The 72,089-nt window shown below is 37.3% G+C and overlaps 1 long non-coding RNA gene across 1 annotated transcript; it reads left to right on the top strand.

Annotated features, from left to right (window-relative positions):
- The first annotated feature begins 27,000 nt into the window (after positions 1-27,000).
- Positions 27,001-48,985, top strand: LOC126076845 (uncharacterized). The gene is made up of 6 exons (XR_007517613.1): positions 27,001-27,127; positions 30,180-30,230; positions 34,537-34,783; positions 35,222-35,348; positions 47,953-48,481; positions 48,735-48,985. It is a non-coding gene; the product is annotated as an uncharacterized LOC126076845 (long non-coding RNA).
- The last annotated feature ends 23,104 nt before the right edge of the window (positions 48,986-72,089 follow it).

Raw genomic sequence — 72,089 nt, 5'->3', positions numbered from 1 at the left:
TTATAGTTAATTTAAAAATATGAATATCTTCATTTCTATGCCTTCTTTTCAGCTACTTCAGATTAAATTATTCTAAAATATTGCATTTATATCCTTAAATACTGGTTGTTCTCTTAGAATATGACATTTGACTGATTAGTTATTGTCACTAGATCTTCCAAAAAGTTAACAAATGTCATACTGAATGCACATATTTTAGTTAGCATAAGAGTTTTTAATGAGAGAGAAAGGATAGAAAGGTATGCCTTTACTCATGACAGAAATAAAACATGTTTTCTACAGTAAGTGACAAATGTTATTAAAATAGCTGGGTTGGTTTTTATATCCAGTTTGGAATGTATAAATAGATTTCAAAATAGACATTTTAACACCTCAACATAACTACGTCTCTTTGAAATGTGCTTTTCTGTCCATGATAGCCCTCCAAGAAGAGAGCCCAGGTTCAGTCAGGTATAACCAAATCCAGACCAAACCCACAGCCATGGAGTCGATTTCTACTCAAAGTGACTCTATAGGGTTTCTGAAGCTGCAAATCTCTATGGAAGACTGCCACATCTTTCTCCCACAGAGCCACTGGTGGTTTCGAACTGCCAACCTTTCAGTTAGCAGTCAATGGCTTTAATCACTGTACCACCAGGGCTCCTTCAGTCAGGTATAACTGATACAAAATTAATTGCAAATATTTAAAGTACAAGGTGTCATAGTTTGTTTTCTTTTTTAAAATAATGTATTTAATTTTGTTGTTCTTGAAAATATACACAGCAGGAGGCAGAGCCAACATAGTGCTATAGATAGAAGCACCACTTCATCCCACCTTGGCAAAGACCAAAAAAAATTAAGTAAAATAGAGACAAATGTCAATCCTGAGGCCCTAAGTGTCAAATGAAGGGATAAAGAACTCAACCAAGCACCGAATGGAATAAGAAACTGACAGAAAAGAGGAAGTGAGGAAAGCTATGGACTAGAGATCCCCTATCAGATAAAGGGGCACAGATTCACCATCCTGTACCTGTCAGCCACCTAGAACTGCAGACAGGAAGTACAGGACGGCAGCTTCATGGAGTTCCCAGCAGGAGACAGAGCACCCAGTAACCAGTGATACATGCTTTCCCACCCTCCTACCCTTCTTCCCCCTATTTGGCCTCTGCTGAATTCTGGCGGGCTGTGGTTGCTTGGGAAGCCCTAGTGGCGTAGCGGTTAAGTGCTATGGCTGCTAACCAAAGGGTTGGTAGTTCAAATCCACCAGGCGCTCCTTGGAAACTCTATGGGGCAGTTCTGCTCTGTCCTACAGGGTCACTACGAGTTGGAATCAACTCGATGGCACTGGGGTGGGTTGGGTGGTTGCTTGGCCAGGGAGATGTCGGCTCCTTGCCACTTGGATTCACCTGGCCCACACCAGCTGGCTCCTTCAGTGCCATTTTTTGTGTTGCTGTTGTTGCTTTTTTTTTTTAGCTTCTTTTTGTTTCTTCTCTCACATCTCCTTCCTTTCTTTCTCTTGAACACCTGGCTCTGTGTGCAATCTCCACTCCTTCTTGATGGGCTGTGCAGCACTGTTTGAGTGGGAAGCCACTCCCCCAGTCCATGTCACCATGCCAGTGGGCTTGCTGAGGGGATTTTTTTTCTTTTGTATTTCTTCATTTCTTGGTTTGTCTCTGTCTACCTTTCTTCTTTTTCTTTCTCCTGAATACCTGCTGCTGTGTGCATCTCCACTCCTTCTAGATGGGCTGTGCAATGCCACTCATCTGGGGAGCCACTTCCCTGGTCTGTGTAGCCACGCCGGTGGGCTCCCTTGGGGCTTCTTTTCTTTTCTTGGTTTCTTGTGTCTCTATACCATCCTTCCTTTCTTTTCTCCTGAACATCTGGCACTGTGTGCCATCTCTGCTCCCTCTAGATGGGCTATGCAGTACTGCTCAGCGGGGGAGTCCCTTTCCCAGTCTGCATTGCCAAACTAGAGGGATCCCTTAGTTTTTTTTTTTTTTCTTTTCTTTTCTCAGTTTCTTATCTCTCTCTACCTCCCTTCCTTTCCTTTGTCCCAGACACCTGGCACCCACCATGTGTCATCTTTGCTCCTTCTTGATGGCCTGTGCAGCACCACTTGACTGGGGACCTGCTTCCAGAGGGCTCCCTTGGGGCATTTTTTTCCAGTTTCTTGTCTCTTTCTACCTTCCTTCTTTTCTTTCCTCCCAACCACTTGGCATCTTTTCTTCTTCTTCTTCTTCTCTCTTGTTTTCTTGTCTCTCTCTACCTTCCTTCCTTTCCCTTCTCCCAATTACCTGACCATGTGTGCTTTTCTCTATTTCTTTTTTAAATCCAGTTTCTTATCTCTCTCTCCCTTCCTTCCTTCCTTTCCTGTCTCCTGCCCACCTAGCTGCATGTGCTGTATCTGTCCCTTCTAGATGAACTGTGCCACACTGCCTAGCTAGAAAGCCACCAGCACACAGATATCCTGAGTTGCCAGTCCAACAGCAGGCAACCTCAGCAATTTATTTATTTATTTTTGGCTTCTTGTTCTCTCTCATCTTTCTCTTCTTTTCCACAACCACTTAGCTCCACACATCACATCCTCCCCTTTCCCTCCTGCATATTTGCATAGTGTGCTGAACATCACACCCCTGAGTGGCATAGGCACGGTCTACCAGAACGTGCTCTGCTGCACCATAGCTGAGCCACTGGCCCTGCCCACGGGACAAGGTGGTGAAAAGTATCATGCCCAGAGACAAGCGAACAACAGTCTGCCTGCTCAAATGTAACCAAATTTTAAAAAAGCAAGATGAAACAAACAAATCTACAATGAATAAATGAATAAAATAATTACCAAATGTCTTGAAGACAGTAGACGATATCAAAACATATTAAAAAAAGAAAAAGGATGGTTCCGGTAGGCATCCAATATAAAATACCAGATGACTTTCCAGTAAAACAAAAGGCACTGGAACTACCTGATAAACCTGTTGCTGTCAAGTCGCTTCTGATTCATAGCAATCCTATAGGACAGAGTAGAACTGCCCCATACAGTTTCCAAGGAGTGCCTGGTGGATTTGAACTGCTGATCTTTTGGTTAGCAGCTGTAACAGTTAACTACTACGCCACCAGGGTTTCTGAACTACCTGATAGGGAATTCAAATCTCTAATATTCAGGGATAACCAAAAGATGAAGGAAGAAGCAGGGAAAATGAGGAAAAAATAGATAAAATCATGGAAAAGACAGACAAAATAATGGAAGAATTCAGGAAAATAATACAGGAACAAACTGTCAAACACACAACCAGAAATCATACAATTAGAAATCCAAAAGATAAACAAGATTTCAAAATGGACAGTGTTGTAGGTTTGAGGAGCAGGTTTGAAACAATGGAAGACAGGATCAGCAAAATTGAAGACAAATAATTGGATAGCACTTGTTTGAGGAAAAATCAGAGAAAAGAAAAACGAAGAAACCTCAGAAATAATGTGGGATACAATCAAAAGCAAAAATTTATGAGTGATCGGAGTTCCGGAACAGGGGAGGAAAATGGAAAATACAGAAAGGATCATTGAAGAATTGCTGACAGAAAACTTTCCTAATGTCATGAAAGAGGAAAAGCTGACCATGCAAGAAGCTCAACAAACCCTATATAGGATAGACTCCGAAAGAAAATCACCAAGGCATTTTATAAATCACACTCACTAAAACCAAAGACAAAGAAAGAATCCCGAGAGCAGCTCCAGAAAAATGAAGTCACATACAGAGAGGAAACAATAAGACTAAGCTCTGATTTTTCAGTGGAAACAATGCAGGTAAGAAGGCAATGTGATGACATATATAAAACCTTGAAAGAAAAAACTTACTAATCAAGAATAATATATTCTGCAAAACACTCGCTCTAATTTGATGACGAAATTAGGACATTTCCAGATAAACAGAAATAAAGAGAATATGTAAAAACCAAACCAAACTTACAAGAATTATTAAAAGGAGTCTTTTGGTTAGAAAAGCAACATCAGACAGCATGCTGGATCTAGGACACAAGACCACATCAGCCAGATACCAACCTAGGTAATGAACTCTCAAGGATAAAACAAAAGTAAAAGATTTGCAACACGGTAACCAAGAGGTTAATCTGTAAATGACAACAACCTCAGAACAATAAAAGAGGGAATAAATGCTGTAGGTATAGAACTTTTGAATGTAGACAAAGTTAAGGCAATATGAAGTAATAAAAGACTGCTTCAATTTTTTTTTTTCAAATTTAGGAAGATAAGGGTAAATTTCAAAGTAACCACAAAGAAAGTTAACAAACCTACTCATCAAAATAAGAAAAACATAAAATCTAAGTAAACACAAAATGTAAAAAAAATAAATAATTAAAAAAAAAAATCCACAAACAAAAGGAATTCAGCACAGGAGAGTAAGAGGAACAAAGAAAATGCCAGCACCACACACACACACACAAAAAAACGCACTGCAAAATGAAAGCAATAAACTCATACCTGTCAGTAATTACATTGAATGTAGATGGCCTAAATGCACACATAAAGAGATAAAGAGTGACAAAATTGATTAAAAAAAAAAAAAAAAAAAACAGGATTCATCAAAAAAGAGACACACCTTAGAAACAAAGACATAATTTTTTTAGAAATCAAAGGGTTAAAAAAATATATCAAGCAAACAGCTACCTAAGAAGAACAGGAGTGGCAATACTAATCTCAGATAAAATAGCCTTTAAAAGAAAATTCAGTATAAAAGACAAAGAAGGACATTATATAATGATTAAAGGGATAAACCATCAGGAAGACATAACCATAATAAATATACATGCACCCAATGACAGGGCTCCAAAATACATAAAACTCTAAAAACACTGAAAAGGGAAACTGACTGTTCTACAACACATCATCTAGGGGAAGGAGAGAACACCTAGAAAGAAACACAACAAAAATACAGAAAATCTAAAAGCCACAATTGGCAACTTGAACTCATGGAAATATATAGAACAATCCACTCAACAGCTGCAAAATACACATTCTTTTCCAATGCACATGTAACATTCTCCAGAGTAGACCACATCTTAGGCTACAAAGCAACCCTGAACAAAATCCAAAACATGGAGATAATACAAAGTATCTTCTCTGATTGCATTGCCATCAGAATAGAAATTAACAACAGGAAGAGCAAGGAAAAAAAATCAAATACATGGAAACTGAATAACACCTTTAAAAACCACTAGGTGATAGAAGAAATCAAAGATGGAATCAAAAAATTCCTAAAATCAAACAAAGATGAAAACACATCATACCAAAACCTTTGAAACAGCAAAGGCAGTGCTCAGAGGTCAATTTATAGCAATAGATGCACACATCAAAAAAGAAGAAAGGAACAAGATCAAAACATTAGCTACACAATTCAAACAAATAGAGAACAACAAAAGAAGCCCACAGTCACCAGAAGAAAGGGAATAATAAAGATCCCAGAGCAGAAATAAATAGAGAATAAGAAAACCACAGAAAGAATCAAAAAAACCAAAAGCTGGTTCTTTGAAAGGATCAACAAAATTGACAAATCACTGGCCAAATTGACAAAAGAAAAACAGAAGATGCAAATAACCAAATAAGAAATGAATTGGGGAACATTACAACAGACTCAGCTGAAATAAAAAGAGTCATAAGAGTACTATGAAAAACTATACTCCAAAAAATTTGAAAGCCTAGAAAAAATGGGCAAATTTCTAGAACACACTACCTACCCAAACTGACACAAAATGATGTTGAAAATCTGAACAAACCCATAACAAGAGAAGAGATTGAAAAGGTAATAAAAATAAACGCCCAGCAAAAAAAAAGCCCTGGCCCAGATGGCTTCACTGGAGAATTCCACCAAACATTCAGATCTTGCACCGGTACTACTCAAACTATTTCAGAACATAGAAAAGGAAATGGTACTTCCAAATTCATTCTATGAAGCCAGCATAAACTTGATACCAAAATAAGACAAAGAGAACACAAAAAAAGAAAATTACAGACCAATAGCTCTCATTGATGCAAAAATTCTCAACAAAATTCTAACCAGTAGAATTCAGCATCATATCAAAAAATAATACACCACAACCAAGTAGGATTCATACCAGGTATGCAAGGATGGTACAACATTAGAAAATCAATCAATGTAATCCACCACGTAAATAAAAAAATCAGATGATCATCTCAATCTATGTAGAAAAGGCATTCGACAAAGCCCAACACCAATTTCTTTTTCCTTTTATTGAACATTAGATGAAGGTTTACAGGATAAACCAGTTTCTCATCAAACAGTCCACACATTTTTGTATGACATTGGTTAACAACTCCACTACATGTCAACACTCTCCCTTCTCAACCCTCGGTTCCCTATTACCAGCTGTCCTGTTCCCTCCTATCTTCCAGTCCCTTCCCCAGCGCTAGTGTGCCCCTTTAGTCTTGTTTTGTTCCATTGGCCTGTTCAATCTTTGGCTGAAGGGTAAACCTCAGTAGTGGCCTCAATTCTGAGCTGAAAAGGTGTCTGGTGGCCATACTCTCAGGGTTTCTTCAGTCTCTGTCAGGCCAGGAAGTCTGGTCTTTCTTTTTGAGTTGGAATTTTGTTCTATATTTTCCTCCAACTCTGTCTGGGACCCTCTATTGTGATCCCTGTCAGAGCAGTCAGTGGTGGTAGCTGGGCACCATTTCATTGTACTGGACTCAGTCTGGTGGAGGCTGTGGTAGATGTGATCCATTAGTCCTTTGGACTAATCTTTCCCTTATGTCTTTGTTGTTGTTGTCGTTAGGTGCCATCGAGTCGGTTCCGACTCATAGCGACCCTATGCACAACAGAACGAAACATTGTCCGGTCCTGAGCCATCCTTACAATCGTTGTTATGCTTGAGCTCATTGTTGCAGCCACTGTGTCAATCCACCTCGTTGAGGATCTTCCTCTTTTCTGCTGACCTGTACTCTGCCAAGCATGATGTCCTTCTCCAGGGACTAATCCCTCCTGACAACAAGTCCAAAGTATGTAAGACACAGTCTCACCATCTTTGCTTCTAAGGAGCATTCTGGTTGTACTTCTTCCAAGACAGATCTGTTCGTTCTTTTGGCAGTCCATGGTATAGTCAATATTCTTCACCAACACCACAATTCAAAGGTGTCAATTCTTCTTCAGTCTACCTTATTCATTGTCCAGCTTTCACATGCCTATGATGCAATTGAAAATACCACGGCTTCGGTCAGGTGCACCTTAGTCTTCAAGGTGACATCTTTGCTCTTCAACACTTTAAAGAGGTCCTTGGCAGCAGATTTGCCCAATGCAATGCGTCTTTTGATTTCTTGACTGCTGCTTCCACGGCTGTTGATTGTGGATCCAAGTAAAATGAAATCCTTGACAACTTCAATCTTTTCTCCGTTTATCATGATGTTGCTCACTGGTCCAGTTGTGAGGATTTTTGTTTTCTTTGTGTTGAGATGCAATCCATACTGAAGGCTGTGGTCTTTGATTTTCATTAGTAAGTGCTTCAAGTCCTCTTCACTTCAGCAAGCAAGGTTGTGTCATCTGCATAACACAGGTTGTTAATGAGTCTTCCTCCAATCCTGATGCCCTGTTCTTCTTCATATAGTCCAGCTTCTTGTATTATTTGCTCAGCATACAGATTGAAAAGGTATGGTGAAAGAATACAACCCTGATGCACACCTTTCCTGACTTTAAACCAATCAGTATCCCCTTGTTCTGTCTTTAGTTATCTTCATTCTTCCTTGCTCCAGATGGGGTGAGACCAGTGGATTATCCTAGATGGCCACTCACAGGCTTTTAAGACACTACTCACCAAAGTAGAATGTAGAACATATTCTTTATAAATACTGTATGCCAATTGAGCTAGCCCTCAGCCTAGCAATTCATTCCCTCAGGTCCATTTGCCTATGGAGCTACCATAGACTTGCCTTGCACAGGTTGTACTGGCTTTCCCAGTATTGTATACTGTCTTACCCTTCACCAGAGATACCACTTATCTATTGTCTATTAAGCATTTTTCCATCCCTACCTCTCCCCTCCCTCATAACCATAAATATTGTTTCTTTTTGTTTGTAAATCTTTTCATGAGTTTTTACAGTCATGGTCTCATACAATATTTTTCCTTTTGTGACTGACTTATTTCACTCATCATAATGTCCTCCAGATGCATCCATTTTATGATATGCTTCACCGATTCATTAGCATTGCATAATACTCCATTGTGTGTATTTACCACAGTTTGTTCATCCATTCATCTGTTGATGGGTGTCTAGATTGTTTCCATCTTTTTGCTATTGTGAACAATGCTGCAATGAACATGGTATACATATATCTATTCATGTAATGGCTGTTATTTCTCTAGGATATATTACTAGGAGTGGGATTGCTGGATCAAATCGTGTTTCTATTTCTAGCTTTCTAAGAATGCACCATATCCCAACACCCATTTCTGACAAAAACTCTCAATAAAATAGGTATAGAAGAGAAATTCTTCAACATAATTAAGGCATGTATACAAAACCAACAACCAACATCATTCTTAATTGAGAGAGACTGAAAACATTCCCCTTGAGAGAAGGAAAAAGACAAGGATCCCCTTTATCACTACTCTTATTTCACATTGTGCTGGAAGTCCTAGCTAGAGCAGTAAGGGAAGAAAAACAAATAAAAAAATCCAAATTGGTAACAAAGTAAAACTGTCCCTGTTTGCAGATGATATGATACTATATATAGAAAACCCAAAATACTGCAAGAGAAAACTACTAGAACTAATAAAAAGATGCAGCAGAGAAGCAGGATATAAGGTAAACATACAAAAATCAGTTGGAATCCTATTCTCCAAAAGAGAGGATGATGAAAAGGAAATCAGGAAAATAATACCATGTGTAATAGCCCCACCAAAAAAATAAAATATTTGGGAATAAATCTAAACAGGGATATAAAAGACCTCTACAAAGAAAACTACAAAACACTACTGCAAGAAACAAAAAGATAACTACATAAGTGGAAAAACATACCATGCTCATGGATAGGTAGACTCAACATTGTGCAAATGTCAATTCTACCCAAAGCAATCTCCAAATACAATGCAATCTTGATCCAAATACCTACAGCATTCTTTAAAGAGATGGAAAAACTAATCATTAACTTTATATCAAAAGGTGAGGGAACACATATAAATAAAGCACTATTGAAGAAGAATAAAGTAGGAGGACTACCACTACCTGACCTCAAGATCTACTACACAGCTGTGGTAGTCAAAACAGCCTGGTACTTGTATAATGAAAGCTATATTGACCAATGGAACAGAATTGAGAGCCCATCCACCTATGTCACCTGCTCTTGGACAAAGGCCCAAAGTCCATCAAATGGGGAAAACACAGTCTCTTTAACAAATGGTGCTGACAAAATCGGATGTCCACCTGCAAAAAAATGGACCCATACTTCTCACCATACACAAAAACAAATTCAAAATTGGTCAAAGATCTAAATATAAAACCAAAAACTATAAAAATTATAGAAGAAAAAACAGGATCAACTCTAGAAGCCCTAATACACGGCATTAACAGTTTACAAACCATAACTAACAACACACAAACTCCAGAACATAAGCTAGATAACTGGGATCTTCTAAAAATTAAACACTTACACTCATCAAAAGACTTCACCAAAAGGGTAAAAAGAGAACCTACAGACTGAGAAAAAATTTGGGGCTATGACAAATCTACAGGAAAATCCAACACCTCTACAACAAAAAGACAAATAATCCAATTAAAAAATGGGCAAGGAAATGAACAGATACCTCACCAAAGAAGGCATTCAAGCGGCTAACTGACACATGAGGAAATGCTCACAGTCGCTTGCCATTAGAGAAATGCAAATCAAAAATACATGGAGATACCATCTCACCCTAACACTACTGGCATGAATAAAAAGAAATAAATTTTGAAGAGGCTTCGGGGAGATTGAAACTCTTATGCACTGCTTGTGGAAATGCAAATTGTACAACCATTTTGGAAAATGATATGGCACTTCCATTAAAAGCTAGAAATAGAAATACCATACTATCCAGCAAACCCACTCCTAGGAACATATCCTAGAGAATTAAGAGCCATCACATGAATAGATATATGCACATCCATGGTCATTGCAGTGCTGTTCTCAATAGCAAAAAGATGGGAACCACCTAGATGCCCATCAACAGATGAATGGATAACCAAACTATGGCACATACACACAATGGAGCACTACGCAACAATAAAGAACAGTGATGAATCTGCAAAGCATCTCACAACGTGGATGAATCTGGAGAGCATTATGCAAGTGAAATAAGTCGATCACAAAGGGACAAATATTGTATGATACCACCCTTATAAAAACTCATGGAAAGGTTTGCACAAGAAAAGAAACAATCTTCTTTGGTTACGAGGGAGGGGATGGGTCAGGGTGGTAAAACACTAAATAGACAATAGATAAGTGGTAACTTACTTTGTGAAGAGTAAGACAGTACACAGTACTGGGGAACCCAATGTAACTTGTCTAAGGCAAGGTCATGGGAGCTCCAAAGACACATCCAAACTCCCTGAGGGACCAAATTATTGGGCTGAGGGCTGTGGAGACCATGGTCTCAGGGAACATCTAGCTCATTTGGCATAATATAGTTTATAAAGAAAATATTCTACATTCTACCTTGGTGAGTAGTGTCTGGGGTCTTAAAAACTTGTGAGCGGCCATCTAAGATAACTCCATTGGTCTCACCCCATCTGGAGCAAGGGAGAATGAAGAAAAAAAAAAAAAGACACAAGGGAAAGACTAGTCCAAAGGACTAATGGGCCACAGTTACTACAGCCTTCATCAGCCTGAGTCCAGCACAGCTAGATGGCACCTGGCTACCACCACTGACTGCTCTGACAGGGGTCACAATAGAGGGTCCTGGACAGAGCAGGAGAAAAATGTAGAACAAAATTCTAACCCCCACACACAAAAAAGACCAGACTTACTGGTCTAACAGAGACTTGAGAAACCCCAAGATTATGGCCCCCAGACACCCTCCTGAGGTTCACCCTTCAGCCAAAAAGCGGACAGGCCCATGAAACAAAATGAGGTTAAAGGGGCACACCAGCCCAGGCACAAGGACTAGAAGGCAAAAGGGAACAGGAAAGCTGGTAATAGGAAACCCAAGGTCAGGAAGGGGGGAGTACTGACATGTCATGGGGTTGGTAACCAATGACATAAAACAATATATGTACTAATTTTTTTTAATGAGAGCCTAGTTTGTTCTGTAAATCTTCATTAAAAGTACAATAAAACAAAAAAAGAAAACATACACAGGTGACATACTCCAACAATTTCTGCATGTAAAATTCAGTGCCACTGATTGCATTCAAGTTATGCAACCATTCTTATCCTCCTTTTCTGAATTGTTTACCTGCCATTAACACAAACTCACTCCCCCTAAGCTTCCTATCTAAACGTCTGCATTGCTGTTGTCAATTTGATCCCCTATGGATATTTTTTTAAAAGAGCACGATGCTTAAGGCAGGCATTCTTTACTAATTAAGCTAGACTACTGTTTGATTTTAAGAAGACTTTGGGAGATATTTTTGGTTTAAGATTTAAAGGTTTTGACATATGTGTAGACAGAGCCAGGACTGGTATAGTACAGTAAGTGAGTACTCATCTCAGATGTAATTTTTAAGGGAGTATCAACAAACATAGTAATCAAGATAAACAATATATGTATGTTTTTAATTAAATTGACAAACTATGGCCTGTGGGTGAGCTGCCTGTCTTTGTAAACAAAGTTTTATTGAAACCAGAGTTGGAAGTAGGGTGAGCTGAGTGAGACAGAGTTGTGCAAATGCAACGTCAGATCCTGTCTTTATTTAAAGTTTTGATCTGTATTCAACATTGTCATGAATCGAATTGGGTCCCCAAAAATGTGTGTCAACTTGGCTGGGCCATGATTCCCACTACTGTGTGATTGTCCACCATTTTGTCAACCCACGTGATTTTCCTATGTGTTGTAAATCCTACCTCCGCGATGTTAATGAGGTAGGATTGGGGCAGTTATATTAATGAGGCAGGACTCAATTTACAAGATTAGGTTGTGTTTTAAGTCCATTTCTTTTGAGATATAAAAGAGAGAAGCAAGCAGAGAGACATGGAGACCTCATACCACCAAGAAACAAGAGCCAAGAGAACAGAGCTTCCTTTGGACCCGAAGTTCCTGTGCTGAGAAGCTCCTCGACTGGGAAAGATTGATGACAAGGACCTTCCCCAGAGCTGACAGAGACAGAAAGCCTTCCCCTGGACCTGGCTCCCTGAATTCAGATTTGTAGTCTACTAGTTTTTTTTTAGTCTGTGAGGGAATAAATTTCTATTTGTTTTTTTTCAGTCTGTGAGGGAATAAATTTCTATTTGTTAAATCCATCTATTTGTGGTATTTCTGTTATAGAAGTACTAGATAGCTAAGACAAACATGTTGGTTTTTTAAAATTAATTTTTGTTTTAAAAAATATTGTATTAAAATATTATTTGATCAGTGAGATTTTGGCACTCCTCCCTTAAATGCTCACTCTCCTCATTTCAGTTTCAGCCCTTGTATACATCTGTGAAACTGTCACTACAATCAACATATTAATCATATCCAACACCACCAGAAGTTTTATCTTGTCCCTTGAGAATCACCCCCCCACCCCCCCAACCCCAGCTTCTGCTGCTACATCCACCCAGCCCTCCTCTCAGTCACCAGGTAATCACTGATCTATACGTTAGTTTTTATTTCCTAGAACTTTATACAAACGGCAATATAAAGTGTGTATATGTGTGTGTGTTTATTTTTTGGTGATCTTTCACTCAGCATGATCATTTTAAGATTTGTCCATTTTGTAACATGTTCATTCCTTTCTATTAATACTATATTAATAGTATTATATCCTTTCACTTAATAACGGACATTTGAGTTGTTTCCAGTTTGGGAGCATTGCAAATAAAGTCTTGTGTGAATAACAAGGGTAGTATATGTCTAACTTTGAAAGGCATTATCAAACTGTTTTCAAAATGGCTGAATCATTTCACATTCCCACCAGCAGTGTATAAGAATTGTAGGTCCACCATATCTTCATTAGCCATTAGGCTCTAGTAGGTCAGTTTTTTTTCAATTCGGGGCATTATAATATTAGTGGGATCTCTTTGTGGTTTTAATTTGCATTTCCCCAATGAGTAATGATACTTAAACATTTTTCATGTACTTATTTTCCAAATTTTCTATATATTTGTACGTGTGTGTGTGTGTGTGTGTGAGAGAGCAGGAAATGTTGCTCAAATGGTTTGCACATTTAGTGAGTTGTTTCTTTTATTCTTTAATTTGAAGAATTATTTGTATATTCTGTTTGCAAGTCTTTTATCAAATACATGATTTACGAATATGTTTTCCCTGTCTGTGAATTCTCTTTTCATTCTCTTAACGTACCTGTTGAAGAAGACAAGTTCTTAATTTTTATGAAGTCTAATCAATTAATTTATTCTTTTATAGATTGTGTTTTACTGTTGTATCTAGGAAATCTTGGCTTAATCCAAAGTCACAAATATTTTTTCTTATTCTTTCTGCCAGCAGGTTTATAGCATTGGATTTTACATTTAGGTCTGTGATACATTGTACATTAACTTTTGAGTATGATATGTGTGAGATTTGGATCAAAGTTATTATTGTTGTTGTTATTTCATGTGTTACTGTTGGTAGGTGCCTTCCAGTCAGTTCCAACTCATAACGACCCTAAGTACAACAGAACGAAACTCTGCCCAGTCTTGCACCATCTTCACAGTCGTTGTTATGTTCGAGCCCATTGTTGCAGCCACTGTGTCAATCAATCCATATCGTTGACCGTCTTCCTCTTTTTCACTGACCCTCTACTTTAGCAAGCATCATGTCCTTCTCAGGGTCTGGTCCCTCCTTATAACATGTCCAAAGCACATGAGGCAAAGTTTTGTCATCTTTGCTTCTAAGGAGTATTCTGGCTTCCAAGACAGGTTTGTTCGTTCTTTTGGTAGTCTACGGTATATTCAATATTCTTCTCCAACGCCATGATTCAAAGGGGTCATTTCTTCTTCTGTCTTCCTTGTTCCTTGTCCTACTTTTACATGCATATGAGGGAATCGAAAATACCATAGCTTGCATCAGGCACACCTTAGTCTTCAAGGTGACATCTTTGCTTTTCAATACTTTAAAGAGGCCTTTTTCGGCAGATTTTCACAATGCAATATGTTGTTTTATTGACTGCTGCTTTCTTAGGCATTGATTGTGGACCCAAATAAAATGAAATCCTGGACAACTTCAATCTTTTCTCCATTTATCATGATGTTCCTTATTGGTCCAGTTGTGAGGATTTTTGTTTTCTTTTTTTTTACGTTGAGGTACAATCCGTACTGACTGAAGCCTGTAGTCTTTGATTGTCATCAGTAAGCCCTTCAAGTCCTCTTCACTTTCAGGAAGCAAGATTGTGTCATCTGTATATCACAGGCTGTGAACGAGTCTTCCTCTAAACCTGATGTCACATTCTTCTTCATGTAGCCCAGCTGAGAATATTATCAGCTTATTTTCTCAGCATACAGGTTGAATAAGTATAGTGAAAGACTACAACCCTGACGCATACCTTTCTTGACTTTAAACCATGTAGGATCCCCTTGTTCTGTTGGAACAACTGCATCTTGGTCTATGCACATGTTCCTTATGAGCACAATTAAATGCTCTGGAATTTCCCATTCTTCACAATGTTATCCATAATTTGCTATGATTCACACAGTCAAATGCCTTTGCATAGGCAACAAAACACAAGTAAACATCTTTCTGATATTTTCTGCTTTCAGCCAAGATCCATCTGACATCAGCAGTGATATCATTATTACATATAGATATCAATCATCCCAGCACAATTTGTTGAAAACCCATCTCCACTGAATTGCCTTAACGTATTTGTTGAAAATCATTTGTCCTTTTATTTGTGAATTTAGTTTCGAACTGTCTATGCTGTTACATTAATCTATTTTTCTGTCTTTGTCATTACCACACTATCTTGGTTTCTGTAACTTTATAATAATTCATGAAATCAGGTACAGTAGGTTTTCCAACTTTATTCCTTATTTTTCAAAGTTATTCTGGGTAGTCCAGGTCCTTTGCATTTCCGTATGAATTTTAGAATTAGTTTGTGAATTTCTACAACAAGCCCTACTGGGATTTTGACTGACAGGGCATTGAACCAAAAATCTACCTAAGAAGAACTGAAATATTAACATTCATGATGATGATATTAAGTATAAAGTATAAGTATAAAGTTAATTAGAAAACGAGAGCAAGGAGCCTTATCTTGTTTTAGGGAATTAGCCTCCAGTCTTTCACCAATGAGTGTGATTTAGCTGTAGCCTTATCGTAGATGTCCTTTGTTAAATTGAGGAAGTCCCTTTAATTTCTACTTTACTGAGAGTTTTTTAATCAGGAATGTTCCTTGGATTTTATGAAATGCTTTTTCCGCCTTATTGAAATTATCACATTATTTTTTCCTTTTCTAGCTTATTAATATGGTGAAAAACATGATTTGATTTCAACTTTAAGCAGTCTTATACTCCTGAGATAAACCCAACTTGGTAATGAGGTTTTTATCCTTTGTACTTAGTGTAGGATTTAATTTTGTAAGGTTTTGTTTATAAATTTGAAATCCATTTTAAAGAGGAATTTTTGCAGTTTTCTTTTATTGTAATGTCTTTGTGTGGTTTTGACAGACAAAATACTACTGATCTCATGGAATGAGTTGTAAGCATTCTCTTGTTAAAAATTTTCCAGAAGAATTTGTGTATAATTGGGAACATTTCTTCCTTAAATATTTGATTGAATCCACCAGTGAAGCCATCTGGGCCTGGAGTTTCCTTTGTGGGAGATTTTTGCTAGTTTGTTTTTAAATTAATAGATTTTATTTTTTAGAGCAGTTTTAGAAGTGGTAAGATTTTTAGCTACATATTTCATTTTGTTAAGATATGTAGGGAAGTTTGTCTACATCATCCATTTTGTCAAACTTCTTGACATAAAATTATTTTTAATAGTTTCTTGTCGTTTCAATATCTGTAAAATCTGCAGTGATGTCACCTCTCTCATTCCTAACATTGGTAATTTGTATTATTCTTTTCCTCTCAACCTGGCTAAGGGTTAAATAATTTTATCAATCTTTTTAAAGAGCCAGCTTTTTGGTTTTATTTTTTTTCTTGATTACTTTTTCTTTTTTTTTAATTTCACTGATTTTTACTTTGTTCATTAATGTGCTCGTTCTTTTGTTTATTATGGGTTTAATTTTCTCTTCTTTTTCCAGTTTCTTAAGATGGAAGCTGAGGCGACTGATTTGAGGCCTATCTTTTTTTCTAAGGTAGGCATCTAATACTATAAATTTCCCCTTTAATATAACTTTGGTTTTATTTTATATGTTGTGTTTTCATTTTCATTCAGTTAAAATATTTTCTGATTTATTTTTTGATTTCTTCTTTGATGATTGGGTAATTTGTAGGTGTGTTATTTAGTTTCCAAATATTTGAGGCTTTTCCAGAGACATTTCTGTTATTGATAAGTAATTTAATTTCATTGTGGACAAACAACATATTTTAAATGACTCAAATTCTTTTTAAATTTTAGATATTTGCTTTATGGCCCAGAATATTATCAATCTTGTTAAATGTTTTATGTTCAATTGAAAGGAATTCATATTGTGCTGTTGATGGGTAAAATGTTCTATATATGTCAATTAGCTCACGTTGGTTGATAGTTTTGTTCAAATCTTCTATTCACTTACTGATTTATATCTACTTACTCTATCAGTAAATGAGAGACAGGAATTGAATTATCTGATAATATTAGCTTTGCTTATTCTTGGGGGTTATTAGACTTTTCTTCAGCTAATTTCAAATTTTGATTTTAAGTATATATAAATTTAGTATTGTTAAAACTTCTCAGTGAGTTTACACCTTTATCATTATTACAGTCTTTTTTTTTTTTTTCCTTTTGCTATTATTGTTTGCTCTGAAATATATGATATTAATATAGCCACTCCAACTTTTCTGGGTAGTATTAGCAAGTTATATCTTTTTCCATCATTTTACCTTTACCCTATTTTATGTTTAAAGTCTATGTTTTTAAGTGACATATGATTGGGTCATGCTTTTTTATTTGGACAAGCTTTATCTTTTATTTGGGAAGCATATTTATCACTTATATTTGATGTGGTTATTAATTTAGTTATGTTTATATCTATTACCTTTTTACTTGTTTTCTATTTGTCCCATTGTTCTTTGTTTCTTTTTCTACTTTCTCCCCTTTTTTCCTACTTTGGCGTTGTTCTGAGTGATGGTATTGATATTTTGATATTTTCCATTGTCTCTTTCCACAGATATAGTCAATTTGATTCCTGTGTATCCCATCTGGTGAGGTCCAGGTGTATAGTTGCTGTTGATGTCAGTGAAAAAAGGTATTTGCAATGAAGAAGTCATTGGTCTTACAAAATTCAGTCATTCGATCTCCAGCATTCTTTCTATCAGCAAGGCCATATTTTCCAACTACAGACCCTTCTTCTTTGTTTGCAAATTTTGCATTCCAATCACCAGTAATTATCAGTGCATCCTAACTGTATGTCCAATCAATTTCAGACTGCAGAAGTTGGTAAAAATCTTCAATTTCATCTTTGGCCTTAGTGGTTGGTGTGTAAATTTGAATAATAGTCGTATTGACTGGGCTTCCTCATAGGCATATGGATATTATCCTACTACCGACAGCTTTGTACTTCAGGATAGATTTTGAAATGTTCTTTTTGGTTATGAATGCAACACCATTGCTCTTTAAGTTGCCATTCCTGGCATAGTAGACTATATGATTGTCTGATTCAGAATGACCAATACCAGCCCATTTCAGCTCACTAATGCCTAGAACATCGACATTTATGTGTTCCATTTCATTTTTGATGATTTCCAATTTTCCTAGATTCATACTTAGTACATTCCATGTTCCAATTATTAAAGGATGCTTGCAGCTATTTCTTCTCATTTTGAGTCATGGCACATCAGCAAATGAAGATCCCAAAGGCTTGACTCCATCCACATCATTAAGGTTGACTCTACTTTGATGAGACAGCTCTTTCCAAATCATCTTTTGAGTGCCTTCCAACCTGGGGGGCTCATCTTTCAGCACTGTATCAGACAATTTTCCACTTTTATTCATTCATAAGGTCTTCATTAGCTAAATCTTTTCAGAAGTACACCACTGGGTCCTTCTTCCTAGTCTGTCTTAGTCTGGAAGCTCAGCTGAAACCTGTCCACCATGGGTGACCCTGCTGGCATTTGAATACTGGTGGCATAGCTTCCAGTATCACAGAAACACACAAGCCCCCATAGTATGACAAACTGACAGATGCATGGGGGACTTTGTCAGCTATAACTTCTTGTTTTCTTACTTTAGTACTTCTTTAGAGTTTATAGTATACACCTTTAGCTTGTCAGAGGAGAAAAACTGCTTCCAAAAGATACATTGCCTTTACGTTTAAGAATTGTGCAATAATTTACTTCCATTTCTCACCTACTAGACTTTGCACTTTTGTTTTCATTCATTTTGCCTTTACATATAATATAAACATACAATACACTATTATTATCTTTGTTTAAAAAATCGATTATCTTTTAGAGAGATTAAAGTTATAAAAAATTATTACATATTTGCCAATGTAGTGATAACTGTGAAAGTGATCATTTTCAGTGCTTTTTACTTTTTTGTGTAGATACAAATTTCTTTCCAATATTTTTCTTTTGCCTGCAAGAAATCATTAGGCATTTCTTGTAGCGTGGTCAATCAGTGTATTGAGTTGGATAGTGGCCCCCAAAGTTCATGTCCTTCCTGGAACCTCGGAATGTTGCCTTATATATCATTTTAGATGTAATTAGCTAAGTTAAACTGAGGTCGTATAGAACTAGAGTGGGTCATAACCAATATGACTGGTATCCTTATAAGAAAAGATTCAGGGCATAGCCACAGAAGGAAGACGGCCATGTGAAGATGGAGGTAGAGATTGAAGTTACATGGCCGCAAGTCAAGGGATGCAAGGATTGTCAGCAACACCAGTAACAGGAGGAGGCAAGGAAGAATTTTCCCCTAAAGGCTTTCAAAGGAAAGCCTGGCTAACACCTTGTCTTACCATCACCTTGATTTTAGACTGTGGTCTGCTGAATTTTGAGAGAGTGTGTTTCTGTTGTTTGAAGCTGCTTAGTTTGTGATAATTTGTCATGTCATACCTAGGAAACTAATAATACCAGTGAAGAATTCTTTTAGCTTTTATATGTTTGAAAAAAGTCTTTAGTTAGTTTTCGATTTTGAAACATGTTTTCACTTAGTATTGAATTCTAAGTTCATAGTTTTTCTTTTCTTTCATTATTTTAAAGATATTGTTCTACTGTCTTCTTATTCATATTGTTTCTAATGGGAAATCTGTTACCATCCTTGTGTTTGTTCTTCTATACAAATATCTTTTTCTGGCTGCTTTTAAGATTTTCTCTTTATGACTGGTCGTGAGAAATTTGACTATGATGTACCTTATGGTAGTTTTCTTTGGGGTTTTGTTGAGCTTCCTGCATCTGTTGGTTTATAGCTTTCTAGTCGGCCTCCAGGCCTTTTGTATCCACCAGTTCTTCATCTACGGATTCAACCAACTGCTAATCTTGAAAATGCAAGTACAGTAAACTCATTGCCTTCCGGTAGATTCCTACTCATAGCGACCCTATACAGTAAAAAAAAAAAAAAAAAAAAAAAAAGTAGTCACCTTTTATCCATGGTTTCACTTTCCGTGGTTTTAGTTACCCACTGTTGACTATGGTCCTGGGCTCACCGGAGCCATCACCTCCACCACACTGCACCTCTTTGGTGGCAGCCTGCCAGGAACCCCACAGTCATCAGACCTTCACCTCCTAGTCTCCAATTTTTGGGGGTGTCAGCTAGGCCACTGCCCATGGGTGGGAGAGAGAACACTGCCTGGGGTGGGGCCTTGGTGCCGAAGTAGGTAAAGGGGAGGGGCTGGGTTCTTGTGCCCAATCCATTTTATATAAGGGACATGAGAATCCTTGGATTTTGGTATGGGGAAGTCCTGCACACAATCCCCTGCAGATACTGAGGGACAATTGTAATCACATTAAGCAGTTTAGTTCTTTGGAAGCAAACATTTTCACATATCTGTAATAGAGATTATGATTTTAACTTTGCATTTTATTAACTAAAGGTCTATTTTGCTTTTGTTTTTCCTAGAAGTAAGTTTTTTGTTTGTTTTCTATAAGTAACGACAGCACCTAACAACACAATACGGAATAATATGGCCCAAAGCATGTTTTAGATAGATTTTGAAATAACTTTTCCAGAAGCTATAAGTCAAATTTTAAAAATTGCAGGACCAGGGAGCACTACCAGAATGGAGGAGTAAAACATTTGCAAAATTCTGTATCCAAAAAAAGAATGATAAAACTGAACAAAGTTTTGAAAAAAAAAAAAAAAATTCAGGACTCTGGAGATAGACCGAAGGCATACAAAAATTTAGAATCATTTATTACAAAAAAAAAAAATTTTTAAACTACTGAACCACAGATAAGAAGAAAGAATGGGAGTCTGTAGGATTTTAGCCTGGTGATGTTCATGTTCACTTGTCACTCCTCCAACCCCCAGCTCCATTGAAAGTAGATCAACCAGGTCCTGGCAAGCCATGAAAAACAGTGTATTTGTTTCCAGAGGGTACTGACTTGATTAGGAGAGGTAAATGTAGAAGCTCTATGCCCAGGGGTATTGTTGAAAACATTGTGACCTCAGTGGCAAATGACTGGGGAAGCCCAATGTGGTGTATGAATTACTTAATATGGCCCTTCTAGCCATGGTTTTTGTGACTCACACACAATGATTGAGTGTGCAAATAAGACACATGGAACCTGTGATGATTAGGGTTATGTGTCAACTTGGCCAGGCCATGATTCCCAATAGTGTATGGTTGTCCTTCATTTTATGTCTTGTGGATCCTGACCTCTATATGTTGATGAAGCAGGATTGGTGTGGAGTGTGTCTTGTGTCCTTGGGTCGCAGCCTTGAAGGAAGGCATGACTCAAGTTCCACCTTTACTCAAGTTATGTCTTTCCCTGGGGTGTGGCCTGCATTTAAAATACATGTGTGGCTGCCCAGGTGAGGCTCTCTCTCTTTGCATCTGGATCCAATGTCTGTTTCATGATCCACTGATCTCCAGTTCTTGGGACGTGAGCCAGAGGCCTACCATCTGAGGTGCTGATCCTGGGATTTGCAGCTCTGTGGGACAGCGGTGTATCATCTGACATGATTCCTTAGCTTCTGCAACCTTGTGAGCCAGCAGCCTGTGGTCTGAACTGCTGGTTTGGATTCATCAGCACCTGCAGCCATGTGGTTTGGGAGAAGCCTACGCCTGACTCAGAGATTTGGGACTTGTCGGCCTCTACAACCTTGTGAGCCATTTCCTTGATAAATTTCATGAATTCTGTGAGCAAATTAATTCTGCAGTGAATTAGGGAATCCAAAGACAGGAGGGAGAGTACTGAGGGGAGAAGGAGTAGATGAAGTTAGAAATGATGGAATATACAGCAGTTTGAAAAGTTGAACATTTGGGACATCTTTAACCTCCACCTCATAGGAACTATCTTTGTGCTGATCCTTATAAAAATATATATATATATATATATATTTAGCCAACATCTTAGCTGCCTGAGGTCACAATACTGGTTGTAGGCAACCAACAGACCTGTAAGCCAGGCAGAAATTTAATAAGATGATCTGGAGAATGGCACAGTCAGAGTGGTACTTGATAAGCACCAACATATACGTGAGGCTCAGGGAGACTTCTTGTGATCTCAGCAAAGACTGGTCAGGGCCAAATGATCTATATGTAACTGAAGGAACACAAGGCCTTGTGCAGTTACAGGAGTGATATTAAAAGATCTGGCATAAGGTAAAAGCTGGGCAGACTTGCAGACTGCCTTAACTTTGCATATGTTCCCCAACTTACACATAGATCCATTGTTAACAGTAGAAGCCTTACTGGCTTAAGATGTTTAATCACAATCTTTGACCAATCATTGGCTGACCACTAAGATATGTTGACCAAGATGCTGCCCTTAAGAAATCAGGCTTAAAAAAAAAAAAAAAAAAACACATTGAAGCAGAGACATCGGTGACTGCACACTGCAAGAAAGACTATAGAATTAATCAAGGAAACTACAGAATAAAAAACAAAACAGCAACAATAGTTTGTTGGGGTGGGGAGGATAAGCATATTAGTTTTGTATTCTGTGTAACAAATTACCACAACATAGTGACTTAAACAATATACATTTATTATCTCGCAATTTGCATGGGACAGGCTTCAGGCATGCCTTAGCTGAGTCCTGTGCTCACAGTCTTACAAGGCTAGAGAAAAGATGTCAGCTGGAGTTGCAGTCTCATTTGAGGTTCAGGGTCCCCTTCCAAGCTCACACAGTTGGTGAAAGAATCCATTTTATTACAGCTGTAGAACTCATGGCATCTTGCTTCCTCAGGGACAGCAGAAGAGAGAGTCTCTGCTATTTCAAGTCTCTGATCTCTTGACTGTATTTTAAAGAGCTCCTCCAATAGGTAGGACCAACCAAAGATTATCTCCCTTTTGATTAACACAAAGTCAACTGTCTAGGCAGTGTACTTTCATTTGCAAAAATGCCTTCAGCTTTACCATATAATTTAAACTAATCATGGGAGTAACATCCATCATGTTCACAGGCCCTGCCCAAACCCAAGGAGAGGAAAGTATACAAGGCATATACACCAGAAGGTGAGAATTCTGGAAGCCATGTTAGAATTATATCACAGTAAAGACTGCTACAGTATATTATCTAAAATGTTCAATTTGCAACAACAACAACAAAAATCAAGGCATAAAAGAAACAGGAAAGTTTGACCTATATATAGAAAAAAAGCAGTCAACCAAAACTGTACCTGAGAGAACCCTTGTGTTGGATTTAGTAGAAAAAGATATCAAAAAATCATCTTAAATATGTTGAAAGAACTAAATGAAACCATGTTTAAAGAACTAAAGACAAGTCTAATGACAATTACTCTTCAAATAGATAGAAATTATTAAAAAAAAAAAAAGAAGTTCTGAAGTTTAAAAGTACAATAACAAATTAAAAAAAAAAAAATCACCAGAGAGGCTCAAAACAGATTTGAGCTGGCATAAGAAAGAATCAGTATACTGCAAGATAAATCCGTAGAAATGATCTGATTTGAAAAACAAAAGAAAGAAAAGTAAAGAAAGAATAGAGCCTCAGAGACCTACCAGACACCAGTAGGTGAATATACACATATTTAACGGGAGCTCCAGAAGAAGGGTGGACAGATAAGGATAACAAGGTGAGACAGAAATTTCTGAAGAAATGATGGCCAAAAACTTCCTAAATTTAAGAAGCTCAATTAACTCTAAGCCGAACATACTCAAAGAGAGTCACACCAAACACATTATAGTCAAACCATTGAAAACCAAAAACAGGGAGAAAAATTTTGGAAGCAGCGAGAGAAAAATGGCTCATAACATACAGGTGAACTACAATGTGATTGTAATCTGACTTTTCATTGGAAACAATGGAGGGAGTAGGATGACATATTTAAATTACTGAAAGAAAAATTCAGCCATGAACTATATACATTCAGCAAAATTCTCCTTCTTAAATAAAGTTAAAAAAAAAAAGACATTTCCAGATAAACAAAGACAGAGAATTTAAGGCTAGTAGGCCTGACTCATAAGAAATACTAAAGGAAGTCCTTAAGGTTGAAGAAAATGATAGCACATGGTAATTCAAATCCACCTTAAATTGCATGGTAAAGGTAATATTTAACTACAGTATAAATACATATCTTTCTTTTTTCTTCTCCTAATTAATTTAAAAGACACTTGCATAAAATAATAATTATCACACAGTGTCATTGGTCTTATAACATATGAAGTTGTAATACATAGGATGATAATAATAGCCCAAAGGAGGGAGGAAGAAATGGAGCTGTATTAGAGAAAAGATTGTATATGTTGCACAACTCTATAAAATTTACTAAAATTATTTATTGTACTTAGGGTAGGTGAATTTTATGGTATATAAATTATATTTCAATAAAGCTGGTAAAAAAAAATATCAGGGACCAATTTTTACCAGTTACCTCATTACACACTCATAAAAATAAATACTTTGTCTCCAGTTCTAGTGAGTTCCTTATTGGTCCTAAGGGCACTACAAAAGGAATGTGCGTAAATTATGATCTTGTATAACTATTTACACTTGATTAAATTGGTTTTAAAGAAATAAAGGCAAAACATAAAACTTCAAAATCCAACTTAGGTCATACATTGGCAGTGGAAGTCAGTGCAGTAATGTGTGAACACAGAGGGAGAAAAAGATGGAGAATGGAAGCAAGATCGAGACCCCAAAGCTTCTGACAGCCCACCAAGTGGATGCAATCTAAGGAAGACTTACATTGTTCTAACAGTAAGTCGGAGACCCTGGTGGCATAGTGGTTAAGTGCTATGGCTGCTAACCAAAGGGTCGGCAGTTCGAATCCACCAGGCACTCCTTGGAAACTCTATGGGGCAGTTCTACTCTGTCCTATAGGGTCGCTATGAGTCAGAATTGACTCGACAACACTGGGTGAACAGTAAGTCTTGTACTGGGAATCAAGATGGCCAGCTCTGTCTCTGATTGACCTTAGGTGAAGGTCACCTCACAACATTGTACTAAATATTCTTCTGGGATAGTATGCTTTTTGTCACTAAAAAAAAAAAAAGAAATTGTAGCATGATGTGTTGGAATATGGCTTCACTCTTAAGTATATGTTTACTAGTAAGACTTAGGCAGAAAATAGACTAGAATTTGTACAAAACCATCATTACCCAAGGCATAACTTAGAATTGCATTTTATGAACTTTTAGCATTTATAAACTAATAACTCTAAAATATGTTTATGTAGCAGGCATAAAACAAAGCTAAATAAGGCAAGTACACTGTATTCAGGAAATATCTGACTTAAGCTCCTTATGTAAATAAGAATATACAACAAAACAACACACAGATTTACAGGAACTTCCCGAATCACAATTATGTAGAATTATGTTCCAAAAATTCTTGGTCTGTTATTCATTTTCAAAATGATCCATGTTGGGAAAAAAGGATATTAAGTTTGAGTTATAATTTAACAATAAATGGCTTGTATGCTTTAAATATAATTATACTGAGGTTTAAACATTGGTTCAAAAAAGCTCGCCATCATGGGATCTTCTCTTGTTTCTGGGATAAATAAAAATGTGTTGGGAAGAATGCAAAGATGAGAATACTCTGTCTTACTTATTTGGATACAGCACATCATCTTTGCCTTTGCTTCCTATCTATAATTTGGACATTGAGCTATGTCTGCCTGCCTGCCTGCCTGCCTGCCTGCCTGCCTGCCTGCCTGCCTGCCTGCCTGCCTGCCTGCCTGCCTGCCTGCCTGCCTGCCTACCTCTGTATCTATCTAGCCAGCCAGCCAGCCAGCCAGCCACCCACCCACCCACTCATCCAGCCAGCCAGCCAGCCAGCCAGCCAGCCTGCCAGCCAGCCTGCCAGCCAGCCAGCCAGCCAGCCAGCTAGCATCCATCTATATCTATCATCTATCTATCTATCATCTATCTATCTATCTATCTATCTATCTATCTATCTATCTATCTATCTATCTATCTATCTATCTATCTATCTGTCATCTATCTATCTATCTATCATCATCATCATCTATCTATCTATCTTATTGTATGGCACAAGCATGAAAAGAGATGGAAGTAAACCATTGATGGATCTCTTACACTATAGAGAAGAAAATTTTGTAAATACAACTTGTCCAGCAGTTTCCAAAGTATGATCCTAAGAACATTAATTCTATAGAGTGCTGATGGGCTGGGGGAAAAAATGAGGGGCTTGAGAAAATGTTGGGATCAGATTTTTTTCAGAAATATTCCATGTGTAGGGAGATGAAGGAGGTGAAGCAGGCAGGGGCCAGATTATACAGAAGATTGCAGACCATCAAGGGGAGTTTGGGATTTTATTCTACTTTAGTGAAAGTTACTAAAGGTTATTAGCAGAATTGATATGCACTAATTTAAGGTTTTAAAGGATCGCTCTGGTTTATTTGTTAATGTTGAACTTGTTCATCACAGGAACTTTCAGACTTTAAATAAGCTGATGCGTAATGTGAATCACTAAGAAGATATGCTACGATGGGCAGATAGAAAGGATTCTACATTTCACAAATTTTTACTTCCTTCTAAGGGAAAAGATAACAGACTTCAGTATGGATTACGCCTTGACATAAAGAAAACAAAAATCCTCACAACTGGACCAATAAGCAACATCATGATAAATGGAGAAAAGATTGAAGTTGTCAAGGGTTTCATTTTACGTGGATCCACAGTCAACACCCATGGAAGCAGCATTCTCAAAATCAAATGATGTATTACATTGGGGAAATCTGCTGCAAAAGCCCTCTTTTAACTGTTAAAAAGCAAAGATGTCATTTTGAGGACTGAGGGGTGCCTGATCCAAGCAGCGGTATTTTCAATCACCTCGTATGCATTCAAAAGTTAGGCAATGAATAAGAAACACAGATGAAGAACTGATGCCTTTGAATCATGGTTTGGCAAACAATACTGAAGATACCATGGACTGCCAAAGAATGAACAAATCTCTGTTGGAAGAACTTCAGACAGACTGACCGTTTAAAGTGAGAATGATGAGACTTTGTTTCTCTCATTTTGGACATGCTTTTTTTTTTTTTTTCCAGGAGGAACCAGTTCCCGGAGTAGGATATTATGCTTGGTAAAGAAAAGGGTCAACGAAAAAGAAAAAGTCGCTCAACGAGATGGATTGACAGTAGCTGCAACAATGGACTCAAACACAGCAGCTATTGCTAAGATCGTGTAGGACTGGGCAGTATTTCACTCTGCTGCACGATGGGTCGTTGTGAGCTGGAACCGACTCGACGGCACCTAACATCAACAAAGGAAAAAGTGCTAGGTAATTTTTGGGGGGGGGGAGGTTGGAGTGGTGAATGAAGATCGTTATTCCCAATAAATAGTGTAATTATCACTAAAGCTGCCTTAAACTAAATACTTTTCATATTTCAGGAAACAGACATCTACTGAACAGCCTAATGTACTACGCAACAAACTATCGCTGAGTTTACCTAAAAACAATTCAATTCGCATGTTTGGACCTTGGTAAATGTTCACTGGTAATATCTGAAAACTGCAGAAAGGAAATGCATTTTCTAAGCATGTTTGGATAACAATGACCTAATCAAAAGATGGAATGACCTCAAATTAAATATTTAAAATAATTTTAATAATTCTTAATTGATTGTCTGTAAATCTTCCCCTAATTGTGACCATTGGTATGAAGTATGGAGGAGATCTGAACAGCATTTCTGCTTTAATTAGACTTCCATGTATAATTAAATGAGCTTTCACTGCATTTTAGGAAAAGAAAACCAATTCCAGGAGAATTCTCCACTTTGTCTGGCATTTTAACAGAAATTAAAGCCTTATTGGGAAACATTTTACTGATCGCCTCATAAAAAACTTTCATGACAAAATTGACAATGCTGACCATTTTATGGTAAATGGAGATGTAAATACATAGGAAAATTTCTTGGAGAAACAAACCCAACATGCCTAGCGGACAGCTTTCTAGTATACCTTCATTATAATTATGAACAGCTAGCTGCATTTCTATTTTCTTAAGATATTATTTGATGAAGTATTTGTAAAGAATTGTGTTAAAACTAAACTCTGTGGATTTTGTTTTCATTTGATTTGTTTACCCTTTCCTTTGAATTTCACATACTTCAAATTCACTGTGGTTTTAATGGCTTCGAACAGTTCCACCTGGCACAGAGTATCATTTGTTTGTTCAAAATGACCTTTATTTTCTTGAGAAAGAAAGGCGACATGGTTTTTCCAGGTCTCCGTAGCTGTATGTGAGAGCTAGTTGCTAGAGTGAAAAAAAAGGATCGGAGTGACATATTTACTTTTTAAAACAGAAAAAGTGTAAACAGTTTTATATTCGTTTTAGTTTTATAAGGGTTGCCCTCTCCTCAGTTATTTAAATATGGATAGAAGTAAATTCTTTCAAGATTAGTACAAAGCCAAATGCTGGATTTAGTGAACGAACTTACCAATAGATTTCCTAATAAGGATAATAAATGGGGCGGAGGGAGGAGTTAAAACAAATAAATCAAGAAAGTCCCTGTAAAATCATAAAAAGTTAGAGCTTGCAGTTTTCTTGGAAACTGGTCGAGATTCTTTAGATTTCAGATAAATAAGCTGGATTGTTTAAGTAATTTTCCCAGAATCATATAATTAGGAAATTTTGCAGAGCTATCTTTGAGCTTGAATAATTTTGTGCCAAATAAACACCATGACATAACCGATCCCCTAGCACTTAGGCGATTGAACGGTAAACTTTGCGTTAACATTTCTTATAACTTTTTCCTCAAGACTAAGAGTGAGCAATCCCTGCTACGCCAGTACATTCCTGACTTAACAAGATTGTTTATTTACAAACTTTCGTCTTAGCCAAGGATTTGCTTTCTCCATGTAATCACTGCCTTCAGAGTGGTCTCTTCCCATTCACTCTTGGCATCTTCCTTCTTTCATCCTTCTCTTGCCCAATACAAGAGGAGAGTGTGCCGCTCTTCTTCCACAGTCCTGAATGATGGGCCAACAGAAGCTGAAGAGTCAAAGATGGCACTATGCCCATTAAGACCTCAATGCCGCCCCAGTGCCTCCAGGGAGACACACGCTGAAGGACGCAGAACTGAAAGGACAAAAAACAAAGGCATATTTCCTGTGCCTCTGTCTCAAATACAGACTTACAGTACTAAGTAAAGGAATAATTTACTTGGGACTCGAATACATTGTGGTTAAGAAATTTCAACCTGCACTCCCAGCCCAGCTCCACAATTTACTATCTGTTGTGTAATCTCTGTGAGCCCCAGTTTCATCATTTGTAAAATGGGAATAGGAAGAGAATATTCCCCATAGGGTTGTTATTAAAATGAATCATGATCGTGTGCGTAAAGCATTTGGCATGTTGCCTGGAGTCTCAAAAATGTTTGCTCTTAATTTTAGGAGTGATTTTACTTTGAAAGGCAAGCTAATTCTATCATGAATTTCTCTCTTTTTTTCAGTTTTTCCGCTCTTGCATCTCGGAAATGAGAAATAGGAGGCAATCAAGCATACAGAATCTTGCCAGTTTGCTTTGTTATGACAGTGCATTTCCATTTTCCACTATCTAATTATTTAAATGGACATGAATTGAAGGGCAGGAAAGACAGAAAAATATTTTTTGATGCATTTTTTAGTTGCATCGCAGCATGTAAAACATAAGTAACATGTCTTATTTCAAATGTTAATATCTCTTTTCTACTAAATATCTGCTATTTATTGTGGAAGTACTTATTGGTGCACATGTAAAAATCTAGTTACCATGGTGATAAGATCCTGTTCTTGCTCTTAGCTGTAGCCTCTTCTTTTTCCTTTATAAATTTATCCCATAATGTCTGTCTAAATTTCAAATTCTAATTGTTTGGCAAAATGATTATTTCAAATAATGAGATAAAAATTTATATAACTCTAGGGAAAAACTTTTTAGAGCTTTTAAGATTGTTGGTTTATTACTATAAATGAATTTCATCCTACTGATAACAGCCAATGTGTTTGGATTTGGATCTGGAGAAGAAGGAAAGATGTGACCAAAATTGTAGGTCACATTTATTAATCCTGAACTGCAAATAGGTCTGGAAATAGGTTAGATCAAAGATGAAATAGCCATCACAGCCTATTCATTCAGTAATCACTGATTTTACATATATGTATAAACCCAGTGCCTTCGAGTCGATTCAACTCATAGCGACCCTACAGGAGAGGGTAGAACTGCCCCACAGAGTTTCCAAGGAGCACCTGGTGGATTTGAACTGCCAACCCTTTGGTTATTGTTAAAATGATTGATGTATATATCTCAATCATTTTAACAAACTCTTTATACCTCCCCTTCTCCCTTTCGCTAGGAACTTCCAGCCATGAAGAATGCTTGCTGCACAGCTCAGACCAGTCACTTTGTGAGTACCATGTGGCTAGGGAAGAGGTGTAATTCAAGGATAATTGTGCAATGAATGACTACTGACCAGTCAGAACTTCTTAAGCATTTGAAAGAAAGCGTGCAGAGAATTTGGATTCAGGGCCACAATGACCATTTTAAACCATGTGAATTTTTGTGAGTAATGCCACAGTGGTTTGTAGCAGGAGGGATAGAGCAGACGTGGCAGAGAGCAGACATGAGAAATAATGACTCCAGAGAGATGGAAAAAGTAGCTACCTCAGGTCCTGATGGTTTTGCAATCCATGATTCACTTTCCATACGGCTGGTTGTGCCTTTTTCCCATGTTCCTTGAGTAAATTTCCTTTTTATTGAGTAGATTCCTATTATTTGTCACCAGAGAAGCTTCCTAATGACTACTCTTGGTGATGTACCATGCATAAAGATCTCCTGGAGCCTATGAATGCAGGTCATTATGAAAAGACACTATGCATCTACCTTGTTGGCACAGAGAGCAAAATGCTCTGCTCAGGGACTTAAAATGCCCAGTTTAATTGCTTGAAAATCAGCAAAATTTAGTGAGACTTTTTTAAGATTAACTCTTAGAGTTGAGTAATATTCTCAGGAATTGTCTAAAAATATTACCATTAAGGTACTGAGACACTTATAAAAGTTGACCCACATGAGAGTAATGCTTCATCTCTAATTAGCTTAGGTGTTGCATACTAAAAACTAACTCTGAACTCATTACTCACACACCCTTTTAAATTGAATGCAATGTTCAATTACAAACATAATAAACATTTAATAAAAGTTGGAATATATTCCCTTTTAATATTAAATTTAACCCAAACATATATTAAATTTTTCACTCCTTTAAGACTCCATTACCTACAGAGTAAAATCCAGATCTAGCATGGCATATGTAGCATAAACAAAACTTTAACATACATTTTCAAACTCAGCATCCTCATACTGGCTACCCTCAGAGCTATAATCACACAGAACCATTTGCAACTTGCACAGAATACCTTGTATTGACCATTCCATACCATCAAAAATAACATCCAAGTCCATAACAATTCCTATCTTCTCATTCTGTAGTATGGAGCTACATAGGGCCCAACACTGGGAGTAAACATCGATATGAGGAGATCAAAAATTAGGGGGAAATATGACAATTGGTGTTTGTTGTTTTTAAGAAGAGCAATTCATTTTATTTGAGATCTCAAAGTTAGAAAACAGGCATCAAACTTTAGCCAGAGATGTGTTTTCTTGTTCTTCTCCAGAGGACCTGCACAAGGAAAATGAATGGTTCTTGCTAGTGGCTAGTTAAGCTTACTGTCTTAGTCATCTAGTGCAGCTATAACAGAAGCACCAGAAGTGAATGGCTTTAACAAAGAGAAGTTTATTTTCTCACAGTCTAGTAGACTACAAGTCCAAATTCAGAGTGCCAGCTCCAGCGAAAGGCTTTCTCTCTTGTTGGCTCTGGAGGAAGGTCCTTGTCATCAATCTTTTCCTCAAAGGAGATTGGCTTATGACACAGTCTGATCTTGTAGATCTCATCAGTATAACTGCTGTTAATCCATCTCATTAACATCATAGTGATAGAACTTACAACCCTAGGAAAATCACATCAGATGACAAAATGGCGGACAATCATACAATGCTGGGAACCATGGCCCAGCAAATTGATACACATATTTTTGGGGGACAAAATTCAATCCATGACACTTACCATGTAATACTTATTTAATTTTCTAACTTTTTTTGTTAAGCAAGGTTGCCAGATGCAGAAAAATTGCTGACAGAACTTTTGAATGAAAGGATTTTTTGCATATGTATTGTTAGTTCTTGGAATTGGTATGTGACAGGGGATTAGAAGTCCAAGTCTGAAGCTCTTTATTTTGCAACCACTCCTCCTTGACATGGTTAGGTTCCAAAGACCAGGTTATTATGCAAAAATCGACACTATGCAAAAATGGAGGATGACCACATCAGATCACAAAAGGGAGGGTGACTGTATTATTACATAACAGTCAAACCACTGAGAATCATGGCTCAGCCAAGTTGATGCATAACCTTAACCACTACAGCCTGCATTACTCTTTCCTCATGCTTCAGCATTTGTTACTGCCAGAACATACATAGTTAGTGCACTAAAAAGTGGGATAGAAGATTTTTACTATTGTTGTAAATGCTAAATGTCAGATAGCAAGATAGTCGATAAGTGAGGAGTAGGTGTATTTTCAATGTTTATATGTGGGTTTATTTTTCTTCTCTATTTCCTTTCCCATTTCTTACTTTAGGCTCAGAAAAATATATGCTTGTTTGTTAGAAGTCAAGTCCCACTATAGTCAGAAATAAGAAGAGAACAAGGACTTTACGATATCTCAGGAAAAATTTTACTGCCATGAAAGAATTCATTGCTTCAAATTTGGCTTCTAACATATGAGCTTGAGAAATGCCAATGGCAGCAGCACAATGCTGAGCAAAGAGCGTTGGCTACCATGGGATTTAGAAAAAAAAGCACATGGCAGAGGTCATATTGCTTCTTGTTGAGCTGCTGGAAGCAGAGATTAGAAGGTTCAACAGCAAAATCACAGAACTAAGAAGACTGAATTCTAACAAAGCATGAGTAAAAAGCACATGGTAGTAAAATTAATCATTTACTAGAATTCCCCACCCCCCATTGAGTTTAAGTTCCTGGGTTGTGAACTTTGGATAACTAGTATGCACAGAATGAAGTTTTAGAAAGTGTTGAACCAAAAACATTTTCTCTTTTACCTTTCTCTGTCCCCCATTCCCCAGGAAACATAAAGTCTCTACTTTGATCTTTGATTGGTAGCAAAAACCTGTCTCTTGATTTTTATGTATAATGGTTTTTGAGAAATCACTGTGGTGGGTTTCTGTTGTTTTCACTGGCCCAGTATCCATTGCTCCATTTTTTGTAACTGGGTCTCAGTTTTTCTTCAGGCAATTATGTTTACTCCATTCCTTGTGTTTTCACATGGGCTGATGTCAACTCTTGGCTCCAGAGATAAGAACATGTCCACATAACCCAGGCCCAGTTAATAAGCTGACACATTTAGAGATGAGCGTGCAATATAAATCAAATCCAAGGTTTTTGTTTGTTTTTGGAATTCTGGAAAAAGCATCCCTTTATCTGCTGTAATTAAAACCTTAAAGAATTATGCAAACCTAAAGTTACTTAGGACCACCTTGTTGAAAGGTCTGCATGTGAATGAAGCCTACACAGAAGAATACAAAGTCAAGGAGATGAAAAAGGGAAAGAGAAGCTTGGTGGCACAGGTCGAACCCCTGGATCCAGGACTACCATATGCTGCTCCGCTACATATGACAGCAAATTTTATATTTAAGTATAAACCAGTTAAATTTGAAATCCTGGTTAATATAATCATTTTCTTTGAATTAATTTCTTATAAGAACTTGCATTTTTTCCCCTAAAGTTTTTGAGTAGAGAACGGGTTTTGTAACAATCTTAAGGTTTCTGTTTTCCATTTTGGAAAATGGGACAGCGTGAAATTTGGATTTGATTAAATAGAACCTTGGAAATGTGACAAATGTTGGTAGATGGTTCTAACAACAACCTTTTCAAGACCCAATTATTTTCTTCTTTGAAATTTTTACTGTTACTATGTGTTTTCACTAATGAAGGCATGCCAATTAAAGGACCAATTCAGAATTTTTGTCATGAGTTATGGATATTGATACCCATTATCTGGGATCACACGTGTTCCAGCAGACCCTGAATGACATAGATACTGCTGATACAAGTCAATGATAAAATCATTTATTTTCATTTTCTTAATTTTATTTCTTGATAATTTGTAAAACATAAGGCAAAACATGAAGGCATCTGGCAATGACTGTGCATACATTTTATTCTAGTCATTTTCTTCTTAGACTTTTTATTATTTTGTATGAAATTTTTCAAAACATATAAAATACCTGAAGACACCTGGCAATGTCTGTGAGACAGAGCCCCACAGTGCTGTATTCTTTACCTGGCTTCCTCCCCTACAGTGTTGTATTTAAAAATCATTTCCTTTGCTGGGATGCCCCTTCCCCTAGCTTTACATCTGAATCCTGCTTTTGCTTGGAGGTTATATGTAAGCCCCATTGCACCTGCTTAGTATGATTAAGAATGTTTCTGATGTAACTTGTATGAACTCCCTACTTGTAAACCCCTTTAAAAGTAACTTGCCTGCCTGCCCTTGGCGAGCAGCCTTGGCAGCAGCAGCTCTGACTGACTCCTTTTCCTTGTACAATGAAATAAAGTTGCCTTTCCTGTTCTCCCACCTCAGTCTCTCTCATTTATTGGACAAAATGAGTCAAGCTGAGCAAGAACCTGGGATTTCCACCTGGTGACATTTCTGGTGAGCCAGCCAGAAGCCATCTGCTTGATTCCTGAGATGGATCAGAACAGATAGGCCCCAATGTCTGGCACCACCAGGAGATTTCTCCTGGAGACCTTGGAGCAGCTCTGAAAGGCAATCCCCCCGGAACCCAAACAAAGGCTCTGTGAGACACGAAACACACCTGGGTTGTTTGGTAAGTGCCTAGGTAAGGCCTTCAAAGAGTCCCAAGAAGCAGGAGGAATTGACCACTGAGGGCATTATATTATTTGGTGACAGGGTAATTCCTAGGTGAGGCCTTAGAAAAGTCCCCCCAAAAGACAGGAGAAATTGACCACGGAGGGCATAAAAGGCTCAGGTGCCTGTTAACTTGGTGCACTAGATTAGGTTGTGTGAGTGTGTAAGTGTGTGTATCCAGAGAATGAGGAATGTTCATAGGATCCCAGAAGGCAGCCTGTTAAGATGCATCCTTAAAAGCTGGGAACAGAGGCTCGGACAGAAGTGGCTCTGGCAGTAGGCTTGTCACTTCCTACTTTTGCCCCTTTAAATATATGCCAAATAAAACCTTTCTTTTTGCTTTACTAAACTTTGTGGTGTTTTCACCCTACAAGAGTTCATGGTGTATTTGCTGCAGGAATTCTAAAACCATGAATCCGGTCGACCTTAAGGAGGTTTGGACTGCATGGCAGAGCAGGCAAAAAGAGAGGTCCTATCTTCTGGGTCCAAGCATTCGCACTCCATGTCCCTTCGACACCAACAGGGTGAGTGCTCTTGGAAAATGAACCTTTACTTGTTCTGTCTGTTATGTTTTCTTAAATTTTTTCCCATATATTTGTTTGAAAAACAAGTGGTTTGATTAAGGAGAATCTTTCTTAGATTTTTTCACTGATATCTAGTAACTCTTGGTGAACTGCAGTTTAGGTCTGGATTTGGGCATTGGAAACATTAAAGAGGCAATTCTATTTTCAAAGAGCTCTGAGCCCACTATAAGCCACAAAAATTCAGGCACAGGCTGTCCAGTAAAAGCCATTAGGGTGGTTGCCAGCACTCGTCATGAGAGTTAAAGACTCCTGAGATAGGATAAGGTTGTCACAAGACAGGCTAGAGCACCAGGCTGCCTAAAAAAAAACTATCACCCACAAACTCTCAAGCAACAAAGGTACACATTGGTTTAAGCAAAAAAGAAAAAAAAAATTTTTTTTTTTTAAGCAAAGCACTGTCCAAACCCTGTGGTGTTCCTCATTTGTTTTTTTTTTTTCCCCCCCTGTGGCTCAGAGAAAACCTGGAAAATAGTGCTCTGTTTTGGCAAATTTGCAGAGAGAAGTAGCAGCTCCTGTTTTTATAAAATTTGCAGGGAGAAGTGGTAGTTCCATACCTGTTTTATGATAAAGTTTCTTAATGAAGAATCATAATATTCCTCCAACCGATGTTCTGGCAAGTTAATAAGTTTTGTCTAAAACCTGTTATTTCTGTTTAATTGAGTCAATCTTACCAAAAATTGATATATACACTTTAAGAAACTAGAATCCTCATACCCTTGTTTTGTGTGGTATAGTTCGGTGAGTTTATGTGGTCTTTCTGTCTCGTTTTGGCCTGAGAGCTTGCTTCTGGTCTAGAGAATTGTGTCTAAGCTTCTGTCTTGTATCAGGTTGGAGGCTATGGCTGAGAATTGCTGTTTTTTTGTAAGACTGTCTTAGAACCTTAGTTCTTTCTTCATCCAAGAAAAACTGTCTTCAGTCTTATGATTTAGATTTTTAGTATCTACATTGAAAACCTATGTTTAAGTCAATCCTAAAAGCAAAACCTTTCTAAGTAACTTAACTAGATATTATATGATATGTGTTTCGTTTAAGGAAAAAGAATAATTTTGTCTTAAAGTAAAACTAGCAGTTCCAGAATGGGTAAAAAAGAAACATAGGACAAGCCTGGGAACCAGACAAATGTCTAAAGTTGAAGCTATGATTTTACAAAATAGAACAATATAGATTTTCTATTAGTTCTCTCAAGGAATCGTTTGTACCTTAAAAGATAAATGTTGCTATGTGTATATTACTTCTCTGAAGTTTTGCAAAATGCTGCTGAGACACATGAAAAGCCATTACTGACGCTGCTTATGTATGAACAAACACCTCACGAGATTTCGTTCCTAGGTTCAAAGACATTAGGGTCATGGTTTCTTTGGTTACTTCAGACAATTGGCATAATACTAGAGTTGATACTCTACCTCCTAGGTCACTGAATAGTGCCTGGAATCTTAAAAACCAGGTGGTGCCCAATTATCATTTATTGAGAATTTTTGATCAAAGATTCTATAACAAGGTTATGACCCAAAAGAAAGAATGAAAAAAGAGTCAAAATTCCCCTGGAATCCAGATTTCTGGCTTTCATGGAGGTTAGGGTAACCTACACAGGCCATCGCCTTTGGGTGTCCTTTTGAACTTCAAACTTTGGAGAAAAAGTTTTAAGAATTTTAAGAACTTTATCAGTCATTATGGGACAAATAACAGATGAAGCTCCTGATGAGATAAAACACAACAGTAATCTCTGACTTCGTTAGCTAAGGTGACAGGAAATAGCAAAGAACCCTAGATTTTTTATTAGCCCAAGAAAGTGTAGTCTGTGCTGTAGCAAATACTTCTTGTCGCATTTGGATAAATAACACAAGAGAAGTAGAATAGGATACACATAGAATTAGACAGCAAGCTACTTGGTTACACACTGTAACACCCTTATAAACATCACATTTATTTAGTTGGTTACCATCAGGAATAAGTACATGGGCTAGATCACTACTACAAAAGATAGTAATATTCTTAGTTTGCGTCCTGACAGTATTAGGCATAATAAAACTTATCTTTGATTGTCTTACACACTTAAAAAAGCCTCAGGCTGAAATGTTGATGTACATTGAGTCCGCTCACTTCTGTAAACAATTGATGAGAACGTTGCTCTTACTTAAGATCCTGGTGAAGAGCCAGATGGTATCCGGTGGAAAACCAGCACCATGAGTTTAAAGAGCCTGCCGAGGCACGGATCTAAGGGCTCTGCTAAGTCCAGGTATTAATACCTCTAATCTTCAATCAAGGGAAAAGAATGATTTAAGAGATAATATTAGAGCCATTATTCCCTGTCCTTGAGCATAAAGAATGTGACCCAGCTGGAGATGGATGCACAAAGACTCACAAAGACACATCAACTGGGCCCTGAGGTATAAAGACAATAGCTAAGACAATCTGGAAAAAAAAAAAAGAGAGAGAGAGAGAAAGAGGATCTTTTAGGGAGACAGTCACAGAAACATGGCATAAAAGCCACTCTTTTTCTCTTAATATTTAGTAAGTAGTCAGTTATAAACCAACAAGCGGTCATGACGTAGCCACAAGGAAAGGCCTAAGTTCAATATTTGCCCCTCCCCAAGAATATGCCAAACAACTCCGAGCCAGGCTATAAATAGTTCAAAATGGACACTGGTCTTGAATGACCAATGTCCAAAAAGAAATGGGAGGAGTGAGACAGAGCCCCCACAGTGCTGTATTCTTTACCTGGCTTCCTCCCCTACCGTGTTGTACTGAAAAATCCTTTCCTTTGCTGAGATCCCCTCTCCCCCAGGTTTACATCTGAACCCTGCTTTTGCTTGGAGGTTATATGTAAACCCCATTACACCTGCTTAGTATGATTAAGAATGTTGCTGCTGTAACTTGTATGAACTCCTTACCTGTAAACCCCTTTAAAAGTAACTTGCCTGCCTGCCCTTGGTGAGCAGCCTTGGCAGCAGTAGCTCTGACTCCTTTTCCTTGTGCAAAGAAATAAAGGTGTCTTTCCTGTTCTCCCACCTCAGTCTCTTGTTTATTGGCCAATACAAGTCATGCCGAGCAAGAACCTGAAATTTCCACCCGGTAACACCTGCACATATATTTTGTTCTAGTCTCTTGTTATTAGTGCTTCATTCTCTGCATCACCTTCAAGATGCATTGACAGGAAAATGCATTCTTTCCATCCTTTTGGAGCTGGAGCCTATCTGGCACCCCTCTTACTCTTGGCTTGTGCGTCACCAGAAATGAGGATTTTCCTCTTCTGGCACTCAGAAAGCTGCCTACTGAGAGCAAACCTGAAAGAGAGTTAGTTACACTTTCTCCCCTGGATAATGTGCCACGTTGTAAAACTGTTTACAATTGCAAGGTCAATGAAAAAATACAGCAACTGATGCCACCATTTTGAGAGAGCACCTTCCAATCTCGTACCTATTCCGCCTCTGGTCAAAACGGTACATTTCTCCCGTAATGGAGTTGTATGCTGCAACTGCTCCTGGGCAAAGGAAATTATAGGAGGAACTATCTTTGTTCTTTCTTTTGACAACACTGATACCCTGTGGATTGCGGAGCTTCAACAAAATTGTCACAGGTTTATTGTCTTGCCACTTTACTGTTGACATGCATCCTTTCGTACAAAATCAAAATTCTCCATACTGTGAATTTTCTGTATCCTCAGCATGTATGGTATTCCCTTTCTATTTGCTCACACTGTACTGATAGCCTACAGTCCCACTTCAGTCAGGCTTTTATCAGACTACAGGATGTAAAATAATTATCAAAAGCAATAAGCCTCCTGACAGGGATCACAATAGAGGGTCCCAGACAGCTAGAGAAAAATGTGGAACAAAATTCTAACTCAAAAAGAAAGACCAGACTTGCTGGACTGACAAAGACTGGAGGAACTCTGAGAGTATGGCCCCTGGATCCCTTTCAGCTCAGTAATGAGGTCACTCCTGAGGTTCACCCTTCAGCCAAAGATTGAACAGACCCGTGGAACAAAACAAGACTAAAGGGGTGCACCACAGTCCTGGGGAGGGGACTGGAAGCCAGGAGGGAACAGAAAAGCTGATAATAGGAAACCCAGGGTTGAGAAAGGAGAGTGCAGACATGTCATGGGGTTGTTAACCAATAGAACACATAGAACGTGTATGTACTAACTGATGAGAAACTAGTTTGTTCTGTAAACTTTCATCTAAAGTTCAATTAAAAAAAAAGGCAAGGAGCCTCTGAGAATGGTACATGCATGGCATAGTCCCAGTACAACACTCTCACTGAGGGAGAGAGATGGCCATTGCCTCCGTCTTTTTCCCACAATAGATGTCAAAATGGCTCACAAATCCAGTTTTAGGATCACCCGAACATCACACTTCACGGTCATGTATTGTTTTATTGATGAATGATCCCTGAATAGCACCATGCTTTCATCAACTGCTAAGATACTTGATGGCACATACATCTCCTTTAGGTGGCTATTGAGAGTATCTATAATTGGGCACAGTCTGTGAAGCCAGTTGTAACCAGGTTCTCCTTTCACCACAGCTTTTGAATTGTCATCACGGTGTATGTTCTCAGGCAGTTTTTTAAATCTGCTCTTAGTCATTAGGTCTTGGATCAAACAACACCCACACCGGGGTTACTGACCAGTAAAGCTGTAGCTCAGGTATAATGCGTATACTCATCAGTATGTGCGTAACAATATATGCCTTTATTTCCATTATGGTTGTATACTGCTAATTTAGGGTGGACCTTCTAATAGTCTTCCCTTTATATTGTATGGAGTGCTCCTGGGTTGCATAAAGATTTGTTTGGCCCTTTATAGTTTGCAACATCTCTCCCATAAACACTGTCAGAAAATAATCTTCTCTGTCTTTGTGGGTCAAGTCTGTGTAAACCTGAGGATGTTGACTAAGTGAGGCAGTTAAATTTCAAAGTAGGAGACATCCTTGCTCTAGCCACCTTCATCATCATCACTGTCACCTACTCCATTCCTTTCCTTTGCATCATCCATTGCTTCCTCACCCTCTCTATCCAGTCGGTGTTGTTATGCCCACCTTCAGAACTTAACTCAGCTTCAACATCATCTAAAAGGCCTTCAAATGTATCATCATCACCTCCCTCATGGGAGTCTTCCTCATTGGCGGGAAGAAAAAAAAAAAATCTAGATGTCCCTGGGGGTCTTTAAACCCCTTGCCGTTTCTAAAACAGAGCGCTGTACCAGAAAAGAAATAGTTGTTGCTCCTAGAAAACTAGCATAACAACTATAGCATACTTCCAAGCAAACATGAGAATATACCCACTGCCGTCGAGTCCGTTCCGACTCATAGCGACCCTACAGGACAGAGTAGAACTGCCCAGTAGAGTTTGCAACGAGCGCCTGGCGGATTTGAACTGCCGACGTTTTGGTTAGAAGCCGTAGCCCTTAATCCCTACACCACCAGGGTTTCCCATAAGAATATAGAAGGAGAGAAAATTGCCTAGGTCAAGCCTCCTTCCTAAAAGAATAAAACCAAAGAAATTTGAATCTCAGGAAATTTATCACTACTATGTATTCTTCGGAGCTTTGGTGGCACAGAGGTTAAGAGCCGTGGTTGCTAACCAAAAGGTCGGCAGTTCGAATCCACCAGTCGCTACTTGGAAACCCTATGGGGCAGTTCTACTCTATCCTATAGGGTTGCTATGACTCGGAATTGACAGCAACTTTCTTTTTTTTGTTGTTTTATTACTGTGTATTCTTCATTACTACAAAACAGTACTTACATCCCAAATAAATTAAACTAAAGGAATTTGATTCTCAAGAAAATTATCACTACAATGTATTCTTCATTATAACAAAAGCAGTGCTAACAGGTAAGGGGAAACCCTGGTGGCATAGTGGTTAAGTGCTATGGCTGCTAACCAAAGAGTCAGCAGTTCGAATCCACCAGGCACTCCTTGAAAACTCTATGGAGCAGTTCTACTCTGTCCTATAGGGTCACTGTGAGTCGGAATCGACTCGACGGCACTGGGTTTGGTTTCGGTTTGGTTAACAGGTAAGGAGCAGAAGCAGTTGCCCCCGAATATTGCAGACCTGCTCACAGCGGTGCATTACACTGCTATATGGGGAAGCAATGATTGGGCCCTAAGATTAAATGCAGAGTAAGAATAGCTTGTAGGAGTTCAAGCCCCTTGTAAAATAACCACTGCAAGGCATTATTCCTTGTTGCAAAGGCATTACTTACTGTTCAGAAGCTAGAAAAGCAGTCCTGAAAGATTTCAGATCAAAGATTCAAAGCAGAACAGAAAGCCAGTAACAGCTGAAAGCAGCTAATGGCTGGTGTCAGGTACAAAATGGCCACTGTGAATGAAGACTGGCAATAGCTTTTCTTGAGATAAGTGCCTTCTCAGGAGAGCATACTAACTGGGAAACATACTGTGGAAGCTTATCTCACAGAATTAAAGGCACACTGTCAAAAGTTGACAAAATTCACCCCATCCAGGTGACATCACCTAACACAATGCTCAATCTACACAAATATGAGGCTCCAACTCAGGGTCTTTGAGTTTCACGTGTTTCAAGTCTCCCACCTTGAGGCTAGATGTATTAAAATCAAACTACTGCCTTCGCAAAGAATTCCAGAGGCAAAAACATTTGTGGGGATACAGTTTGTCCCACAGGTCTTGAAAGGGATAACTGCTCAAAAAAAAAAAAACTAAAATTTCACCAAGCCCTCTGAATTAGAACCAGTGTTGCTGAGAATGAAAAAAAAATTGGGAGCAGAGAATTTTAGATTTTCTTCCTTTTTACTATAATTGAAAAGGGAAAATGGAATCAATATTTCTGTGTTGTTGCCTTGCATTAACCACATCTTTGTTACAGATTTTCAAAGTAATGTGAACAGTTTCATTCATTGATTGTCAGACTATGGCCCCAGCTGAATATGTAAAATATTCTTAAGTTCTTATACTTGAATATGCATAATTTAAAATGACACTGTGAAAAATTTATTGATTGTTTCCCATTATCTTACAGCTATGCACCGCTTGTTAATTAATGCAAATCCCAACGTATCACTTTTTCATTTGATTTCATTGTTTAGTATTCAAAGAAATGGCTATTTATACTCAAAGAAGTGGTATTTATTAGTTTGTTCAGAGAGAACTAGTTTATAGGCACATAATAATAGACATGGTAATGCTGAAGAGAAAGTAAACCAGATAATAACAGTCCCTGGCATTTAGGTGTCCTGAATCTGCATGTAGAACCTAGGTTTCATACCCCTTAGGTTATATGTGGTTTATTTTAAAGACTACATTGTACTGAAAAATGAAATACCCTACATTACTGAGATTAATGGCATAAAGGTCATGCCCACCGTCAGGAACATGCATGTAGTCAGATAAACTTGGGTTTATTGATGCTTGCTGCATCAAAACAAAAACCAAACCCATTGCAGTCAAGTCAATTCTGACTCATAGCAACCCTATAGGACAGAGTGGAACTGCCCTGTAAGGTTTCCAAGAAGCAGCTGGCGCATTCAATCTGCTGATCTTTTGGTTAGCATCCAAGCTCTTAACTACTGCACCACCAGGGCTCCAAGGGAGACCCTATATTATGGGTACCTGTGGGTGACTTAGTAAAAAGGTAATAGAAGGCACTTATTTAGGATTAGGGCTTGTGTAAGGTGATTTGAAAGAGGGTTTAAGAAAGCATGGTTTTGCTCCACATAGGGTGCTGTCTAGAAGAAGATGTAATTCTGTGATTGGGTTTCTTAATGAATTTTATCTCAGAGGCCAAAAGCACTAAGTGAAGCGTAAGCTGTAATTGATTTTTTTTTTTTTTAAAGCTATACTCACCTACGTTAGCTGGGAGGGGGAGATATTTGGTAATTTCTGTATTTGCACAATGATCTGGTTTGTATTTGTGCTCAAGCATGATTAGATTATGAACTGCTTTTGTTTTTGTCTTGTTTCACCGTGGTCACCGGTTCTGATGTTGGTGATTTGTGGGATAGTTTGTTTATCAGAAGAATACTCTGAACTAGCTATTAGTGCCAGGCCAGCTCTGGGTATCCTTCCTTCGAAGAATGGAGCGTGGCAAGTGCAGAAATAGTGAAAACTAATATTTGCTTTAGGAGTCCCTGGGTGGTGTAAATGGTTAATACGCTAAGCTGCCAAGTGAAAGGTCGGTGGTTCAAGCCCACTCAGAGGCATCTCAGAAAAATGTCCTGGTGATCTACTTCCAAAAAATAAGCTACTGAAAACCCTGTGGGGCATATTTCCCCTCTGATACACATGTGGTCACCCTGAGTCAAAATCATCATGACTCAGCGGTAACTGCTACTGGTAATACGTGCTTCAGAGAAAAATCTTGGCTGTTGCTGTTTCCTACCTCTCTAATTCTTCCTTTTCCTATGTATGGAAAGATTGGAAAACTTCGATGGTGAAAGAAATTTCATCACAGCACAGTATGATTGACAATGCCTTCTGTACTTTGTGTTAGTTGAGGACAAGCTCATGAATCAATGTAGATCAAGGTTTCACTTAGCTTAAGCACAAGTTCTCTCTGTCAAAATCCCATTTTCAGCAGAGTAGTTGGAAAGTGTTCTACATACATTTGCTTTTGTTTTTTCAATCTTTAGCTAGAAATTCAAGAATAGTTAAAAAAAGAGAGAGAGAATGAAATAATATTTTCCAGAGCTGAATAATGAACTCTTCTGTGTTACTTGAGACTAATTTTTAAGATTTTCTCTATCCTTACCCCTTCATTTTACTAACTTTACCCAAGGTCACATTCCGATTGGCTCAAACCCACTATAGTACACCAAAATATATTGTTCTTCTACTGAATATATATTTAGACACCCATCTGGGATTTTGGAACTCTGATCTTAAAAAAAAGAAAAAAAAATCACATGAATGAAATATCCTCTGCCATTACTCATAAAAGTAATATAAAGAGCTCTATAGATCACTGTCTCCTCAGTAATAGGTTTTGGAACACTCTACCTACTATTGTGTAATCATTTGTAATCTTTGCTAGCTCAGGGCAGACCAAACAGATATTCTTTCCCTAGCAGTTAGTTAGAATAGCCTTCTACCAACTGGAGTCTGATAGAAGTATTCCTGTAGTCATGGAAAGCTGGCCTTCTGTTTACAAGTCCAGTCTCCCATATGCTTGGGACCACTCATCCTCGATCTACAGGCTCAGCTTTAACTCAACCTCCTAGATGATTTGGGCCAAGGGCATAAAAAATATAAAGATCTGGAGATTTGTGCCTTGAAAGTTCAGTATCAAATTCACTTTACTGCTTTGCTGCTGGAACCCTGTCCATCTTGCATCCTAGTTCTGTTCAATATATCTGTTTGTTTTGTCCTTTATGACTTGCCTTAGCCTTGTAACCGGTACTCACTAATAGAGTTTCTGCTTTATACTTCCAAAGTTAGCTTTCAGCTAAAAATAACAGAAAACCCAACTCAACCTATGTAAACAGTAACAGGGGATTTATTGTTTCCCATTACCAGAAGGTTTGGAATAATTCAAGTTTCAAGGATTATTTGATTCAGCAGCCCCATGGTCTCATCAGGAACCTAGTTGCTCTTCACCTTTTCTCTGCCTTCCCCTGTGTCAAATCAATTCTAAGGCAAATGTAAATTTAATTAGAGTAATTCTAGCTCCTGCAATAGGCAATTCCTGCATTCTTAGAGGATTTACTCAATAAGAACTCATATCGTGCTCACGTCATCATCAAATGCCAATGATTCTGGCTGACCACCCTTCTGTCTTGTCATTCAGGGACCCAGGTTCCTTACAGCTTGTGGCTCCATCCTAAGTCCTCAGAGTTCTCTCCATCCAGTGAAAGAGAATACGGAAGAGGCATACCTGCTTCTTTATCCCTTTTCCCAGAAATAACACAGACTCCTCTGCTTATATTGCAGTTTCTAGATTCTAGTCACATGGGTATGTGATGTAAATGTTCCTCAGGTGATGGACTTAGCATTCTCTGCGATAGCTGACTTCCAGAAGATGGGAAAATGGCTATAGCACTTCCAGCATTCACATCACACCTCACATCATCCTGAATTAGAGTGTGAACTGGTTTCTAGCGAGTCTGTTAAGACTGAGAAAACCCTGTCCTCCATTTGTTGTTCATCTGCAAAAACTGAGTCTTAAGTCAATTACTCAGCCAGTCCTTTAGGCAGAGAAAGAATGTGTGCTGCTTTACAGGCACCAATCAATGTAAAAAGGATGGAGCCATCCTTAGCCCAATCAATCTTTCTCCTGTAACTAGGGCTAGGGTCAGCTTCAGTTGAAGAGCACAAACTGCACGCAGAAATTTAGATTACACATTGTATTGATGTTAGCAAAGGAGAATGAGAAATATCACCTAAGTCTCTTGTCTGAGATTTCTCTGTTACTTACGCCCTTAATTCTCCACCCTTGTACATCCCCAATCCTCTTGAGACTTGAAGTCAGACCCTAAGGTTTCAGTATGGAACATTATTATGTCTCTATTTCAGCATATATTCTGCTTCAAATTTTCTTAATGCCATATTTCATTGCCTGGCAAGATATCTGCCTATTTTCTACTGATCACATTATCAATCCAAGTCTCCACCCCGCAAACTTTACAAAACCAATTAATTATCTTAATGACATAGATCTTTTCTGGCTTTAATCCTTGCTATTCTCATTTTGGACTATCAGACCACTCTCTAGACCTGAGTGTTGACGTTCTGTGAGAACCAGGATGAAGTCTGATAACTTTGTCTTATTCCTTATGACCGAAATAACTGAGAATCTGATCATCTCCAGTTCTGACAGGGAACAGAGAAAAAGAAAAGAAGGTGGGAAGAAATATTTAGGGATTGCTATATAATATCGGAAAACCTGATGGTGTAGTGGTTAAGAGCTATGGCTGCTAACCAAAAGGTGAGCAGTTCAAATCCACCAGGCGCTCCTTGGAAACCCTATGGGGCAGTTCTATTCTGTACTATAGGGCCGCTATGAGTCAGAATTGACTCAACAGCAATGGGTCTGTTTGTTTGTTCTTTCATTTGTTTGTTTGTTGTTTGTTCGCTTGTTCGTTTGTTCAGTATGTCTGTTAGTTATCCAGTGTTGCTATAACAGAAATACCACAAGTGGATGGCTTTAACAAAGAGAAATTTATTTCTTCACAGTAAAGCAAGCTAAAAGTCCAAATCTGGGGTGTTGGCTCCAAAGGAAGACTATCTCTCTCTGTCTTCCTTCTTACCAATCTCCCCTGGGACTAGGAGCTTCTCTGAGCAGGGACCCCAGGTCCAAAGGATGTGCTCTGCTCTTGGCACTGCTTTCTTGGTGGTATGAGGTCCCCCTCTCTGTTAGCTCCCCTTTCCTTTTATCTCTTGAGGATAAGAGGTGGTGCAGGCCTCACCCCAGGGAAAATCCCTTTACACTGGTTGAGGGATGTGACCTGGGTAAGGCTGTTACAATCCCACCCTAATCCTCTTTAACATAAAATTACAATCACAAAATGGAGGGCAACCACAGAATACTGGGAATCATGGCCTAACAAGTTGATACACACATTTTTGGGGGGACACAATTCAATCCATGACAGTGTGTAATAACAGTATGTGCAATCATTTTCAAGCTCATAAATATAGTGGGCCTGGCAACTATATAAAGCCTTGTTTTACTGAACGTTCATAACATCCTTATGTGATAGAAAAAAAAAATTTTTTTTTTTTTGGGATAGATACTATGCATTTATTATTTTGTATATGAGGACAGAGAGATTTTGAAAGGCTTAATATCTTTCTAGAAACCCTGGTGGCATAGCGGTTAAGTGCTATAGCTACTAATCAAAGGGCAGGCAGTTCAAATCTGCCAGGCACTCCTTGGAGACTCTATGGGGCAGTTCTACTCTGTCCTATAGGGTTGCTATGAGTTGGAATCGACTCAACGGCACTGGGTTTGTTTTTTTTTTTTTTTTTTAATATCTTTCTCAATGTACATAGGCCATGCAAGGGAGGGGAAACAGGATATGGACCCAGGGTTCATGATTATGAAAAAAGACAGAGAAGGTAGATTGAGACTCCAAAAAGAAATGTGCCAATTTCTCATATTTTCTATCACTAGAGCATTTTTTTTTTTCTTCTTAAATGAAAATTTCATTTATTCTTTTAGTATTTTGGGATTGCTTATGAGTCTGAAGCAACTTCACAACAAATGGTTTCTTGGTTTTTTGGTTTAATATTGCAAAGCAATGTGCTAAGAACTCTGAGTGGGTAAAAAAATGAATTACATAGTGGTCTCAGGAAATGCCTTAAATAATATGGTAAAAAAGATATTAAAAAATAATATTTAAATGCAATATATTAAATATATAAACATATTTAAAACATTCAAATACATGCCATGTATATCTGTGTGTTTGTATTTGTGTGTGGTTGCCAATAGTTAACCATTCTAAGCAACTTAATTCTTTTTAATTGTGTTGTTGCAAAATGTGTATCGTTGTTTAGCGTGTTTGTATTTTGAAGTATTGGAAGTGGTGTTGTTTACATATCTCATTTTTCTCTTGCATTTTCCACTCAGCACCTGTGATGGTCAAGGTTGTGTGTCAACTTTGCTGGGCCGTGATTCACAGTGGTTTGGCAGTTGCAATGTAGTTTGGTAGTTCTGTAATGATAAAACTTAGCAGTTACATAATGGTGTAGTCAACTCACGAAGAGATCTGCTGAGAGCGACAAATCAGTTGAAGGAGAATTTCCCTGGGGATGTGGCCTGCCTCCAGTATATAAATCGATGTTCCATCAAGGCTCTAGCTCTGGATTCTGCATCCAGCTACTCATCGTCTGACCTCCAGCTCTTGAGACCTGAGCAAGCCACTTATCTGATGATTTGAGATTTGCCAGCCTCCACAGCCTGAGAACCAGCAGCCTGCTGTCTTACCTTCTGATCTTGGATTCATCAGCCTCCCCAGCTTATGAGCCAGCAGACTGCTATCTGACCATCTGACCTGCCGATCTTGGGTGCATCAGCCCCTGAAGTTATGTGAATCAGGAGAAGCCTCCAGTCTGATGCCTGACCCACAGACTTGGGACTTCCCACCATCTACAACCATGTGAGTGATTTCCTTGGTGTATGTATATATATATATATATATATATATATATATATATATATATATATATATATATATATATATATATATATATATATATACATATCACTGGTTTTGCTTCTCTAGAGAACCTAGCCTCAGACAGTACCCTATTTTTAAGGTCAGCCATGTAGCTATGCGTTCATCTAATCTATTGCTTCTATTTGCTGCATAATGCCTCATGGTGTGTATTCTTCACTTGTCATTCTCTTAGTGATGGAAACACAGAGTAGCTCCAACTCTACACCTCCACAAATAATACTTCATTGGATATCATCTTACATGTCACCCATGGACCACTGTGAGAATCTCCTCGAGATGTTCAAATACGGAAAAATTTATTGATTTCCAAAAAAAAAAATAAAAAATCTACTGTAATTTGAACTGGGAAAACATTGAATATATAAATTAGTATAGAAATAATTGATATTTTAATATCATCTCATCCAAGAACATTGCAAGTCTCTCCAGTTAAAGCTTTCTCTATAGATGTTTGGCTTAGCTAATGTTTAGAATATTTCTTAGTTTTTGTTCTTATTGTATGTTATTTTGATCTATATATCATATTTTTTAATTGTGTTTTCTAGCTGTTATTACTGGCATAGAAAAAGGTTATATAGTTGATTTATATTCAAAAAATTTGCTGAACACTTATTTGTTTTAATTATTTGTGTATTGACCCCCCTATTTTTTTTGGTAGATCAGCGTATGATCTATAAGTGAGAAGTTCTTATCTCTTCCCTTCTCACACTTCCACCTTTTTATGATTTTATTATAGCTTTGAACTAGACTTCTAGTATTATGTTAAATTATACCAGTCCTAATATACATCTCTCTCCTAAATTTAGTATTTGTTGTAGAGCATTTTACATACAAATTTACCAAGTTAAAGACGTCGCCTTGTCTTCCTAGGTTGCTAAAAAATTTTACCATAAAAGTCAAATGCTTTTTACATATTAATTGAGATGTTCATTACTTTTATTCTTTAGATAAGAGGTTGGCAAACTTTTTTGTAAAGGGCCAGAGAATAAATATTGTAGACTTGCCGGACAAGATACCATCTAGGTCTCATATTATTTATTCTTTGCTTTGTGTGTTTGCTTTGTTTGTTTATAACCTTTTAAATTTTAAAATGATTCTTAGCCCAAGAGCTGTATAAAAACAGGCTACAGGCTGAATTTGATATACAGATGGTAGTTTATCAATCTCTACTTTATTATTAATGTGATAAATTATAGCAACAGATATTCTGATGTTGAACCATCCTTGAATACCTGCAATTAACACTATTTGATTGTATTATATTATTTAAAAAAATATTTTGGATTTTATAATCTTATATTTTGAATTTTTGCATCTTGGTTCATAAGTGTAATAAACTTATACTTTTGTTCTTTTATATCGACTTGTTTTTTCTTTGAATCAATATACACAAGTCTAATATTAGGTTGGACCACGTGAAAGTGCCATTAATGAAAAGAGTTTCATACCTTTCATGTTCTTTCAATTTTTGAACACTTGTGTAAGGCAGTAATTAAATGGTCATTTACAGCTTCGTTGAATTAACCTGTAAAATCAGATGGGTCTAGAGTTTCTCAAAGAAAAATATTTTCATTAACATTCTAACTCTTTTGTTACCAGATTTTTATTTTTTAATTTTTTTGATGGCATGTGTTTTCAGTATTAGAATGCATGCTTGAATATGTTTAAATTTTTGGTTGGTGTCGTGGATTGAATTGTGTCCCCCAAAAATATGTGTAAAAATTTGGCTAGGCCATGATTTCCAGTATTGTGTGTTTGTCTACCATTTTGTCATCAGATGTGATTTTCCTATACGTTGTAAATCGTGCCTCTATGACTTTAATGAGGTGGGATAGGCAGCAGTTATGTTAATGAGGCAAGACTCAATCCACAAGATCAGATTGTGTCTTAGCCAATCTTTTTTGAGATATAAAAGAGAGAAGCTAGGAGAGAGAGAGAGGAGGACCTCATACCACCAAGAAAGCAACACTGGGAGCAGAGTGCATCCTTTGGACCCAGGGTTCCTGCATGGAGAAGCTCCTAGACCAGGGGAAGATCGATGACAAGGACCTTCCTCCAGAGCCTACAGAAAGAAAAAGCCTTACCCTGGACCTGATGCCTCAAATTTGAACTTCTAGCCTACTAGACTGTGAGAAAATAAATTTCTCTTTGTTAAAGCCATCCACTTGTGGTATTTCTGTTATAGCAGCACTAGATGACCAAGGCAGTTGGTAATATGGATTTTGAGAAATATGATCTGGTAATACAAGCCACCAATAAGGTAAGTGGCATTCTGATACCACCTATCTGTGGTATGACAATATACCAATAAGAACTAAGCAGAGAATTTATTGTGGATGACTTTCCATTACGTGTGAAATCACTGATTTTCCAAATATGACACAGAAAAACCAAAACAAATCCATCAGAGCTCCCTACCTATCACACAGGAAAGCAATAATTATGCTTGCAAACCTTATCTCACAGAAATGGACAAAAAGAGAAAGTTTACAAAAGTTTAAAAAAATAACACATCTAGGAAGCATCACTTAATAGAATGCTCAACCTACACAACAATGAGGCTCCAATCCAGCCTGCTGAGCATCTCACATTTCAAAGGAGACGAATCTTAATGCTAAATACATTAGAGCCACTATAAGTGCATTAGAACCCACATAACATACTATCTACAAGGTCTGGAGGCATAAAAATTAGCTAGTATACTGTTAAACCAATAATAACTAAGGAGTTAATTTTTTTAAATCTGTATATATATTTTTATTGTGCTTTAGATGAAGGTTTACGGAAAAAAATTAGCTTCTCATTAAACAGTTAGTACACATATTGTTTTGTGACATTGGTTACCAACCCCACAACATGTCAACACTCTCCCCTTCTCAACCTCGGGTTCCCTATTACTGACTTTCCTGTCCGCTCCTGCCTTCTAGTTCTTGCCCCTGGGCTTGTGTGCCCCTTTTGTCTCATTTTGTTTTATGGGCCTGTCTAATCTTTGGCTGAAGTGTGAACCTCAGGAGTGACTTCATTACGGAGCTAAAAGAGTGTCCAAGGTCATATTCTTGGGGTTTCTCCAGTCTCTGTCGGGCCAGCAATCCTGATCTTTTTTGTGAGTTAGAATTTTGTTCTATGATTTTCTCCAGCTCTGTCCAGGACCCTCTATTGTGATCCCTGTCAGACCAGCCAGTGGTTGTAGCTGGGCACCATCTAGTTGTGCTGGTATCAGTCTGGTAGAGGCCGTGGTAGGTGTGGTCCATTAGTCCTTTGGACTAATCTCTCCCTTGACTTTAGTTTTCTTTGTTCTCCCTCACTCCAGGAGGGGTGAGATCACTGGAGTATCTTAGATGGCCACTTAGAGGCTTTTAAGACCCCAGACACTACTTACCAAAGTAGAATGTAGACTATTTTCTTTATAAACTATGTTATGCCAACTGAGCTAGACGTTTCCAAGATCATGGTCCCCCACAGCCCTTGGCCCAGTAATTCAGTCCCTCAGGGAGTTTTGATGTGTCCATGGAGCTTCCATGACCTTGCTTTGTACAGGTGGTGCTGGCTTCCTCAATGTTGTGTACTGTCTTACTCTTCACCACAATTACCATTTATTTATTGTCTAGTTAGTGTTTTTCCATTCCTATCCCTTCACTCCCTTGTAACCATCAAAGATTGTTTCTTTTTGTGTGTAAACCTTTTCATGAGTTTTTACAGTAGAGGTCTCATACAATATGTGCTCTTTTGTGATTGGCTTACTCAGCATAATGCCCTCCAGATTCATCCATGTTGTGAGAGGTTTCCCAGATTCATCGTTGTTGTTTATTGTCATATAGTACTCCATTGTGTGTATGTACCATAGTTTGTTTATACATTCATCCATTGCTGCGCATCTAGGTTGTTTCCAGCTATTGTGAACCATGCTGCAACAAACATGGGTGTTTGTCTATTCATGTGACTGCTCTTATTTCTCTAAGATATATTCCTAGGAATGGGATTGCTGAATCATATGGTATTTCTATTTCTAGCTTTCTAAGGAAGCACCATATCATTTTCCAAAATGGTCTTACCATTTTGCATTCCCACCAGCAGTGCATAAGAGTTCCAATCCCCCTGCAGCCTCTCCAACATTTATTATTTTCTGTTTTTTTTTGAACTGTGCCAGTAATGCTGGGGTGAGATGGTATCTCATTGTGGTTTTTATTTGCATTTCTCTAATAATTAATGATCTTGAGCATTTCCTCATGTGTCTCTTAGTCACTTGACTGTTTTTGATGAAGTGTCTGTTCATTTTCTTTGCCCAATTTTTAATTGGATTATTTGTCTTTTTGTTGTAGAGGTTTTGGATTTTACTGTAGATTTTAGAGTCAGATTTGCCATAGTCCACAATTTTTTCTCAGTCTGTAGATTCTCTTTTTACTCTTTCGGTGAAGTTTTTAATGGGCATAAATGTTTAATTTTAAAAGAACCCAGTTATCTACCTTATCTTCTGGAGTTTGTGTGTTGTTGGTTATGTTCGTATGCCATTAATGCCATATATTAGGGCCTCTAGCATTGATCCTGTTTTTTCTTAAAGAGTTAAATTTTTAATACCTATTGGTCTATAGTGCAGTGGTTAAACTAATCAACTGCTAACTGAAAGGTCAGCAGTTCAAAACCACTAGTGGCTCCATGTAAAGATTTATAGCTTTAGAAACCCTGTGGGGTTCCTATGAGTTGGAATCAACTTGTCAGCAGTGAGTTTGGTTTAATTTATTGGTCTGTTTGACTTGTATATTTTTCTTGATCCAATTTTTGGTATTTTTCCTTTTTCTAGGAATTTATCCATGAGATCTTGTTTTCAGATTTGTTGGTGAATGATTTTAACAGTTGCCTTAGTATCTACTGGTGCTATAACAGAAATACCACAAGTGGATGGCTTTACAAAGAGAAATTTAGTCTCTCACAGTTTAGAAGGCTAGAAGTCAGAATTCTGAGCGCCAGCTCCAGGGAAAGGCTTTCTTTCTCTGTCAGTTCTGGAGAAAGGTCCTAGTCATCAATCTTTCTCTTGTCTAGGAGCTTCTCATCCTAGGGACCCCAGGTCTAAAGGACGTACTCTACTCCTGACACTACTTTCTTGGTAGTATGAGGTCCTCCTGTCTCTCTGTTAGCTTCTCTCTTTCATATCTCAAAAGAGATTGACTTAAGACAACCTAACCTTGTAGACTGAGTCCTTCCTCATTAACATAACTGCCTCAAACCCTGCCTCATTAACATCATAGAGGTAGGATTTATAACACATAGGAAAATCACATCAAATCACAAAATGGTGGGCAACCACAATACTGGGACTCATGGACTAGACAAGTTGGCATACATTTTGGGGGGCACAATTCAAGCCATGACAATAGTTTTTTGTTGTTCTTTTCATTTTTGTTGTATCTATTGTTAGTTTTTATTTTCATTTTAAAGACAAAAAATTTTGTTTTTTGTCTTCTTCCTCTCTTTTTCCCTCTCCTAATCAGAATTATCTTCCATCTATGTTACTAACCTTTTAAATAATGTGATTTTGAATTTGTTAATATTTTCCATTCTTCATTCTTTATTCCATTTGCTTTTGCCCTCACTTCTGGGATTTTTCCTTCAATTCACTTTTTGCTCCATTTTTAAGTCTTTGAGCTGAATATTTGGATTATTAATCTTTCTTCACACATGATAAAAATATTTAAAACTGTCTGTATTCCTCCAAGTTAGCTTTAGCTATTTTCCATAGATTTTAACATTTATAAATTTATGTATATATATGTATTTCTATGCCTAATTATCAGTCTTGGTTTTCATTACCTAGTTCTAAATATCTTTAAATTTCCTTGTTTTGTCCAAGTTTATTTAGTGATATGTAGTTTTCCAAACGTAAGGATTTTTATTAGCTTCTCTCTTTTTTTTTGTTCATTTCTAATTTTATTGCATTTTAATAGAAGAAAAAATTCAATAAAATATTGATACTTTGGGATTTCTTGAAGCTTCCTTTATGACCTAATACATGATCCTTTTTTTTTTTTTTTTTAATGTTATATGTGTTCCAAAAAAGAATGTGTATTGACCGTGGCTAAAGCAATATCAATCGATGGCAGATAGAGTTTTTTTTTTTTTTTTAATTGTATTCTTCAAGTCTTCAATATTTGTTTATTTTTGTTCTGTTTGTTCTGATGGTTCCCGATAACCAAAACCAAAACCAAACCCGTTGCTGTGGAGTCGATTTCTACTCATAGCAACCCTACAGGTCAGAGTAGAACTGCCCCATAGGGTTTCCAATGCTATAAACCCTTACAGAAGCTGACTGCCACATCTTTCTCCCATGGAGCAGCTGGTAAGTTTCAGCCACCAATCTTTTGGTTCCCAGCTGAGTGCTCAACCACTGCACCACCAAGACTCCTTGGTTTCTGACAAAAGTGTTCTAAAATCACCAACTATAATTGTTGATTTCTTTCTTTCTTCCTGATGTTTAGTTTGTGGTAGCTTTGATGTATTTCGTCCATATGGATGGGTATAGGCATATGTTTATAATAGATATATTGCTTTATTGTATCTTTACAGCAACAATATCCTTTGATATTTTTATACATTAAAATCTGTTCTGTCAAATATTTCTGTTTCTCCAGCTTTCTTTATCATTCATATTTTTCTGGTATATCTCTCTCCAACCTTTTATTTTCAACATTTGTAGGTGTTTTAAAGTGCACCCTTATAGAGAACGTAAGATTCTGCTTTTTGTTTTCTGAGTTCCTGAGTTTTATTTTTAAACCTTTAGGAGAAAGAAATCCCAAACCAAGGCCTGGGAAGGTATGTAATACAGGAGTGCAAGCCTGGACAAACACACATGTTCTCATCACCTCAGCAGGTATTTTGCACTCCCTGGTTATTATTCTATAAGGACCAACATTAGCAGTCTGGGCTGTTGCTGACGTTTTCCAGTAATAAAACCCATTGCTGTTGATTCTGATTCATAGCTATCCTATCGGACAGAGTAGAACTGTCCCATAGGGTTTCCAAAGAGCAGCTGGTGGATTTGAACCACTGACTTTTTGGTTAGCAGCCATAGCTCTTAACCACTGCACCTGCAAGGCTCCAAGTAATAAAAATCAGGCCATAAGTACCCAAAGATAACAGGGAGAGATACAAAAGCAAAATTTTAAAAGATTTTCCTTAATTTATTCTCTCATCACCACCTTCAGTTGCCTCTTGTGCCAATTTCAGCCACTCACGATCCAAGCATATACCAATTTAGGGCAATCTTACATCTTTAATTGTGGAAAATGTGTATGTAACAAAAATTTGTCATTTCAACTTTCTTCACACGTACAGTTCAGTAACGTTAACTTATGTTCATCATGTTGTTCAACTGTCCCCTTTATCCATTCCCGAATTTATTCCATCGCTCTTCACAGCACATTTTTATTGAAGGTAAATAAATATAGACTTTTGATGACTCTTTAAAATGCCTCAAATATTTTGAGATAGTTTATATAATTTAAAAAATGAAATTTAATGTTTCTATTGAAATTAACACTGCTACCAAAAAAAAAAAAAAAAGAAATGTACAATATAGAGGTCCTAATGGAATGACTTAAAAGAGTGTCTAGAAACAGTAAAGGGATTTTATTTTGTTTTGTTTTGCCCTGAAAAGTAAAGCTATGGAGGAAAGAAAATAAGCATGTAAGGGGAAAATAATGAAAGTTGTCTTCACCATGGAAGCTGGAAAAGTATATATGACCCCTAGAATTTTGAAGAATGGAAAAGGACGTTCTATGAATATTATATGGCCCAAAATATAGAAATAAAAAAGAAGAAATTGCTTCCTTTTTGACATTTAAAAAAAAAAAATGTTCATGAGGCCAGGAACTTGGCAGAGCGAGAAAAGTATAGAAATAAGTATAGAAATGGAAATAGAAAGCCTCGAATATCAATCACTGAATTAATGTTGAATTTTGAATTTTGTTACATATGTTAGTATATTTATGTGACATTAGTGCTACTGAATATGAATGGGTTCAAAAACTGTCACCAGTTTGGCAGTTACAAGCATTGTAATTAAATATTATAAAGTGTCCCTTCCAAAATTTCATAATTTGATCCTGTTTTAAATAGTATTTTCAATTTCAATTTATTCATGTAAAAATACAACTGATTTTTCTACATTGGCCTTGTATTTTTGCAACCTTGCTAAACTCAGTATTATTTTTGTGTATTCCTTAGTGTTTTCCACATAGACAACTGGATCATCTGTAAATATAAATTTATTGTTCTTTTTCAATCTGGATTTTTTTTTCTTGCCTTCCTACACTGAATAGAATGTCCAGTACAATGTTGAATAGAAATAATGAGAGTGGACATTTTTGTCTTATTCCTGGTATTTGGAGAGAAAGTATTCAGTCATTCAAGATCAAAGAAATTTCTTCTATTTCTAGTTTGCTAATAGTTAGATTTGTCGAATATTTCTTCCAAGTTTTTTGTTTGGTTTGTGAAAAATGTGAATTTCAGTGATTGATTTTTTAAATATTCAACAAATTTATATTCTTGTGATAAACTTTACTTAATATTCAAATTCTAGGCTTTGTGTAAGTCACTTATTTACTAAATGTTAAGAAGATTTGCATGTATTTTTGTGAGGCATATGTATATGGCTGGTAACCCAAGGGTCAGCAGTTCAAATCTGCCAGATGCTCCTTGGAAACTCTATGGGCAGTTCTACTCTGTCCTATAGGGTCTCTATGAGTTGGAATCGACTCAACGGCACTGGGTTTGGTTTGGTGTGGATATGTGTACATAGATTTCCTTTCTCGTATTGTCTTTCATTTTATTAGCAAGCAGTGCTGGCTACATAAAATGAGTTATGAAGTATTTCCTCTTTCTCAATTTTCTGGAAGAGTTCCTGTAGGATTGGTATTATTTCTTCCTTAAATATTTGATAGAATTTACTAGTGAAGAAAATAAGCCTTGTGTTTCCTTTGTGGGAAGGTTCCTAGCTAAAAATTCAGTAAATTTAGGGCCATACAACTTAGCCATTTCTTCCTGATAAATTTGGTTGTTTGTGTTTGTTAATGAATTTCATCTAATTGTCCCATTTATTGTCATAATTTGTTCATAATGTATCCTGATAATTCTTTAAAGATCTTTAGGGTCTGTAGTTATATCACCTGTAGCGTTCCTAATATTGGTAATTTGTGCCTTCTTTCCTTTTTTCTTATCAGCCGGCTACACATATTATTTTTGTTGACCTTTTCAGATTTTTTTCATTGATTTTTTTCTATTATTTTTCTGTTTTCTATTTTATTGATTTCTGTTCTTTATTATTTCCTTTTCTGCTTACATTTAATTTGCTCTTCTTTTTCTAATATTTTAAGATGGAAGCTAAAGAAATTGATTTCAAATCTTCCTTCTTTTCTAATATAGACATTTGGTGCTGTAAATTTCTCTCTAAGTAGTGCTTTATCTGTATCCCATAAATTTTATATGCAGTGTTTTCATTTTTATTAAGATAAAAATACTTTCTAATTTTCTTTTCAATTGCTTCTTTGACCCCTGTGTTATTTAGTTAAGAGATTTTTCAGATACGTTTTTCTAATTCATTTCTAATTTAATTCCATTGTTGTTGTTTTAAACCACTAAGTTTTGGGAGGGTGTGTTACACTAATGAAATTCTCCTAAATATCTGAGCAAAATGAAATACTGTACCAGTGAGAGTTTTTAAAGAAAAAAAGATGAGAAGAGATTTAATAGAAGGAAGTTGTTGCACACAAAAGCAATAGAAAAGCTAGAAAAACAAAGGTCAGTAACTTTCAGGAAATCTGAAAGTTGCAGGCCATGGTAATGGGAACTATAAGAGCTTTAGGACACCACCTCAGAGATTACAGCTGCCAGGGGCACTGAAGTAGGTGATTCTTAGAATACTTTGAAGTCACTGGTAAAAATGTCATGTCTATCTTCTGCCCACACACCGGCCTGCTGTTGCCAGAGCAAAATGGTTCAGATTCTCTTTCACCTTCCAAATATTTCATGGTACCTCTGAGTGGTGGAATCTAAACTGCAACACTGCTTAAAAGTGTTGGAAACATAGCTTTCAGGATTCTGTAGAGACAAAAGGCACAATCCTAACATAAGATAAAGATTCCATATCTCTTTCTTGACATCAGAGATTTTTCTCCTGAGTCATTCTTGAATTCTGCTCAATACTTCAGGAATGCCCAAACCTAAGCTGATGGGTCAGGTACAAATGCCATTGTTGTCCTACCAAGTTGCCAGGGTGCATCAGAGCATATACAATAATCGAGTTCCCTTTGTTGTGGTTGTTGTGTGCCTTGGACTCGATTCCAACTCAAAGTGACCCTATATGAACAGAGTAGAACCACCTCAAAAGGTAATCCTTACAGGAGCAGATTATCAGGTTTTTTTCTACCACAGAGCAGATGGTGGGTTCTAAACGCTGAGCACTTAACCATTGTGCCTCCAGGGTTCCCTTACTGGTGTGGACGTATGCAACTGCACACTGTGACATGGATATTCCTTACAGCACTCCGTAGTTCACAAAACAGTAATTTCATCACTTCCATATATATTGTCACATTTCATCTTTACATCATTTCTCAGGGTTGGTATTATTATCCCAAATTTGGAAACAGAGACTCAAGGAGATGAAGTAACATTCTAAAAGCCTGTGTGACTAATGATTATCAGAGTACAGATAGTAGATCTCAGAAGCTAATCCAGTGCTTACGTTATTTTTCAACTTTTTCATATCAGAAATAAGGGGCTGGGACTAAATGATAAAGGGTCAGCCTCGAATATAATTTTATGATTTCTGGCAACAGGAGGTTCTTGGAAATATTGGTAGGTAGATGGTAATTGCCAATAGAGTGGTGTGAAATCTATTATTAGTTTACATGGAAGCTGCTTTGACAAACAATACTATGCAATTTAAATATTAAAAGTTGTTTCATTGTTAAAATGACAGATCAGAAATTTTCTGCTACTCCTATAGTAAGTGGAACCCTGGTGGTGTAGTGGTTAAGAGCTCGGCTGCTAACCAAAAGGTTGGCAGTTTGAATCCACCAGCTACTCCTAGGAAACCCTATAGAAAGTAACAATTTAGCCAGTACCCCTGATTTCAATAAAATTTTAACTTGTTTTAACCTCATCTGTAAAATATTAGTATTGAGTTGTATATCTCACATTGATAAAATGTAAGATACTTTAGTTTTTCCAAGATTTGAAATATGTGCATATTATAGCTTGCAATGTGTTTTCTTTCAGAGATAATTAGCATAGCTGATTACGCCCTAAAAAAAAAAAAAGCCTGTTGCCATCAAGTGGATTCTAACTCATAGAGACTCTATAGGACAGAGTAGAACTGCCCCATAGAGTTTCCAAGGAGCGCCTCATGGATTCGAACTGCTGATCTTTTGGTTAGCAGCCGTAGACTCTTAACCACTACGCCACCAGGGTAAGTATGTTTAAATATAACTGTATAGCTGATAAAGTAAAAAGAAAAAATAATCAAGGGAAGCATCCTGAATTTAAGAGCAGTTTTAGTATAGCTCTGGTATTTCTGAGAACTAAATTTATTTCTGAAGTTACTAGATTTAGAAGTATTTAATTATCCTAGGTTATTTAGAGAACAATAGCATACTAAGATTAAAAGTTAGGCTGAAAATGTCTCGGTGAAGGTTCTTTTTTGTTTTGTTTTGTTTTTTAACAAATATTATTGTGTTGTAGATGAAAACTGAAATTGGATTAGTACAAAAAATGAATTGGTATCTGGAAATGAGTTTGGGCTTAAATGATAAAAGACATAAGCAAATGGTAATCTCCATAACAATTAAAGATTTTCAAAAATATAAACATGAACATTTTAAAGCTTTTTGCTATTAAAAAGTTTTGAATTTTAAGGCATATAAAAGAGTAGCTTTTATAAAACAAAAATCACAAATTTTTAAATAGATTCTTATTAGAAGGGAATAATGATGAATATTTGTCGAAGCCTTATCCTTATTTTCTGAGCAATCAGATTTCGTGGTACAAGCCTCTTCTGGCAAAGTTTTTGGCCCTGAATCTTGGATCTATGCCCTCGAATTTTTAATGACAGATAATGATCAAATCAGTATATATACATTCAAGCTTTAAAAATGATGCCAAGTGTCTGGGGTCTTAAATGCTAACAAGCGGCCATCTAAGATGCATCAATTGGTCTCAACCCACCTGGAGCAAAGGAAAATGAAGAACACCAAGGCCACACGACAACTAAGAGCCCAAGAGACAGAAAGGGCCACATGAACCAGAGACCTACATCATCCTGAGACCAGAAGAACTAGTTGGTGCCCGGCCACAATCGATGACTGCCCTGACAGGGGGCACAGCAGAGGACCCCTGAGGGAGCAGGAGATCAGTGGGATGCAGACCCCAAATTCTCATAAAAAGACCAAACTTAATGGTCTGACTGAGACTAGAGGAATCCTGGCGGCCATGGGCCCCAGACCTTCTGTTGGCACAGGACAGGAACCATCCCCGAAGACAACTCATCAGACATGAAAGGGACTGGTCAGCGGGTGGGAGAGAGACGCTGATGAAGAGTGAGCTAATTATATCAGGTGGACACTTGAGATTGTGTTGGCAACTCTTGTCTGGAGGGGGGATGGGAGGATAGAGAGAGAGGGAAGCCAGCAAAATTGTCAAGAAAGGAGAGACTGAAAGGGCTGACTCAAGAGGGGGAGAGCAAGTGGGAGTAGGGAGTGAGATGTATGAAAACTTATATGTGACAGACTGGATTTGTAAACGTTCACTTGAAGCTTAATAAAAGTTAATTAAAAAAAAAAAAAGAAAACCCTATGGAGCGGAGTTCTACTCTGATGCACACAGGGTCTCCATGAGTCAGAGTCAACTAGATGGCAACCTGTCAGGTCTGGTCTGTTATGAAGTTTGCCTACTTCTATTGATATGTGATAGATAAGCCAAAGAACATTTATTTTGTTTAAATCGCGTGGCAGTGAGTTTTTGTGCCTATGGGACATCAATATGAAGTGTCAATTAGATGAAACCTAAGGGAATTACCTGGGCTAGAGATACGAATTTGGGAAATAGCAGTATAAAGGTAGGTTTTACATCCATTGGTAGGATGAGCTTACTTAGGGAGAGACCACCACTAGAGAATAGAAGAGCCTCAGGATTCAAGCCTAAGGAGTCACAAAGTTGAGACTCTGGATAGAGGATGACACAGCATAGCAAGAAACAAACTTATTGCCATTGAGTCAATCCTGACTCATAGTGACCCTATAGGACAAAGTAGAACTGCCCCATAGGGTACCCAAGGCTGTAATCTTTACAGAAGCAGAATGACACATCTTTCTTTTGCAGAGCAACTGGTGGGTTTGAACTGCTGACCTTTCAGTTAGCAGCTGGACACTTAACCAACTGTGCCGCCAGGGCTCCTTATGTCAGCAATGGGCCAGGAGAGCCTGCAGACTTACTGCCCTGAATGCAAGAAAAATGAGAATGAGAGTGCTCGTCTCCCCAAACTCTTGCCAACATACTGCAACATTTCGTTTCATTTTTTCCCCACTTGTGTGTTTACAACATCTTCCCCAGATTCAAAATTTGCCAAAGCTCTCATGCAAATAGAATTGTTTTTGTGTAAAAATAAATTAATATGCATGAAATGGAAAAAAAAAATGACGCCAAGTCCTGTAATTTTAAGAATTTTTACAAATTCTGAAAGATGTATCTAGTTGCATTTCACTTCAAACTGAGATGAGGTAACCTTTCAGGAGCCATGTATCTTTTATAAAGCATTCTAGCCCAAGTTCTTCTTGGTTTAATTAAGCACTAAAGTCTGCATTCAACTGGCGAGCTAAAAAGAGCTATTCTCTAAGTATTTTACAGAATCCTTACTCTATAATCTTGATCTATAACTATTAGGGTAAGAAAAAGGAAACTTTATGGGGGAATTTCTCATAGAATATGCCTCCAATACAGCAGAACAAAAGGTTTTTATGTGGAGTTTTTGTTCTTTGTTTGTTTATTTTCATTTTCTGGTGAAAACTGTTTGAATGTCCAAGAATATTACACTCGCATACAGAATATTTCCCACAATTTCAGGGATTCATGGACCTTCCTTGAAGCCTGGGATTAGTCCATGAATCTAGGTAAGGACTCCTTCTACTAAAGGTAGTTGTAACTATATTGCTAACCCATCAGAGCTGTACACCTGAATATTTTTAACTCCCTATTATTTTCCTTCTGTGTAAAGTCATTAGCCTATATTGAGGGATTCTGTTTATTATTTGAAGGATGTAATTGGTTACATTATTAAGTCCTTTCCTCAGCATCTTCTTTGTAAGTACTTTCTAATGTAAGGAGTGATACACTTGATGTACTTTCTAATGTAAGGAGTGATACACTGTTGTGCTCCATATGGATGGGTATAGGCAAATTGGTATACAGATAGGGACAGATGCATACATAGGCGAGAACAGACAGAAGTAACTACAGGTAAGTATAAATACAAATATGTGGGTGCAGGCACATATATTCATTGAAGACACAAATACGGATACTCCTCAGACATAATCAAACATCTTCCAACATTGGTTTTCTGGGTTTGAAGGCTTGGGACCATAGTTTCATCAGACAACTTAGTCAATTGGCTAAGCATAGTTCACAAAAATCGTGATCTGCATCCTAGTGAAGTGAGTAACGTCTGGGGTCCTAAAAGCTTGTAAGCGGCCATCTGAGACACAACTATGGGCCTCTACTTGCCAGGAGCAAAACAGTAAGAAGGTAACCAAAAGCACAGAGAATAAACAGGTACACAGGAGCCAAAACCTCATCTACCCTGAGACAGAAGAGCTAGATGGTACATGGTCAATATCACTGACTTTCTGACCTGGGCCACAATAGTTGGTCCTGGGTATAATGGGAGAAAAATATGAAACAGAACTCAAATTCTTATTTGAAAAAAAAAAAGCCAGACAAACTGGAACAGTAGAGAACAGAGGACTTCTGAGACTATTACCCTGAGACACCCTTTAAACATAGAACTGAGCCTATCCCCTGAGATCACCTTTGAGAAAATAGCAGAATGGCACACAAAATAAAAAATATCACCTGTAAGATCAGTACCCTACTTAAAAACCATCAGTATGAGGTCAACAATTTCTCAAAAGCAAAGATGAAACATTAAGGGGGTAGGGAAACTATAGTACAGGAAAGGGAACAAATAGAACACAGTTAAAGAGAATGTTGATACACGGTGATAAATGTAACTAATAGCTAATGTCACTGAACAATTTGTACAAAAATTCTCAAATGAGAACCTAACTTGCTGTGTAAACTTTCATCAAAAACTCAATAAAATATTATTTTAAAAAATACACAGTTGTGCTCCACCAAAACAATTGGTGTTTATATTTGAATACCGAATTGTGTTACTAATTGTGATTTTCTCTGCGAGCTTTCTGCTAGAGATTTTAGGAAAAAAATCAGTGACCCACCATCGTTGAGTAAATACACATACATTTTCACCTTATGGCATTTATTCTGTGTATTATAGCCTCATTCCTGACTGCATTTTACATTGATGCATGTGTTTCTTTTCCATACTGTTCTCACTGCTTCTAATTTAGGTTGTGCTACTTTATATTTGAAAAATGTCCTAAATCCTTCTTGGAAATATATTTTTAAAAAATCATTTTTAATTAGAAGTTGCTTTTGTACTAAAAGTTGCTTTTTGTAGCTAAAGTGAATGGAAGAAATGATGAAATAAAAGAGCTAAACAGAAACTTTCAACGGATAGCTTAAGAAGACAAAGTATTATAATGAAATTTGCAAACACCTGGAGTTAGAAAACCAAAAGGGAAGAACACGCTTGGCATTTCGCATGCTGAAAGAACCGAAGAAAAAATTCAAGCCTCAAGTTGTAATACTGAAGAATTCCATGGGCAAAATATTGAATGATGCAAGAAGCATCAAAAGAAGATGGAAGATATGTATATACATGTTTATGTGTGCTACATATGTTATTCAAATATAAAATAAAGCACATAGGGGGCACAGTTATGGATACTTTCTAGACATAACCAAACACCTTATGGGATTAGTTTACTGGGTTTGAGGGATTAGGGCCACAGTTTTGTGGGGCAAGTTGGCATCATATAGTCCATAAAGACAACATTCTAAATCTCAGTTTGGTGAGTAATGTCTGGGGTCTTAAAAGCTTGAGAGCAGCCATATAAGATACAACTATTGGTCTCTACTCAACTAGAACAAAAGAGAAAGAAGGAAACCAAAGACTCAAAGAAGAAACTAGCCTACAGAACAGTCTACACAAGTAACAGCCTCACCTACCTTGAGACCAGAAGAACTAGAGGGTGCCTGGCTGCCACTACCAACCATTCTGAATATGAACTCAGTAGATGGCCCCAGGTTGAATGGGAAAAAAATGTAGAACAATACTCACATTCCTAAAAAGAGGCTAGGCTTACTGCACTGGTAGAGAACAGATAAATTCTTGAGATTATTGCCCTGTAATACCCTTTAAACTAGGAACTCAAACCACTCCAAGAGGTCACTTTCCAGCCAAATGGCAGATTGGCCCACAAAATAAATAATATCACAAGTGAGTACAGTGATCATCTAAATAATCATCTAAATGAAACCAAACAGTAAACATTTACCCTAGACCAAAGATAGCAGGAGCCTTTGGTCAAGGGTAAATATTACTTTTTGGTTTCATTTAGATGATTATTTAGAGTAAAATAGTACTCACTGGTGTATTATTTAAAGATGAGAAGGTAAGAAGGCACAGAGAGCTAGATTAATGAAAACAGAACAACCAGAATGAAAATAATGAGAATGCTGATATATTGTAAAGAATGTGACAAATGTCACTGAACAATATGTATAGAAATTGTTAAATGAGAACCTAATTTGCTGTGTAAACTTTTGCCCAAAACACAATAAAATATTTATTAAAAAAATAAAAGAAGAAGGTTCCAGGGAATGAATAGTCACTGAACAAAAAAGAATTTGTCAATGTTCAACTATTTCAGGAGGTATCATATGATCAAGAACCGATGGTATTGAAGGAAGAAGTCCAAGTTGCACTGAAGGCATTGGAGAAAAACAAGGCTCCAGAAACTGACAAAATACCAACTGAGATGCTTCGACAAATAAATGCAATGCTGAAAGTCCTCACTCATCTATGTCAAGAAATCTGGAAGACAGCTAGCCGGCCAACTGGCTGGAAGGGGTCCGTATTTATACACATGCCAAAAAAAAAGGTGATTCAGCAGAAAGTGGAAATTATCGAACAATATCATTAATATCAGACACAAGTAAAATTTTGCTGAAGATAATTCAAAAACAGTTGCAGTAACAGGGAACTACCAAAAATTCAAGCTGGATTCAAAAGAGAACATAGAACCAGGAATATCATTGCTAATGTCAGATAGATCTTGGTTGAAAGCAGAGAATACCAGAAAAATGTTTACCTGGCTTTACTGACTATGCAATGGCATTCAACTGTGTGGATCATAACAAATTTTGGATAACACTGCACAGAATGGGAATTCCAGAACACTTAATTGTGCTCGTGTGGAACCTGTACTTAGACCAAGAGGCAGCTGTTTGAAGAGAACAAGGGGAATGGTGTGTGTCAGGGTTGTATCCTCTCCTGATACCTATTCAATCTGTATGTTGAGCAAATAATCTGACAAGCTGGACTATATGAAGAAGAATGGGGCACCAGGATTGAAGGAAGACTCATTAACAACTTGCGATACGCAAATGACACAACCATGCTTGCTTAAAGTGAAGAGGACTTGAAGCACTTACTGATGAAGATCAAAGACTACAGCTTTAAGTATGGATTACCACTTCAAAATAAAGAAAACAAAAATCCTTATGGCTGAACCAATAAGCAACACCACGGTAAACGGAAAAAAAGATTAAAGTTGTCAAGGATATCATTTTACTTGGATCCACAAATGAGGCCTGTGGAAGCAGCCCTCAAGAAATCAAACAATGTATTGCATTAGGCACATTTGCTACAAAAGGCCTTTTTGAAGTGTTAAAAAGCAAAGATGTATGTCACTTTGAGGACTAAGGTGCAACTGACCGAAGCCATATTTTCAATCACTTCATGTGCGTGCAAAAGCTGGACAATGAATAAGGAAGATTTAAGAAGAATTGACGCATTTGAATTACGGCATTGGTAAAGAATATTGTGTATACCATGGACTGCCAGGAGAACAAATAAATCTGTCTTGGAAGAAGTACAGCCAGAATGCTCCTTAGAAGCAAGGATGGTGAGACTTCGTTTCATGTGCTTTGGATGTATTATCAGGAGGGACCAGTCCCTGGAGAAGGACTTTATGGTGGTAAAGAAGGGAGTCAGAGAAAAAGAGGAAGACCCTCAACAAGATGGACTGACACAGTGGCTGCAACAATGGGCTCAAACACAGCAATGATTGTGAGGATGGCACAGGACAAGGCAGTGTTTTGTTGTGTTGTACTTAGGGTCACTATGAATTGGAACTGACTGGATGGCACCTAACAACATATTAAATTTAACAGGTGTATTAGTTACTGTATTGTCAATAACTCATATGGCTATTGATAACAGAATCTTAGGCCTATTATTTTACCTTTAATGTCATTATGGTGAACTCCTCTTTTAAACATAGCTGTTTTTAGTTTGCGTGAAAGCCAGGCTCTTGTGAGCACAGTGTTGAGTGCTGGAGCCACTTAGCCCAATTTGGACAACTTGGAGACTAGGAAATGAAAAAGAGGAAAACCACTGTTCCTTTGTGAGTCCTCATGTAAATCACTGAATTTTAGATTATCATAAGATTAAGTATTTGAGGAGCCTGGTCACTGTAAAGGGCAGTGGTTAAGTGCTCAGCTGCTAACTGAAAGGTTAGCACCTGAGTGAGCACTGTGATTCAAACCCACCAGTGGCTCCACAGGAGATGTAGCAGTCTGCTTCAGTGGAGATTTACAGCCTTGGGAACCCTATGGGGCAGCTCTACTCTGTCCTGTAGGGCTGCTATGAGTCAGAACTGACTCACTGGCAATGGGTTTGGTTTTTTAGTGGGCCACTGTAAACCAGAATCAACTGGATGGCAGTGGGTTTGTGGAGACTAAGTGATTAAAGGATTAAGTCTGAGGTGATAGGAACTAGAACCTACTTCCAAAATAAACAAACAAACAAAAAGCAAATACAAGCACAATGGAAATCATTGTGTGAATGAAAAACACAGCTTTTACTGTAAAAAGTGAAGCAGAAATTTCTTATATCAAGTCATTTTGTCATGTGGCCTTGCACTTTCACCAATAATCAATAGTCAAAAGTTCAAGTACTATCTTAACCATAATCCTACCACCTGAAATTAACTAGAAATTAATAAAATAAATTATTAAGACAGTAGATTATTAAAAGCATAAGAAATGACACGCTTATAGGTAAAACAGCTCCTCAGAAACATTTCAGGGTAAGCTTTGGACCATTAAAATAAGAGTAAAAAAAAAAAATTTTTTTTATTTGGCAATAATTCAGATCACTACACATATTATAGCACACATTTTCTTCTTCCTTTAACCTTCCAATTATCACTACTTCTCTTAAGACAATGTGCAAGTACTCAAGTAATAATACTGAAAAATGCAGCAGGTAAACAAAAAAATATTAGTTGATGGTGATATTCAGGAAGAAAACTTAAAAATGCTTTTAGCAAAATAATGAGGAACACAGCTTTCCTTTTTCGAAGTTAAAATGAGAACAACTTACCCAAGTGTTTGATGCATCCACCTATTCCCTAGCTCTGTTAAACTGTTCCATGATGTAAAAGACCTATACAAAGAAAACTACAAGACACTACTGTGAGAAACCAAAAGAGACCTAAATAAGGGGAAAAACATATCTTGCTCATGGATAGGAAGACTCAACATAGTCAAAATGTCAATTCTACCCAAAGAGCTCTACAGATACAATGCAATCCCGATCCAAATTCCAATGGCACTTTTTGATGAGATGGAGAAACAAATCATCAACTTTAAATGGAAAGGGAAGAGGCCCCGGATACATAAAGCATTACTGAAAAAGAAGAACAAAGTGAGAGGACTCATATTACCTCATATTGTAATGCTACGTCAGTCAAAACAACTTGGTACTGGAACAACAACAGATGCATAGACCAATGGAACAAAATTAAGAATCCAGAAGTAAATTCATCCACCTATGAGCAGCTGATGTTTGACAAAGGCTCAAAGTTCATTATATGGGGAAAAGATAGTTTCTTTAACAAATGGTGCTGGCATAACTGGATATCCATCTGCAAAAAAATGAAACAAGACTCATGCACAAAAACTAACTCTAAATGGATCAAAAACCTAAATATAAAATCTAAAATGATAAAGATCATGGAAGAAAAAATAAACACAATGCTGGGAACCTCAATACATGGCATAAACAGAACACAAAACATTACTAACAATGTACAAACACCAGAAGAGAAACTAAATAATTGGGAGCTCCAAAAATCAAAAGCATATGAAGGTGAAATTAGGGCATTGCCAGATAAGCAAAAGTTTAGGGAATTTGTAAAAACCAAACCAAAACTACAAGAAAAACTAAAGGGAGTTCCCTGATTGGAAAATCCATAATATCAGATATCAACCCACGACTAAAACACAGGACAAAGCAACCAGATGTTGGCCTAGATAGGGAAATCACAAAAATAAATCAAGATTAAAAAAATGCTCAAAACAGGGAAACAGAGATGTCATTATTTAAAAGAAGATAACTTTAAAACAATAAAGAAGGACTAAGAAATGTAGTGATAGATCTTTCATATGGAGAGGAAGACAAGGCAATATGAAGAAACAGAAGTTAGGTTTAAACTTAGAAAAATAGGTAAATATTAAGGTAACCACAAAGGAGGCTAACAATCCTACTCATAAAAATAAAATACAAGAAAAAAATAGAAATTTAGCAGAAAAAAATCAACAACAATGAATAAGAGGAAAAGACAATATATGAAGATAAACTACTCCACAAAAAAAATCAAGTGGGAAAAAAACTGTCAACAGCACACAAAAAAAGACATCAAAATGACAGCATAAACTCATAGCCATCCATAATTATGCTGAATGTAAATGGACTAAATGCACCAGCAAAGAGACAGAGAGTGGCAGAATGGATAAAAAAAACACAATCCGGCTATACGTAGCCTACGAGAAACACACTTTAGACTTACAGACACAAACAAACTAAAACTCAAAGGATGGAAAAAAATATATCAAGCAAACAATAATCAAAAAAGAGCAGGAGCGGCAATATCAATTTCTGACAAAATAGACTTTAAAGTTGAATCCACCACAAAGGATAAGGAAGGACACTATATAATGATTAAAGGGACAATATACCAGGAGGATATAATCATATTAAATATTTATACACCCAATGATAGGGCTGCAAGGTACATAAAAAAAAAAAAAAACTTTAACAGCATTGAAAAGTGACATTGAAAAAGACAGCTCACAATTATACTGGGAGATTCTAACACACCACTTTCTGTGAAGGACAGAACATCCAGAAAGAAGCTTAATAAAGTCACGGACGATCTAAATGCCACAATTAACCCACTTGACCTCATAGACATGTACAGAACACACCACCCAACAGCAGCCAAGTATGCTTTCTTTTCTAGTGCACATGGAACATTCTCTAGAATAGACCACATGTTAAGTCATAAAGCAAGCCTTAGCAGAATCCAAAACACTGAAATATTACAAAGCATCTTCCCTGACCATAAGGCCATAAAAGTGGAAATCAATAACAGAAAAAGCAGGGAAAAGAAATCAAACACTTGGAAACTAAACAATACCCTGCTCAAAAAAGACTGGGTTATAGAAGACATTAAGGAGGGAATAAAGAAATTGATAGAATCCAATGAGAATGAAAACAGTCCCTATCAGAACCTTTGGGACACAGCAAAAGAAGTGCTCAGAGGTCAGTTTATATCAAAAAGTGCACGCATACAAAAAGAAGGGCCAAAATCAAAGAATTATCCCTACAACTTGAACAAATACAAAGAGAGCAACAAAAGAAACCCTCAGGCACCAGAAGAAAGCAAATAATAAAAATTAGAGCAGAATTAAATGAAATAGAAAACAGAAAAATAATTGAAAGAGTTAACAAGACCAAAAGCTGGTTCTTTTAAAAAATTAACAAAATTGATAAACCGCTGGCCAAAGTGACAAAAGAAAAAGGGGAGAAGAAGCAAATAACCCAAATAAGAAATGAGATGGGCGATAGTACAACAGACCCAACTGAAATGAAAAGAATCATATCAGATTACTACAAAAAATTGTACTCTAACAAACTTTAAAACCTAGAAGAAATGGATGAATTACTAGAAATACACTACCTACCTAAACTAACACAGAGGTAGTAAACCTATAACAAGGGATTGAAAACGTAATTTAAAAACTCCCAACAACAACAACAAAAAAACCCTGGCCTGCACAGCTTCACTGCAGAGTTCTACCAACCTTTCAGAGAAGAGTTAACACCACTACTACAAAAGGTATTTCAGAGAATAGAAAAGGACAGAATACTCCCAAACTTATTCTATGAAGCCAGCATATCCCTGATATCAAAACCAGGTAAAGGCACCACAGAAAAAAGAAAATTACAGACCTATATCTCTCATGAACTTAGATGCAAAAGTCCTCAACAAAATTCTAGCCAATAGAATTCAACAACATATCAAAAACTAATTCACCATGACCAAGTGGGATTCATACCAGGTATGCAAGGATGCTGCAACATTAGAAAAACAATTAATGTAATCCCATATAAATAAAACAAGAACCACATGATCTTATCAACTGATGCAGAAAAGGCATTTGACAAAGTTCATCACTCATTCATGATAAAAACTCTCAGCAAAATACTAATAGAAGGAAAATTCCTCAACATAATAAAGGGCATTTATACAAAGCCGACAGCCAACGTCATCCTAAATGGAGGGAGTCTGAAAGCATTCCCCCTGAGATCGGGAACCAGACAAGGATGCCCTTTATCACCGCTCTTATTCAACATTGTGCTAGAGGTCCTAGCCAGAGCAGTTAGGCTAGATAAAGAATTAAAGGGCATCCAGATTAGTAAGGAAGAAGTAAAAATATCTCTATTTGCAGATGACATGATCTCATACACAGAAATCCCTAAAGAATCCTCAAGAAAACTACTGAAACTAATAGAAGAGTTCAGCAGAGTATCAGGATACAAGATAAACACACAAAAATCAGTTGGATTCCTCTACACCAACAAAAAGAACTCAAAGAGGAAATCACCAAATCAATACCATTTACAGTATCCCCCAAGAAGGTAAAATACTTAGGAATAAATCTTACCAGAGACTTAAAAGACCTATACAAAGAAAACTACAAGACACCACTGCAAGAAACCAAAAGAGACTTATATCAGTGGGAAAAAAAATACCTTGCTTGTGGA

This window comes from Elephas maximus, chromosome 5 (assembly GCF_024166365.1).
Source record: "Elephas maximus indicus isolate mEleMax1 chromosome 5, mEleMax1 primary haplotype, whole genome shotgun sequence".
Classification (NCBI taxonomy): domain Eukaryota; kingdom Metazoa; phylum Chordata; class Mammalia; order Proboscidea; family Elephantidae; genus Elephas; species Elephas maximus.
This window is presented reverse-complemented; position numbering and strand designations above follow the sequence as displayed.